General features: G+C 40.5%; 1 protein-coding gene across 4 annotated transcripts; it reads right to left on the reverse strand.

Annotated features, from left to right (window-relative positions):
* Nucleotides 1-28,767: 28,767 nt before the first annotated feature.
* On the reverse strand, nucleotides 28,768-50,135 carry LOC127446629 (transmembrane protein 182-like). Of its 4 annotated transcripts, XM_051707707.1 has the most exons (8): nucleotides 49,961-50,135; nucleotides 47,096-47,225; nucleotides 44,947-44,993; nucleotides 44,836-44,873; nucleotides 31,192-31,330; nucleotides 30,726-30,824; nucleotides 30,489-30,626; nucleotides 28,768-30,343 (listed from the first exon to the last, which is right to left on the reverse strand). In XM_051707707.1, coding segments are annotated over exons 1-8 (861 nt in total). In that variant the 5' UTR covers nucleotides 49,962-50,135; the 3' UTR covers nucleotides 28,768-30,074. The 4 variants fall into 4 exon arrangements, with proteins under 4 accessions (XP_051563667.1, XP_051563669.1, XP_051563668.1 ...); XM_051707709.1 differs by lacking the exons at nucleotides 44,836-44,873; nucleotides 44,947-44,993; XM_051707708.1 differs by lacking the exons at nucleotides 44,836-44,873; nucleotides 47,096-47,225; nucleotides 49,961-50,135 and having other exon boundaries at nucleotides 44,947-45,142.
* Between the last annotated feature and the right edge of the window lie 21,954 nt (nucleotides 50,136-72,089).

Genomic DNA, 72,089 nt, shown 5'->3' on the forward strand with positions numbered 1-72,089 from the left:
GGCAGGCTTGGGCGTTGGCTCGTTGACCAGAGGTGAGCCTGAGACATTGCATTAAGCAGACTGAAGCTTGGCTGTGACATGGCATGGAGCAGTCTCAGGCGTGGCTGACATGGCACGGAGCAGGCTCAGGCACGGCTGTGACATGGCACGGAGCAGGCTCAGGCGCGGCTGTGACATGGCATTGAGCAGGCTCAGGCGCAGCTGTGACATGGCACGGAGCAGGCTCAGGCGCAGCTGTGACATGGCACGGAGCAGGCCGAGGCATGGCTGTGACATGGCATGGAGCAGGCTCAGGCGCTGCTGTGACATGGCATGGAAATACAGATGTCCTCATGCACTCTGAGATTCAGGAGAGCAAAAGTTTATCCAAATGTTGCATCTCACTATATAGATATAATTGGGCACTGCACTAAGTGTGATGCACAACTGTCTATAACAGTTGAGAATATACCAGTGGCTGACAAACCAGTTGTGCTTAAGTGTATGTTCCAGAATGTTGATGACAGTCTCCACACTGGGAAAGCAAAGCGCAAATTATCGGGAGATCTGAGAACACAAATGTCTAAAAAACTCTGGGAGGGATGAAATCCAGCACATTTATGGCGAGCAGGGAGGCTTTTTTGTGGGGGGGTGGTTTAGGGTAATATGTAAAGAATCACAATTTATGATACCATTATTGTCAGATTTTATTGCTGATTTGAAATATGTTGTTTGATCGTAATCTTGACTAACCGTTTTTTAGATGATGGTCTTTCTCCATTCAAGTAGACAGGAGCTGTACTGGCATAACTGGAAATTGTCTCCCGAGAGCTTTCCAAATGGACTGACTCACTAGAAAGACTTTGACATAACTCAGCAACATTATCTGACATAACAAACAAACAAACAAACAACAACAACAACAACAACAACAACAACAACAACAACAACAACAACAACAACAACAACGTTAAAACCAGCATAAGCTTTTCTTTCTTTCTTTCTTTTTTTCTTTTTTTTTTTTTTTTTTTTTTTGCTGGTCATAATTTGTCTGCCAGCCTGGTTAGCCTGATTTTTCTGGCTTTACAGAGGACTATTTAACACTTGTCTTATTAGGAGACCAAGTTAAAACAGCAAAGACAAGCAAATACACTTAGGGTGGTTTAAGATGTTTTTAGACACACTAATTATTGATGTTGGCAGGTAACGTCATGATTACTTGTGTAACCTCCGTTCCCTGATGGAGGGAACAAGACATTGTGTCGATGTAGTGACACTAGGGGTCACTCTTGGGAGCCCGAGACACCTCTGGTCTTTGATAAAAGGCCAATGAAAATTGGCGAGTGGTATTTGCATGCCACTCCCCCGGACTAACGGGTATAAAAGGAGCTGGTATGCAACCACTCATTCAGGTTTTATGCTGAGGAGCCGAGACAAGGTCCGACCATTTCAGCGGGTAGTTCAGCGTTGTGGCAGGAGGGACACAATGTCTCGTTCCCTCCATCAGGGAACGGAGGTTACACAAGTAACCATGACATTCCCTATCTGTCACTCACTCGACGTTGCGTCGATGTAGTGACACTAGGGGTCCCTATATGAAACGCCACAACTTTCTGAACTGTGTTACATGAACTGGCGGTGTGTGGCGGGCAGACCACTGTGTGCCTTGTAGCCAGCACACCAGGTTGACATGTAACCTCCCCCAACATAGTTATGAGTGTCGAACGGCCCTTTGTGGACAAGTCAACTACCCAAAAGATAGAGACAGGCTAACCCAGTCGTCCCCTTCTTTTTTCCACTCCCTAAAAAAGAAGGGGGATTATCCGACTGGGCCGCCAGGTCTAGTCGGGGGGCTGTCCCTCCCAAGGGGAAGACACCGCGGAGACCACACCTCGCCCAAAGAGAGGGGGGGATATTTAAGTGGAAGAATACGTCACATGGTCTTTCCGACCACGTGGAGAGTCTTCAAGGTAGATCCTACCCAACGGGGGAGGAGTTACTACAAACATGGAGACTGGGGCAGAGGGGCTGTGCCCAAGGAAGACACAGTTTGCCAACAGGGAAACGAATTAGCAGAGGATATATATATCGCATGGGGTTAGCCTTACAGGGAACCGCCACATGCGGAGCACCTACCCCAGAACAGGACTCTTAGTTAGCACGTGTACTGGGTCGGCAGCAAGTCTCTCCGAAAACTCGACTGCCACAGGGCACGGAGGAAGTCAACCAGGGAACAAAGTTTGTGAACACTACTGGGAATTAATGGTGCATGTCTTCAGCTCAAAAGGAGGTGGAAGGCGCTATGTGCAAGCGATACACCCGGCCGGCTATCCCGGGCTTATCCGCTTGTATTGCGTGCCACTACCTGGGACGAAACTGGTTCCACCCGGAGGTTGTAGAACCTTGCAAAGGTGTTGGGTGTTACCCAGCCTGCTGCTCTGCAAATGTCTGTTAGAGAGGCACCCCTGGCCAGGGCCCAGGAGGCCGCTACACCCCTGGTAGAATGGGCTCATAGCCCAACCGGGGGCGGCATGTCCTGGGCGTGATATGACATGGTTATGGCGTCAATGAGCCAGTGGGCGATCCTCTGCTTGGAGACAGCGCTTCCTTTCCGCTGTGCACCAAAGCAGACAAAGAGCTGCTCAGAGATCCTAAAGCTCTCCGTGCGATCCAAATAGATGCGTAAAGTACGCACCGGACACAGCAACGACAGGGCTGGGTCTGCCTCCTCCTGGGGCAGCGCTTGCAGGTTCACCACCTGGTCCCTAAAAGGGGTCGTGGGAACCTTGGTCACATAGCCCGGTCGGAGTCTCAGAATCATGTGAGAGTAGCCCGAACCGAACTCCAGGCATGTTTTGCTGACAGAGAACGCTTGCAGGTCTCATACCCTCTTGATGGAAGTGAGTGCAGTCAGGAGGGCAGTCTTCAAGGAGAGTGCCTTAAGCTCAGCTGACTGCAAAGGCTCAAAGGGGGCACTCTGTAGACCCTGAAGAACTACAGAGAGGTCCCATGAGGGAATAAGGTGCAGTCTGGAGGGATTCAGCCTCCTGGCACCTCTTAGGAACCTGATGATCAGGTCGTGCTTCCCTAAGAACTTACCGTCATCTGCGTCATGGTGTGCTGCTATGGCGGCAACGTACACCTTCAAGGTGGAAGGGGACAGCCACCCTTCCAACCTCTCCTGCAGGAAGAAATGCACTGATCCGACAGGCGCCTCGTAGAGGGGGCCCTAGCCTGAGTGATCATGTCTACCACCGCAGGTCTTCCGCGTCCCATCCAGAGGCCAGACATGGAGATTCCAGAGGTCTGGTCGTGGGTGCCAGATGGTGCCCCATCCCTGAGAAAGAAGGTCCTTCCTCAGGGGAATACGCCGGGGGGGGGGGGCTGTCGCGAGGAGCGTGAGGTCCGAGAACCACATCTGGGTGGGCCAGTAGGGTGCTACCAAGACGACCTGCTCCTCGTCCTCCCTGACCTTGCACAGGGTCTGTGCAAGTAGGCTCACTGGAGGAAACGCATATTTGCGCAGGCCAGGGGGCCTGCTGTGTGCCAGCGCATCTATGCCAAGGGGGGCCTCGATCAGGGCGTACCAGAGCGGGCAGTTGGAGGATTCTTGGGAGGCAAACAGGTCCACCTGTGCCCGTCCGAATTGACTCCAAATCAGCTGGACCACCTGAGGGTAGAGTCTCCACTCTCCCCTGAGGGTAACCTGCCGTGACAGCGCATCCACTGTAGTGTTGAGGTTGCCCGGGATGTGAGTGGCTCGCAGCGACTTGAAGTGCTGCTGACTCCAGAGGAGGAGACGGCGGGTGAGTTGTGACATACAACAAGAGCGCAGACCGCCTTGGCGGTTGACATATGCTACCGTTGCCGTGTTGTCTGTCCGAACTAACACGTGCTTGCCCTGGATCATCGAGCCGCGAGGGTTCCGGGGAGAGCGGAGGGTTCCAGCATGTCTGTCATTTCTGCATCAGCCTGTGTCTGGGCAATCGTCCCCGAGGGGGGGAGCCCAGCTGAGGCTTCTGCGTCTGACTGGACAAGTCCGCTCTCCGATGCTGCGCTCGAGAGCTCATCATCTTCACGGGCTCCAAACAAGAGGCCAGACTCACCGTGAGACGCTTTTCTTTCTTACGAAAGCAAGCCGCGACCACAATGTTGCCATGGTCATGTTCTCGCAGTGAGAACATGAACCATCCACGAACGCTGCCTCCGTGTGGGTCACGCCCAAACACAAAAGACAGCGATCATGACCATCCGAAGTTGAGAGATAACAACCGCAACCAGGAATAACACACAATCGGAAAGGCATCTTTAAAAAGACGCGTCTTTAACGCGTTCCGTGTGTGCTGCTCTTTTAGAGAAACATACTCTTTTAGAGAAGAAAGCTCTTTCAGAAAATATACTCTCTTTTTTCTGCCGAAGCGCCCAGGGGCGTTCTCTGCAGTGCACCAGTGCAGAGGAGGGAGAAGCCGCTGAAATGTGCCGTCAGATCCAGCAGAGGTGAATGAACAGTAGAAATTCAGCTCAGTGAGCATGACTGTTCGGCTCCAAAGAGAAAATCTGAATGAGTGGTTGCATACCAGCTCCTTTTATACCCGTATGTCTGGGGGAGTGGCATGCAAATACCACTCGCCAATTTTCATTGGCCTTTTATCAAAGACCTGAGGTGTCTCGGGCTCCCAAGAGTGACCCCTAGCATCACTACATCGACACAACGTCGAGTGAGTGACAGATAGGGAACTAAAAGGTTCGACTCACATACTTTAAACAAAAAGGAAGTATACACATAACCTTTTCTTGCTTCACTGGTTATGCAGCTTTCTCAGAGAAATCTAGTACTAAACTTGAAGATAAAATGAGCAAACAGTTAACGCAGTAGTATAAATTATACATATTGTCTGTGGTAAAGTCAGGCTACTCGTTGCTTTGAATAAAATCCTTAAATGAGATAATTCCTCATTCAGCCATGAACAAAAATAAAAGTAGCTTTATGTTCCGACATTTCACAAAGTTTTCAAACATTGTGATACACAAGAGCTGAATTTACAAATGAGTGATGCACGCAGAGGTGGGTAGAGTAGCCCAGAACTGTACTCAAGTAAAAGTACAATTACTTTAAAAAAACTATTACTCAAGTAGAAGAAAAGTACTAACATAAATAATTACTTGAGTAAGAGTAAGAAAGTATCCTATTAAAAGAGTACTCAAGTAGTGAGTAACGAGTGTAAGAGTCTTACTAAGAAAGTCATACAGGTTTGGAACGACATAATGGTGAATGATGACAGAATTTCCATTAATAATAATAATAATTCTGTAATACATGTTAAATGTGTATTATGTAATGGAAATTCTGTCATCATTCACCATTATGTCGTTCCAAACCTGTATGACTTTCTTTCTTCCATGCAACACAAAGTAGATATTAGACAGAAAGTTTGCCTGAGTCACTATTTACTTTCAGTAAAAAAAAATACAAAAATTCTCCATAATTTGAAAGTTAATGTTGATTGAGACTGTCAGTCCCTAACATTCTGTCTAACATATTTTGTGTTCCACAAAATGCTAAGTGTCACACTGGTTTGGAACAACATGAGGGTAGGGAAATGATGACAGAATATTAAATTATGTCTGAGCTATCACAAAATTTTAATTCTCTCATCATTTACTCACCCACATGCCATCCCAGATGTGTATGACTTTCATTCTTCAGCAGAACACAAATTAAGATTTTGAGAAGAATATTTTAGCTCTGTTGGCCAAAATTGTGATGCTCCTAAATGCACATAAAGGCAGCATAAAAGTAATCCATAAGACTCCAGTAGTTAAATCCATATCTTCTGAAATGATATGATAGGTGTGGGTGAGAAACAGATCAATATTTGTCATTTTTTGCTAGACAGCAGGGGCGATATGCAGAGAATGTGAATCACCAAAAACACAAGAAGAAGAATGTGAAGGTGATCTGTTTCTCTGTTTCTCTGTTTCTCATCCACACCTATCGCATCGCTTCTGAAGATATTGATTTAACCACTGGAGTCTTATGGATTACTTTTATGATGACTTATGTGATTTTGTTTAGCTTTAAAATGTTGCCATCCATTCACTTGCATTGTATGGACCTACAGAGCTGAGAAATTCTTCTAAAAATCTTCATTTGAGTTCAGCAGATGAAAGAAAGTCATACACATCTGGGATGGCATGAGGGTGAGTAAATAATGAGAATTTAAATATTTGGGTGAACTATTCTTTAAGGGCTCTTGTCAGATCTGGTTGAATTTGTCAATAAGAAGAGAGGTTTGGAAACATTTCTAGTAATTATTATGGTGAAAACATGAAAATGTCCCACAGGGACATTATATATAATGCTGAAATATAAAGCAAAGCAAGATCATGCTTTATTAATGCCTTCTTTCGCTATTTCATAGCTTTTAAAGTCCTGTGCGGATTCTTATTTCAGTGTAGTTACAGTTTTCAGTGTAAAAAGAATTTAGATCATTAGTGCTGTACAGCAGTCCCGCTGCTCTCTAAATGCAGAGTACACAGCCTAGTGCGTCGGGCACCAACCCCGGTAGGATTGTCTGAATTCTGAAGGAGCCACTCGTTCCTTACTTTTGTTCACTCATTATTACCCACAGTGCACTCTAAATTTGAGTGTACATTTGATGTACACTCGACGACGGTTAATTGCCCACAATCCACCAAGGGGAAGACGTACGAGCTGGGAGTTTACTGCTTCCTTCACTCCTGCAATGTTTTCTTTCATGCTGAATGTATTAAATTACTTTTTGACAAATCATTACTTGATTAAAATAACATAATAACATATAGAGAGGCAAAACATACAGATACATTTTAAAATGTACTCTTTATTTGATCAAATGTGTTTACTCTTTATATTAAAACACAGTATAAAAATGACAAACAGAATGAAAATTTCTTGTATTAATATATTATTTAATAAGAATAACAAGTAAGGCCCAAGTATTTTAAAAGTTCGTATGTTGATACATTGTTTCTGTGACAACTCCAGAGATCCGATGCTTTGTGTAAACGTCAGCATCCGAATTCATTCATTTCGTTCACTCACTGCTGAGATGTAGGGCACTAACTGCCATTCACTACATAGGAAATAGTGAACGAGTGTACGATATCGGACACAGCCACTCTCTTCGCCATATGATCGCCTCGCGCCCGCACATCCCACACGCGCACGTGCGCCTCATGCACCTCGCTGTGCATGCGCAGAAATGCTGTCTGTTCGCACTCCAGTTGTCAATCACGCGAACAGTAGAGCTAAGGCATTTATTTACATTTAACTGAAGTAGCTGCGATAGTTTCCAATACCCCCGCGAGTGCGTAGGGTAAATGCGTAAATACTGCTCATGACATGCAGGACGCGGGACAAAGCGCACTGATATATTGCGGCACTGATTTAAAAATGTACACTTAAAAACTGATGTCATAAGAGCCCAGTTACAGAATCACCCTGAAAATGACCATCACATTCACACAGAAAAGCCCGTGTTAGCATCAGAGCCAAAACTTACCTCAGCCTGCTGCCTTAAGTTGAAGCTGTGATTTTAATCTTGAAATATCAGCTTGTCTTGGTGTTAAATGAAGGCACTGCATGATGAAACTATTCTTTTTTTCACTGTGCAGAGCAAAGAAAGTGTTTCACTTTGAAGAGTTTGATGCTGCAGCATTGATGACTTGAGTGACAGTCTGTGACAGCACGCACAGTTGTGTGAACTTCCGCTCCGGTAAAAGTCCCATTCAATAATTTATCAATAAATTACGCATTAATTAAAATTAAACCCAGTAATGTAACGACAGGAACGCCGCCCATTGTAAAGAAGTAAAAGTAAAACAATTTCATTAGAAATTTACTTGAGTGAGAGTAAGAAGTACCCACTTTTAAACCTACTCTAAAAGTATTTTTTTCCAAAAAGTTACTCAAGAAAATGTAATGGACTAAATGTAGCGCGCTACTACCCACCTCTGGATGCACGTGCACCTGATCTGATCAGTGCATGCCTCGTATTGTTTAGACTCATATCAGAGAACAGTGTACATCTTTAAAATACAAATACAAAAACCATAAAAAAAAACATCAACCAAACCAGGCCGCGACAGTTTCTGACAAACTATAAACACACAAACAATTTGTGATGGCTTACGAATGAATTATCTTCTTGATAATTATATTTTGGTGGGCCATTAAGTTTTCTTGTTCGGCAAATTCCACAAACATCTATATAAATGAACATCTGCACCACAGATACATACCTTGTGTTGAATTTGGAGCTTGCAAGACAAAAGGAAAAGATGGCAGCGTGAGTTTGGCAGTGTGTGTGACTCAGTCCTTGTTTCAACTTGTAAATATGAGTGCTTAGCGTACAATATTTTGTCTATTTTACTTAGGAGCACTTTTTGACCAGCAAGGGTGTTTTTTGTTTTTTTACTTTTATCTGTTTCAATGTCCACTTTTGTAATTTGTTCATGTGGACCAACCTTTTTGTCTAGCTTGTTTTTTAGTTAATCAATCTCACTTTCTGTTGTCAGTTTTTACTTAACTTGTCAGCGGTGTGGTTAATTACCTGCAAGGAGCATTTTGGATATGACTAAGGATAAGAAACGCAAATCCAAATTGATGGATTCATCTTTAAATCTGGGTGCCTGTGTTACAGTAGACTTTGAGGACTCTGATTCATCTGCAGTCATTCCATTACCCAGAAACTCCAGTAAAAGAGTCAGTGTTTCAAAAAAGGCAGAAGCGATGATGTTGAAGATCTGCACTCTCCTTTAGCTACTATGATAATAACATCTCTCAAGTCTGTCATCAATGAAAGAGCTGAAATCCTTGATAAAGGCATCGAGGAAGTGAAAATGTCAGTTGAATTCCTGACGGAAGAAATTAAAGAAGTCAAGGGGAGAGTGCAGCGAGTCGATAAGCAGCTAACAAATGCAGAAAAAAGAATCAATGAGCTAGAGAACAAAGTGTAGGAACTTTATAGATACAAGAGGATATGGAATTTGTGGTATGGTCTGCCTGAATAACCAGAAGAAAACGTCAGACAGAAAGTTTTGAACGTGTGCGAGGCCGTCATTCCAGCTTTTGCTGGCAAGTCTCACGAGCTTATCGATGTGGTACACCGCCTGGGAAAACTGAGGAGTGACAGCGTTTTAGTCAGTATCCTTCTGGACAGAAACCACGTGGAATTATTCTCCAGTTCACAATGCGTGATTTTCATAATGCGCTCTGGAAGGCTGCAAAGAACTCTCCATATTTAGCACAGCACAACATGCGTGTCGCAGAGGATATGTCCCCCGAAGATCAGGAGCTGCACAATAAACAGAAAGGAGAATGATTTTCCTGGGGTGGTGGTGGGAGGTGTGGTGCATAAGCTTTTGTTTTACGCAGATTATATTTTATTATTCGTCTCCGACCCTACTAGATCTATGCCTTGCCTCCACAGAATTATTAATTCCTTTTCTAAGTTCTCAGGATACAGAGTTAATTGGTCTAAATCCAAAGCTTTGGCTCTAACAGCGTACTGCCCGGTAACGGCTTTTCAGCCGGGTGCCTTCCAGTGGCCCAAACAGGGCATTAAGTATATGGATATTTTATTCCCAGCAAATCTGTGTGAATTTTGACCCTTTAATAAAAAGGTTTTAGAGCGATGTGGGCAGGTGGGCTTCATTACATTTACCTATGATTGGGAAGGTTAATGTTATTAAAATGAATTGTATTCCAAAATTCAACTACCTGCTACAATCTCTCCCTATAGATGTCCTCCTTTCTTATATCAAGCAATTTGATAGCATAGTGAAGTCTTTCATTTGGAATGATAAACGTCCCAGATTACATTTCAGTAAATTACATAGGCCGATTGACAAAGGTGGGCTAGGCCTACCCAAGATTTTATTTTATTATTATGCATTCTGTCTCAGACATTTGGCTCATTGGTCCCTTCCACCTGAAAGAGCCCCTTCCTGGTTTTGTATTGAACAGGAAGTTCTTGCCCCTATTTCGCCATGGCAAAGCCTTTCTAGTAAACTAACCGGAGAAGTTAAGTTACACCCTGTTATATCGCATTTGCACTCGGTATGGACAAAAGTGTCCAGAGTGTTTAATTCGAACATTTATTTAAATGTTGCCTCGAGCAAATGGCTGAACCCAAAATTATGTATTAATAAGTCCCCTTTCTGCTGGTCAGAGTGGATTGTGAGGGAGGTTAATACACTCAGTGACCTATATGAGAGTGGAGTGTTGAGATTCTTTGAAAATTTAGTTCAACATTTTGGGATTCCCAGATCTCAGTTTTTTAGGTATTTACAGCTGCACCACCTGCTCTGTACTATATTTGGAAGTAGCATACACCCCCCTAAAGTGGCAGATACTCTGTGAATGGTGATTACTGCTTTTGGAAAAGGTCATGAGGCATCAGTGTATTACTCCCTGCTAAGTCAGAGTCTGGGGGACGGAGCTTTAACTTCTATCAAGACATTATGGGAGAAAGATTTAAACTTGGTATTGGAGGAGTGAGTGTGGGCTAGGATTCTAAAAAATGTCAAGTCTGCATCTAGAGATGCAAGGGTGTGCCTTATGCAATTCAAGATTTTACATTGATTCTATTGGACCCCCTCTAGATTGTATTGGCTTGGTCTTAAAGACACACCCACCTGCTGGCAATGCCAATCAGAAGATGGAGTCACAACCCATGTTTTTTTTGTGTGTTAAGAATTTTGGTTGAAGGTTCAGGTATTATGTGTGACTTATTGGGCAATCAGATTTCATTTTGCCCCAGACTCTGTGTTTTGGGCAATGGGGTGGTCATCGATGTGAGGAATAAACACATAAAAAATTGGGTTTTGACCAGTGTAATGATCGCCAGACAAATTCATTTAAGGGGATGGAGGTCGGCTGGAGCACCCCCATTTCAGGAGTGGTGCATGGAGATGGGGAGGGTGGCAGCTTTTGAGGAAGTGTCATTTAGAAGACTGGGTTACTTGGATTTGTTTGTTGGGAAATGGGGCACCTATTTGGAGTTTTTGGAGGGCTCTCGGGGAGGGGCAGTGGAGAGAGAGGTATAGATATAAATGTGTGTGATTATTAATATATATAGAGAGAGAGAGAGAGAGAGAGAGAGAGAGAGAGAGAGAGAGAGAGAGAGAGAGATTATTGTTATTATTTTTATTTTTTATTTATTTATTTTTTTTGTGAGTATATACTCATGTGTGACCACAGGAATGTTTGTTGAGGGTCAGGGTGGGGTTGGGGATTGGGAGGGGTAATAGTGGTGGTTAAATGTTGATTCTATGTATATATGTTTTGCTTTTCTTTATTTACTGTATGAATCAATAAAAAAATGTAATAATAAAAAAAAAAGATATTCAGCTGATGTATTTGAGACATTAATGATTTAGAATGTATGTAAATCTTTAAGAAATATATCAAATGTTAATTATGTTATGCTTTCCAGATGAAACACTCTTAAACAGACATCTTGGAGATGTGTGTGTGCTCTGGGATATTGGGGCATGACTAGACTCTGTCAACCCCACAGTCCATAGATATCAGGTATACTGTAGATAAAAATATACAACAGTTAGTTCCAGTCTTCGAATCTGATTGGATGAGAGATGTTCCATGAGTACTGATGTCTCAGAACATCAGCACTCGGACACTTAACTGTGTGTATCACTCCGCTTGTGTTCGTGCGGTTCTAAACTAAAGATGTGTTAAGAGCTATATGTCTCTTTACATTTATTTTTGTGACATTACTGACTTTAGCCAGCAGGTGGCAGCAAAAGACCATTTTTGTGTGTAATATGAGCCAGTTCCGGTGGCATGAAGTCAACATTAATCAGTGTTTTCATTCATCAGCACTACGTAATCGTTCGGATTACTAATACAATACTAAAACTAGGAATTAGCTTTAAACAGCTTTAAACTAACAACTTCAGTATTAAGGCTCATCAAAGTTTTCTGAAGAATAATCTGAATAATCTGAATCTGAAGAAGAATTAAAACACTGCTGATACAAAGACGTAAAAAACACGCATAGAGTGAACATATGAGCAATTAATCTGGAAAATAACCAAACTATCTGTAAAGTACTCTGCTCTCTAAGAGGTATGTGTTTAATCTTAACTATAATATAACGTTTTCACTGTAATAATTACTAGAAATGTTTCCAAACCTCTCTTATTATTGACAAATTCAACCAGATCTGACAAGAGCCCTTAAAGGAATAGTTCACCCAAAAATTTAAATTCTCATTATTTACTCATCCTTATGCCATCCCAGATGTGTATGACTTTCTTTCATCTGCTGAACTCAAATGAAGATTTTTAGAAGAATTTCTCAGCTCTGTAGGTCCATACAATGCAAGTGAATGGGTGGCAACATTTTAAAGCTAAACAAAATCACATAAGTCAGCATAAAAGTAATCCATAAGACTCCAGTGGTTAAATCAATATCTTCAGAAGCAATGCGATAGGTGTGGATGAGAAACAGAGAAACAGAGAAACAGATCACCTTCACAATTAAAATATAACTAGCATATATATTTTGAGGTGTAGTGTTTATAGGCCCTATTTACAATATGTAATTTTATTTAGACAGTATTGTTACCCAGTAATTATCATACTTGCCGTTTCCATGACCTCATATTAATTGAGACATTGGTTTATTTGTACTTCTAGAAAAAAGTTGAAAGGCGGTCAAAATAAAGCAATAAATTGGTGACTTGTCTCAGCACCTAAAGTACACATATTCCCTTATGCATGCATGTACATTTGAACCTAACATCTTCATGTTGGGAAAAAAGCTATCGGACACGTTATTTGTCATTTACCGAGCTATACAGTATAGTGCTTCTTTTTTAGTGCTTTCTATAAAAAAAAAAAAATTAAAAAAAAATCTGCTCATCACATTTGCAGTGTTTCTATGGATTTTTACAAGTTTTTACAATTTTCACACAGGGAGGCCCATTTTCATGATTTCGCCTAGGGCCCCATAAACCCACAGGCCGGCCCTGCCTACTTTATTTATGAGGTGACTGAGACAGTTGTAAGAGGGAACATTGTACATGAAGGATTCCTCAAACATTTGGCCTACTGTGCAGCCCTGTGCGGAGGTGCTGAAAGGGTGTGCAGACAAACTGGACAAGTGCAAAATGCATGTACAAAACGATTGTTTGTTTATTTTGTATTTTACATATAGTTTGTTTAGTTCAATTAAAGTTTTGAAGTGCAAACATAAAAAAACTAAGAAAGGAAGAATGAGATCCAGGCATATATAGAAAGAAAAACATTAGTGTAACACTTGATGCTTTTGCCCTAGCGGCCACCAGAGGTCGCTAGGAGTTTGAGAGACTTTTAGTTTGAAGTTTTGTGTTTACCTAACTTCTTGTGTCTCTGTTCCTGGTTCCTGCCTTGATTATTCACAGCTGTTTCTCATTTACCTTGTTTGCCCCAATGTATATAATGTCCTTGTGTTTGCTTAGTCTTTGTCAGTTGTTGTTCCTGTTTACCTTCATAGATGAAATGTTTGTGCTGTTCCTGAGTTTTGGTTTTGTTCCCGTGTTTTCCAAATTTTGTATCTGGACCTGTTTTTCTTATTAAATATAAGCTGCACTTAGATCCTGTTCTCTTGACTTCTTCCTGCAATCGTTAAAATTAGGGGCTGTAGCCCAACAGCCAGGAGCTTGTCATGTCCCTGGTTATATCCATAGAACAAATATTCACAGAACAAAAGAAAATAATGCAATATATAGTCTTAATAGATATTATGAGAACATTGGGGTGACTTTAATGAAAGATTATATTTTACTCCAAAATAAAAATATATAACATAAGAAATTATATTTTGCTTATAGAAAGCTTATGCATAGGACAATTAGGTTTTGTGCATTTTTGTTATGCTAGTACAGTAAATACAATTACATTTTTTTATTATTATTATTTATTTAATTATTTAATAAAAATATCGCAATATTCTAAAAGAAAAAGAAAAGAAAAAATGTTATTTAAATTGTGACGTATTTATACATTATTCTTCCTCTACCAATGAGATTAGGAATAGATTAACTTCTATCTGAATTAATGTGTCTGACCATGTTAAAATCATTGGTGTAATCTTTGACCCAGCCCTGAAAGTTAATAAACAAATAAATAGTATTGTCAAAGGTAGCTTCTTTCAACTGAGAGGTATTTCTAAACTAAAATCTTTTTTATCTGTCAAAGATCTGGAAACTGTTATTCATGCTTTTATATCACCCACACTGACTAATTCCCTATACATAGGATTTCTCAGTACTATCTCTCCCACCTGCAATTTATACAGAATGCAGCTGCAAGACTTCTGACAGCAACTAAAAAAGGGCAACATATTACACCAGTGCTGGCGTCTCTCCACTATCTACCAGTTCAATACAGATTGTTTCTCTTCAACACTGTTATCCCTAATGTTGTTTTAACCCAAATAAATTAGGTACAATAAACATAAATCCTAAGTGTTTTGGGTTAGGTGGATGATTTTAATGTATTCTCTCATTCTACTGGAAATGTTAAATTCAATCAATTTATCTGAGCTTGTTTTAGTCCATTCTCATTGAATCAGTTTGTATACTTAAGTTTAATTAACAAGCATATTTGCCAAATCAACTCAAAAACATATGTTCAATCAACTAAAATCAGTGTAAGTTAACTCTGCATCATTTCTCGCAAAATCCTCGATACTGAAAAATGTAAATTACTTTGAATCTAAACACATGTTAGACAAACAATATCACCCTAAATATTGTCCCAACTAGCTTAACAAATTTGTCTAAACAAACTATTTAATATTAAGCAATGTTGCTGATTTGCCAGATCCCAGCATGCATTGCTGTATGAATATATTTGTACGATTAGTGTTAGTGTAATAGGCTTATTGTTTGCTGTTTGCAGACTATATCTGTGCTGTTGTTGTTGTTTTTGTCATCACTGTTAGTTAATAGTTGTGTGATGATGTTCAGAGCTCATCTTTTTACTTCAGTAGTTCGTATGTTAATGTAATCTTGTGTTGAAACAGTAAACGTATTTGGCTTGCTGTCCGTATACTGGAGGGCTCGGAGCTCGAGACTCGATTCGAGTCCTGATTACCCCCCACCCCCCGGACTTATTTAGATAATGAATCTAGAGAATAGGTGGAGATGGTGTGGAGGTGGGATGTCAGGAGAGTTATCACAGGAAGCAGGTAAGCAGCGGCTTATATACTCCTGCTCGTGGGTTGTGATTTGTCAGATTAAAATTAACATGCTCCTCCTGAACCTCTGTTAATTAACTCCATTTCATGATGTTTGCTGATTGTCACCATTACTGAGATGTGTTGTCAAGCATTGAGGTCTATGTGACTCCCTCACTAGATATCATATAATGTATTTGCTTTGCTAATGCATTTAAAAGTAACTATTGTACTGTGTGTTTCACATAAAATATTCAGATAGAATGCAAGTGTGTGATAATGAGTAGGTGATTGCATAACATGAGCCACACCACTCCCCTCCACCTGGTTAATCTGGTTAAAGACATTAAGACAGTAAAATGATATTACATTTAATTAATTTTGTTTTGTTCATCTGGTTGTATGCTGTATAGAATGTCACGTTCATTCCGTTAAAACTCATGGTGTAAGACACACACAACCTGTAAAACAGTGTAATTCTAATATTTGTACTCAAGCGGCTGTGGACAGCCTGGTGGTTTGGGGTAAGAGGCACATGCTTGTTTCACTCAGTATGAGACCATAAGTCTGCGTGAACACAGCATCTGATATGCTGCTTATGTTTTTGTAATTATTACGATAATTGCGTACAAGAACTGTTGTATAAGTCAAATACATTCAGTTATGAGCTGTGGATCACTGAGTATAAGGATTGTGATCAAATGAATTGTGTGATCTGTAAGTGTATGCACGAACATGTCTGTAATATGAGTTTATTTCTTTGCTTTAGGCAAAACGGAGGTTTGTTAGAGTGCAATCTGTATTTTTGAATGCTTTTGGAGTTAACCATAAATAGAGTCGAGAGAATGTTATCTTGAATCGCTGTTGCATGCATGTTTCACTCAGTATGAGACCATATGTCTGCATGAACACAGCATCTGATATGCTGCTTATGTTTTTGTAATTTCAGTTTGAGTCTCGGTAAAGAACCTTGATCTTCATCACACTTGGAAGTCCTTGTCATTATTCGAGTGTGTTACAACATTGGCAATTGGGGGCTGTATGAGTGGATTAGGATCCCCTTTGGCCTATCCTCAGCCCCAGCAGAGTTTCACCATAGCACGGAGGGGTGCTTAGTCGGGCTGCAGGATGAAATATGCCAGCCTTATCTCAATGACAGTCTGGTCCACAGCCGGACATTTGACGATATGCGAAAGGTGCTACAGCGTTATCAGGAACATAGAGTGAAACTGACACAGAGAAAGTGTTTAAGTTGTATCCAGGGAGGGATATACCATGGACCCGGCCGAGTTAGCCCCGGTACAGGCCTTGAAGGAGAAGAAACCATCAACTGTGGGGGACCTGAGGAAAGTCCTTGGATTCATCTCTTACTATCGAAAATACATCCCGAACTTTTCACGCATAGCCAAACCGCTGTACAGCCTGTTATCAATCGAAAAAGCACCTGATCAAGGCCAAACAGAAAATAAAGTGTAAGTCTCAAGGAAAGAGCATGAAAGTTGGTCAGTTGTCAGCCAGTCAGCCAATTACTTGGACACCACAACACCAGGAAGTGTTATGCCGGCTGATTGACTTTCTGTTGCACCCACATGTTCTGGGCTATCCTGATTTCGAAAAACCGTTCATACTCCAGAAGGGATTAGGAGCGGTCATTTATCAGCGACAAGCCGGGAAGCTGGTTGTCACTGGCTACGGTTCAAGAACCCTAACAGCCCCTGAAAGAAACTACCACCTTCATTCAGGAAAGCTAGAATTCCTGGCTCTGAAATGGGCGATATGTGAGAGGTTCCGGGAGTACTTATACTATGCTCCATCGTTCATTGTCTACACAGACAATAATCCGTTAACCTATGTGATGACAACGGCCAAGTTGAATGCTACGACACACCGCTAGGTTGCTGAGTTAGCCGAGTTCGAGTTCACAATTAAGTACTGTCCAGGGAAAAGCAACGGAGATGCAGATGGGCTTTCAAGAATGCTGCTCGATATGGAGAAGTTCATGTACGCTTGCTCACAGGAAAACAACCTGAGGTGATAACCAGTATCACGCAGGCATTAGGTCTGCATCTTGTCAAAGAGCAAGACCCTTGGATGTGTCCGCTGAGTATTGCCACCATGATTGCGGAGGAAAGTCAGGAGCAAGTAGCATCCCCATTCAATGAATTACCTAAAGAGCAACAGCGGGAAGCCCAGAAAGAAGATCCGGTAATTGGAAAAGTCTGAGAATATGTAATGAAGGGACAGTGGCCAAGTCTGAATGGACAAGAGGTGAATGAAGACATCAGGATTATGGCCAGAGAGAAAAGCAAACTGTGTGTGTGTGTGAAGGTGGTGTGTTGTACCGGAAGACAGCAACCCGGTACCAACTAGAGTTACCCATGAAGTTTCATCAGTTGGTCTTGTTGTGGAGCGTGGAAAGCTTTTCTTCCCTCTCTGTAAGAAAACTCTCGGAGTCAGGAGTTTCAGGTGTCAAAGGTTAGAGTTTATTGAGCAAACCAACAAACCCAAGATGTCAGCTGAGATCTGACTCTCTGGTCAAAACCCTCCTTTTTTATTCAGTTTGTTATCTAACATTACCTCATGTCTACGCCCTCTTTATATTTTTTGTATCCAGTGGATTCTGGGATTCTGACCATTATTTCACAGAGCCTCTGACCTCTTTTTAATGGTGGAAACCTGGCTTTTAATCCAAGAAAAAATAACATTTTAAATTCATTTATCGTGAAAGTATACTTTCTGAGTAAATAATACATCAAAATCTAAGCATAATATATTTACTTTTGATTATTGGTTGTGTTAATCTTTAGCTTTGCTGTACTTCCCTGAGTTTTCTTGTATCATTGTATCATTGTCTCTGCTACACACAGAATGTTTTTTGCAACATTAGCATCTTCAGTAACCTCATATGCCCTCTCCTGGGTCACACAAAGTCCAGGCTATTCTATATTAGTACTTTTCTACATTTAATATATAAAAATCTACTATATATTCCCTCCTTTGAGACTTATAAAAAGTCTCACCTTCTATTGCCCTTTCCCAGAGTGCAACCTCACAAGTCAGTCTCCTTCATCTCTTTCAAGTGACCAATATAAGTCACAAATTCCTCTAACAATGCCTGCTCTTATGGAACTGCACTCCGGAGAAGCAGTAAGACCAAACGTCTCCCTCCACATTTGACTAGTGTTACGAACCCCTATTTAAATTCGCCAGGAAGGGAAACGTAACACAAAGAAGGACATATGAAACCAAAATACGGTGCATAAACATTTATTAAATAAACGAAACTGTCCATAACACTAAGGAAACACGTATCATAAGACAAATAAAACAAAGATATTTCTAGAATAATTAACAAAACCACAATTAAGAAAGGACATGAAGAAAGAGAAAGAAGGAAAACAAAACAAAGCTTGGTTGCTGGTGAATCTCCTCTGTCCGTCTCTCTCTCTCTCCACCATGCTCCGCTTCAACGTCCTTAAAATACGTAATCAGCAACACATACAACCAGATGCAGGTGCACAAGGGTGGACCTAAATAATCAGACTCAAACAGAGTGAAAAAGTAGCAGAGTCATGACGTCACATACAGGAGAAGAAACGCACACAAGGCACGGGCCGTAACACTCCCCCACCTAAAAGAAGAACCTAGTCTCCTTTTTACAAAAGACAGGTTCTGGGTGAAGCTAACAGTAAAAGCAAACAAGAAAAGTTATACAAACCCAATAATAAAAAAATAATAAAAAAATAAACAACATTAAACAATTACCTAGCCCCAAGAAAGGGCATCTGCCACGACATTTTCAGTTCCTTTCTTGTGTTGGATCTCAAGATTGTAATGTTGAACCATTAAAGCCCAACGCATAAAACGTTGGTTGTGTTTGTACATTTTATTTATGAAAACCAATGGATTGTGTTCCGTGTAGACGATGACGGGGGTAGAGCTGTATCCGACATACACATCAAAGTGCTGCAAAGCAAGCAACATAGCCAGAGTCTCTTTTTCAATCCTAGATTAGTTCAGTTGGTAACCATTAAACTAAGCAGAAAAATAAGACACTGGATGGGATATGCCACTAGCACCATCCTGCAGTAGGACAGCTCCAACTCTAATCGCACTGGCGTCCACCTCAAGCTTAAACAGACATCCCAGGTCAGGAGCAGACAACACCAGAGCACTGTAAAGGAGAGACTTTGCACACAGAAATGCATTTTGACATTCATTAGTCCAATTAAAAACAACTTTAAGACTGCACATTTTTGTTAAGGGAGCAACCACGGTCGAGAAGTTTTTATAGAAACATCTGTAATAGCCAGCCATCCCTAGAAATCGTCGCAACTCTCGTCTCGTAGTGGGTAGAGGGTTTGCAAGGATAGCGGTTACTTTTGCGTCCACAGGACGTACCTGATCGTTCCCAACCTGTTTCCCTAAATACGTGACGGAAGCTTGTTCAAAGTCGCATTTCTTCAAGTTTAACGTTAAGGATGCGGCTGCTAATTGACAAAAACATTGTGCGATGTGGAAATGTGATCAGCCCACATAGAAGAATAAATGACTACGTCATCTAAGTAGATGTTACAATTCGGAATGTCACCCAAAACCATTGACATTAACCTTTGAAACGTAGCGGGTGTGTTTCGTATTCCGAACGCCATCCACGTATATTGAAGGAAGGAATCAGGAGTCACGAATGCAGAAATCTCAGAAGCGCGTTCAGTCAATGGCACCTGCCAATAGCCTTTTAAAAGATCTAGTTTAGTAATGTACCGAGCAGTGCCAAGATTATCAATACAATCCTCTATACGAGGCAATGGAAATGCAACTGGTACAGTAACAGAATTCACTTTGCAAAAATCAGTGCACTAAAATGCATGGTGAACTCCAAGGGCTATTACTCTTTTTAGCGAAGCCGTTCTGGACTAGATATTGCACTTCATGCTTCATGATCTCCCTCTTACCTACTGGACAGTGATATGCATGCTGTTTTCTAGGAACTGTGTTACCCACCTCAATATCATGCTGGATGACAGAGGTACATCATTAAACAAGTTAGGATAGCTTTCCACCAAATCAATCACATCTTGTCGCTGGTCACTAGACAAATAAGATAAATGAGGTGGTAAAACTCTTAACACCTCTGAATTCTTTAACCCTCAATGGCATGGTGTTGCCCTCAGGCAACAAACTACCTTTTTGGACCTCACACCACCCCTTTAATTTTTTTTATAAAAAGAAAATATATAATATCACCTGACATGTCTGTGTTCAATGAAATGAGGGGCTGAAGTGGGTCTGGCCTTTTGTCTGGGGGTGGAGCAGTCCTTTCAGGAAGAAAAACCGGATGGGACACAGTGCCTCCAATTGGTAAAATAAATATCACTTTTTAACATGTTTAAATTTAAATAACTTTATATAACAAATATATGCATGTGCATGAGCATGTAAAGAAGTATGTTTGATTGTTTAAAGATTTATTTTTTATGTTTTTATTTATATACTAAAACTGTGTTTTTTGGTTTGTTGCCTCAGGGCAACATTGTGCAGTTAGACCACTTTTGTTCGGGCAATATCATTCTAAAGTGTGGAGATGTGCTCGGATGCATAATTAGGACAATATCACCTGGCTGCTCTACCGAAGAGATTGTGAAGGCATTGGCATGAGAAAGAAGGAACATATGAAGCTGTATACCATCAAGTCATACATTGCTGAAGGCCTATGCAACACACACACACACAAAGTCATTTGGATGTTGGTTTATATGTTTATATGAAATGTGAGAAACATTTATACATGAGGTGTTATTTGTAATTAGTAGAGGTTTGTTTATTTGATTGTTTGATGTTTGTGATTGGTTGGAACCATTTGTGGTTGATGTTTGTCAAAATAAAAGTTACCCATCTCGGGGGCGCTTCGAAGCCTTCCTCGGGTACTTAGCGGCTTGCCACGAGACGAATGACGTCTGTTACCTGCGCCAGGCCACGGAGGCGGGATGCGGTGGAGCCAGTGTTGTTGCTGCAGGAGGACGCCCTTGGCGACGAGCAGACAGGGTGTTTATAAGGCCTCCGTCTGCTTCTTCACCTCCGAGAACTGCTGGGCAAAGTCCTCGATGGCGTCGCCAAACAGGCCAACCTGGGAAATGGGGGAGTCAAAGAACCGTACCTTGTCCGCCTCTCCCATCTCGACCAAGTTGAGCCAAAGGTGGCGCTCCTGGACCACCAGGGTGGACATCCCCTGCCTGAGAGACCATGCCATGACCTTCGTCGCCCGGAGAGCGAGGTCAGTCGCCGAGTGCAGTTCCTGCATCAGTCCCGAGTCAGAACTACCCTCGTACAGTTCTTTTAGCGCCTTGGCTTGGTGTACTTGCAGGAGAGCCATGCCATGCAGGGCAGAGGCGGCTTGTCCAGCGGCACCGCAGGCCACAGTCATCAGGGATGACGTAAACCTACAGGCCCTGGACAGGAGCTTCGGGCACCCATGGCAGGTGGCAGCACTCTGCAGACACAAGTGCACCGCGAGCACCTTATCCACCTGGGGGATCACCGAATATCCCCTGGCCGCTCCACCATTGAGGGAAGTGAGAGCGGGGTAGCCGAAAGACCGGGACTGGGCAGTAAAAGGTGCCTCCCACGATCTTGTCAGCTCCTCATGCACTTACAAAAAGAAAGGGACCGGGGCGGGGCGTGGCCCTGGGTGGCGCCCTGAGCCTAGGAACCAATCGTTGAGCCGCGAGGGTTCAGGGGAGAGTGGAGGGTTCCACTCTAGCCCAACGCTCGCGGCCGCCCAGGAAAGCATGCCCATCATTTCCGCGTCGGCCTGAGACTGGGCGACCATTCCCGAAGGAGGTCCAAGAGCCCGATCGGGGCAAGCGAGCGTGCTGGGGAATGCAAAAATAACGCCCAGAGGCGTTCTCTACACTCCAAGCCGCTGAAATGTGCCATAAATCCAGAAGTTTTGAGGTGCATCTTTGGAGGGAATTGAATACAGTGCACTGAATACAACCGCTCGGCTCCGAAGAGAAAATCAGAATGAGTGGTTGCATACCAGCTCCTTTTATGCCCGTATGTCCGGGGGAGTGGCATGCAAATTCCACTCGCCAATTCTCATTGGCCTTTTTTCAAAAAAAGCAGAGGTGTTTGGGGCTCCCAAGAGTGACCACTAGTGTCACTACATCGACACAACATCGAGTGAGTGACAGATAGGGAACTTCTATTTTATTAGATATCAGAACATCTGAGCAAAACTGTTTACAACGTTTGCTTAGTTCTTCCTCCTTATTGTTGGAACTTTATTTTCCATTTATCTAGCACGATTGGTCACAGATCAAACCCAAGGAAAAAGCATCATAATGTTGGCAAGACTTTCCTTTAAATTTTAGTCTCAAAGGCAGCTTCTCAGTGTACCCATGATTAACCAATGTCTACACTGTGTATTTAAACCAAAAATAAAAGAAAAATAAATATCTAAACTAAAATAATCTGCTATCTATCTTTTCTAAATTCGGGGCACCCCTGTCTGAGTGGAGACACCAAGAAAAACGAGTTTTCCCATTCAAAGTCTGCAAGCAATCATTTGCAGTATGGAGTATAACCCCTCCCGCTCACTCTGCTTACAGAGCAGCATCTCACTCAATCTCTCCATCAGACAGTCCCTAACAAAATAATAAACTCTGCCTATCTTATTTTTGTTGGTTGATCAAGTTTATACTGATAAAGCTGCAACTCACATATAAACTTGCTCTCCAGACATACTTAAACACATAGAAAATCAAAAACAAAACATATAATCATGGGTTCTTACATTTAAATATCAAGACTTTACAGTGTTTCATTTAATTTATTCTCTCATAAACTGGACCAGACAGAATGTAAAACAGACACATGAATGTGAAGTTTTCACATTTAAGGTTTACTTGTCATACTCATTACAAAATAGAATCTGGTTTTGAAAAAAAATATATATATATCTTATTAGTCAGTTTCACCTTTTTTCCTCTTTCCCAAGATTTTATTAATCATCATTTTACGCAATGGATTTCTAGATGTTAGTATTTCCACTGGAGTGTTTGCCATAATTATACCTTATTGTAATGTGACTACACTTATCCTCAATACAACTTTTGTTTAAAATCCAATTATTTAGTTGACTTTAGTTTAAAGTAATACACTGGACTCAGAACTTTATTGTTTGTCCAGATAATGTGATCCGAACTTTAACTTTAAGCACAGATATACCACTTGCTCTTTCTCAGTTTAGTTAATCTTATATTACGCTTCCTTCATGGCATGAACAGAACAGCCCAAGGCTGAATCTTATCCAGCCAGCTAAGAGTTAACTTTTGCTTTCATTCACACTATTACAAACAGTCGCACTTCACAGTCACTTCACACACACTTTTAGACACAGATTCAAACATTCTCTCAAACACAGAAACTTTCACACTTTTTACAAAAATAAGGCCTTTGTAAACACAGAACTCTCAAAAAAAAAAAAAAAAAAAATACAATAAAATTCTAAAACAAAGCTACGACTTCAGCCCCTCCTTTCGCTCTCCTTCTTTCAGTCACACACTCTCAATCCTATACTCATTTACTCCCACTGTGGGAGAGAGAAATAGGTGCTTTTTCTTAACTTTAATTTAGTTTCTTTATTAATAATTGTGTTTCTTATCTGGATCACACCAACTACAATTTGGATGATGTCCAAATAGTCGGCAAAGCCCATATCTTGGAACGTTTGTAGTCCTTGGAATGATTTTTCTAACTAATTTTCACAATTTTTATCATTCATTTTATAACTATCAAATACTAGGCCTAATATCTCTGTTTCTCTACAGCACATTTCTCATGAGAAAAACATGGACACATATCAGTACACTCAACCACACATTCACAGCCTGATCTTACACACATACAGCATAGCACATTGCAGCCCACATCAACCAACACAGTCAACATACAACAGCAATGCAACTACTTTTGTACACAACACAATCAAAATACTTATTTACATCAACTTATTCAACATATCAACATATTTACACTATTCAGTATGTAATTTTAAGTATCAAAAATCTTAACTATCACTATGCCCCTCTTGGGTGACCACACCTCTTGAGCACCTGCCAATTTCCATAAATGTAGTGCTATTTTGAGAACAAGGCCAACCATCCATGTGGGCTCCTTGTTTCTCAGCCAGTTCAAAGGCCAACCATCCATGTGGGCTCCTTATCCTCACTGGTGTCACTGCATTCAGCGTTATTCGCAGAATTCAAAACACCCCTCTTCTGGGTGACCTACCAGAGCTGCTCAATTCCGTGCTGCCTAGAAGTGCGGTATCCGTAGGATTTGCATGCCCTTGCATAACCTACCAGAGCTGCTCACCCCTGCAATGCCTAGAGGTGCAGTATCCGTAGGATTTGTGTGCTTCAACTTATTTACAAGACATATTTACATTTGCATGCATAGTTTAAAAAAAACCTGGAACCCAATCCTCTATTTCATCCAATTAGTCATTTAATTCAGTTTGAGACTGGAAAGGCCTTTTTAGAGTTACCACCTGGGCCAAACCTTGCAACAGACTTCACAAAAACACCATTTAAGCAAAAATTGCTTACCTCAGTTTTTTGCCACCAGTGAGTTTGTGCAGTCAGTGCAAGTAAGCCCACAGTGGCTCCTCTTGGCCCTGTGCCAGTCCCTTCATGGTCACCAATTTTATGTTGTGGAGCGTGGAAAACTTTTCTTCCCTCTCTGTAAGAAAACTCTCAGAGTCAGGAGTTCCATGTGTCAAAGTTTAGAGTTTATTGAGCAAATCAACAAACCTGAGGTGTCAGCTGAGATCTGACTCTCTTGGTCAAAACCCTCCTTTTTTATACAGTTTGTTATCTAGCATTACCTCATGTCTACGCCCTCTTAATATTTTTTGTATCCAATGGATTCTGTTTCCCACCATTATTTCACAGAGCCTCTGACCTCTTTTTAATGGTGGAAACCTGGCTTTTAATCCAAGAAAAAATAACATTTTAAATTCATTTATCATGAAAGTATACTTTCTGAGTTAATAATACATCACAATCTAAGCATAATATAGTTACTTTTGATTATTGGTTGTGTTAATCTTTAGTTTTGCTGTGCTTTCCAGAATTTTCTTGTATCATTGTATCATTGTCTCTGCTACAGCTGAGGACACAGAATGTTTTTTGCAACATTAGCACCTTCAGTAACCTCATATGCCCTCTCCTGGGTCACACAAAGTCCAGGCTATTCTATATTAGTACTTTTCTACATTTGATATATAACAATGTACTATAGTCTATAAGGAACTACATGCAGAAATGGGGCACTTAGGTGTTGAGCGAACATTGGCTGTAATCCGTGCCAGATTCTTTTGGCCGCAGATGCAGGGAGACGTTGAACACCATATCACCAAAGTCTGCAGCTGCCTAAAACGGAAGAGGCCGAATAAACCAACAAGAGCCCCACTGAACAATGTGATAACAACATATCCATTTGAGATGGTATCCATTGACTTCTTACACCTGGAAAGCTGTAAAGGGGGATATGAGTATATCTTGGTGGTTATGGACAACTTTATGCAGTTTGTGCAAGCGTACGCTTGTACTAACAAGACAGCCAAGACAGCCGCAGAGAAGATATTTGGTGACTTTGCCCTGAGGTTTGGTTTTCCCACGAGGCTGCATCAGGACCAGGGTAAAGAAATGGAGAAAGCTGGAAGAGTATTGTGGGATACAGGGCTCGTGCACCACTCCCTATCATCCACAGGGAAATGGTCAGGTGGAGCGGTTCAATCAAACACTCTTGGCCATGCTGAGGAACCTAATGGAGGAGGCCAAGACGGATTGGAAAAGCTCGCTGGCGAAAGTGGTCCACGCATATAATTGTACACGCAACGAGGTGACCGGCTTTGCACTGTACTACTTACTGTTTGGTAGGAATCCCAGGCTCCCGATCGACATCATGTTTGGCAAGACACCGGGTGATCAAGATCCTTCCCCCAGGGAATACACAAATAAATGGAGAGTTCGAATGGAGGATGCTTACAGAATTGCGTTGCAAGTAGAGCAAAGTGAGAGGAAGAGAACAAAAGATTATTATGACAGGAAAGTGTATGGAGGAGATCTTGAACCAGGGCATAGAGTGCTGGTGAGGAATTGTACAGAAACAGGCGGTCCGGGAAAGCTAAGATCTTACTGGGAGGACCAGTAAGTGTGGTGACGGGGAGACAGCACAAGGACAGCCTGGTTTATGATGTGAAGTTAGAGAGAGGAACAGGAAGAATGAGAGTGCTCCATAGGAACCTGTTGCTGCCCTGTGACTTTCTTCCAATCGAGGAGCTTGAACCTGGAAAAGAGAAAGCACGCCAAGACAAAATGAGAACACAGAGCAGAAGTGGAGTCAGACATCAGCCAAATGCTATGAGAGAAATGGATGAGAGCAGCTCAGAGGATGAAATCAAATGGAGAGCCATTGGCATGGCACCTGAAACTCAGAGAGAGCCATCAGTCCAGTGTAGAGCTGAAGCTGAAGAGTTTCACCCCCTTCTGGTGACTGAGGAATCAGGTTTGGTAAGCCAAAGGGAACCGGTCATAATAGGAGAAGAGGAAATAGATAGTTGTGGAGAACGGCAAGAAATGGCTGAAACAGAACAGAATGTAGAGAAGAATCGGGAGAGGATGGAGGATGATGGAAGGCAGTCACCTGATGAGGAGGAGGACTTCATACTCCAGACAGTTGTTCCAAGAAAGTATCCTTTGAGGGAAAGAAACCCTGCTAAAGCATACAATAGATTAGGTCAGCCAACAGTTACATATAGAGATCAGTTACAGTGAATATGGTTACTGTAGTTGCAGTAGTTAAAGAACAGTTTTTGGGTAAATAGTTGAACTGAACTGAACTGAGCTGAACTGAAATTCAGTTTTGTAAACCAGTAGTAGTCAAGGAGGATAGTACTAAGTAAAGTGCCAGAGTTCAGACCGATGACACACAGAAATGTATGAGTTGTGTAAATGTAGTAGAGGAATGTTGATGATACAGAGTGTGGGTCTGCGATATGTTATAGTTTGGGGAAAAGGGGGCTCCAACCTTCAGTCCGGACACAGTTCCCACGTAAGTGGCGGAGAAAATGTAGCAGATATGAGCGTGCAATCGGCTACCAAACCATGGCTTGGAATGGAGATACAGGCCATGTGTTATCCTGGGTCAAATTAGTGAACGTGTCCAGAGGAAAAAACTGACTCCAATCCAGAACTGTAATAATGCATATGTTGAGGACACTGGGACTCTAGTAGAAGGTGCATAATGTCGGGTCGACATAAAAATTTGTGCGGGAGAGTGTGGGACAATGAGTAGGTGAACGCATAACCCCCCCCCCCCCCCCACCCCAGTACAGTAAAATTATATTGCATTTAATTAATTTTGTTTTGTTCATCTGGTTATATGCTGTATAAAATGTTATGTTCATTCCATTAAAACTTATGGTGTAAGACACACAACCTTTAAAACAGTGTAATTCTAATATTTATACTCAAGCCTGGTGGTTTTGGGGTAAGAGGCGCATGCGTGTTTCACTCAGTATGAGACCATATGTCTGCGTGAACACAGCATCTGATATGCTGCTTATGTTTTTGTAATTTCAGTTTGAGTCTCAGTAAAGAACCTTGATCTTCATCACACTTGGAAGTCCTTGTCATTATTTGAGTGTGTTTCACAAGAATTATTAAAAAAACAAAAAACATTTATTTAGTTTTACTTGTTATGTGAACAAAACTGTTAAATCTAACAGATTTTCAATTGTTTTCTATTGTCACAACAAAACTTACTTAGTTAAAAAAAATTATATTTTTATATCAATGTAACTTGAGTCAAAGCATAGATAACAACTAAGTTAAGTTGAGTTAACCCAGCTTTTTTACCACAGAAAAATTTACTTTTCCATACATTTTTTAAGTTCAATGACTTGTCCAGACTTACAGTGAAGGCTTTACATGACTCTGTTCCACAGTACATTGTGGATCTTATCTTTCCCCTTCACACCACCAGACCTCTGAGATCTTCAACCCAAATGCTACTGTTTGTCCCTCGTTCTTAATTAAAATTTAAAGGTGACTGTGTCTTCTCTTTTATTGCTCCCAAACTTTGGAGCAATCTTCCTCTAACTATTAGATCCTCGCCAACTACAGAGACTTTTACGTCTTAAAACCTTTTTTTTATTATTTGGCTTTTGAAGCAGAGCAACAACAATGTTCAAGAGTCTTTTGAACTTACGATGCAAGTTGATTTTATGTTTGTTATATGTCTAAAATGTTCTCAATTACTATTTGGAAAGCACTATGGTCAACTACAGTTACCAACTACAGTTGTTTTTAAATGTGCTAGAGCAGTGGTTCTCAACCTTTTTTGGATGAACGCCCCTCCTACTTCATCCCCCAGATGGAGGGCTATATCTGGGGCCTATAAAATGAAAATGTGAAGACAAAAACTAATAATAAAAGTGATATTTTTATTATATTTAAAAAATAAGTGAAAAGACCAATAATATTGCATAGTTTGTCCAACTGAAATTCTTATTCTAAAGTACAGCATTGATTTTGAGTTGGATGCAGATATAAATTTTCTGGTATTCACAACAGTAAGGTTATCTATAACATCTATAAAAAGTAAAAAGTTATCCTAATTTATGTGGCTAAATTATTCTAACATGACTGAGTTGGAACTCCTTTCATCAGGTTCTTATTGATTCAAATGAGTCATCTCTTGGAATTTCTGAAGGCAAACAAAACCAGTCATATTTTCTTACACTCAAAAAATATATTTTAGCCTGATTTTTAAGCTAAAGGATTGACGCATTTAGGAATGATGCATTTCTATTCCATCTTTTAAAATGTATATTTTGCATTTGCCCTTATGATAATATAAATGTATGTATTTATTTATTCATAGTTGTAACACTGGTGTTTGTAGACCATGGTAAGCACATGGAAGCATGGATCTTCACAACTATGGTTAGATGTAACATGATTTCTATAAAAACAAACTATGGCAGTTTTGTAATTATAAACAGTAGGCCTACCCTAAACACATTTATAAACAATTAATACAAAATATAAACATTTATAAGTTGTAACAATAATGAATTATATTCTCTCATTCCCCTAATGTAGACTATTACAAATTTAATTGAGTTGAAGTAGTGATATGATAATATTTATTATGAGTCTATTTCTGCCTAAAGTACAGTTAGTGTTACTATAGTAAATTCAAGGGTGGTCATGTGGAATTCTGAGCCGAATTCAAATGGTTTCTAGATAAACGTTTTTATGCAAAGAGGAAGTTAACGATCGATTTGATTAATATGACTGATAAACGCTCCCCATTTGTAACCTAATGCCCTCCTCTCTCCTAATTTGCTCTCAGCTCCCTCTGGCATCATCTGAACGCCCCCTGGGGGGGCATTACCACCCCTGTTGAGAACCCCTGTGCTAGAGAATTACAATTTGTATTGTATTATATTTAAGACAACAAGCACAAAACAATGTAGCTACTGTTTGCTAATTTTTACATTTTATAAGTCTAAACAGACAATCAGACAACTGCCCTTTACTTTAAATGCAATCGTTTATTTTCTTTTAAACACTAATTTTCCCTGGCTGACCTACTGTACATTAACAGCAATGGCAGATGGATAGACTATATCTCCACTTAGCTGTAGTGCATAGATCAGTAGGTTCATTGCACCTGGGTCGGATCATGAGTTTCAACTTACACTAAGGAGTTATTTTAGCAATGCCAAATATAGCACAATTCCTTTGTATATTGGGAGTGAAAGAGTCATTGTCATTTATATACAAAGGCATTACACACGTTCCTCTTGCACTGAGAATGGCTGTTTCTCTGTTTGTCTGACTGATGCTCTGCTGACTGATGAAATGAGCAGGAGGAGTAGGCCAGTAAGCAGGCAGAAAAAGGCAGCAGTGGGAGCCAGCATAAAGGACGGACCATAGTGCACTCTGAGCTGCAGACTAGGACAAACTAAGCGTCTTCGCTGAAGGCCGTATCGCTCTAAAGAGTCTGAGACCTGCACCCACACAGCAAACAACAGCACTACAGACCAGATTAAGACACCTGCAGGGGGAGGGAAAGAAAGATCAAGTAAAAGAGAGAGGGAAAGAGGAAAAAAAAAATGTAAAAGCCTATTTTAGAAGAATGTTTAAATATAAAATCTCTTAGTATAGTTTATAGGATAGTTTATTAACTTAGCTTTTCTCACCTCCAGTTATAAAGAGAGCCCCTCCAGCCTCATAAAGGCGATGGCTCATCCCTGAGGTAGCACAGATTGTGACAAACCCACCAATCATCACAGAGATGACTCCCAGCACGAAAATAACACACCAAAAAGCCCTTTGTACTAGCAATGGAAAATTTAGCTGGATTACTACTTTGAAAACACAATAAATGACAAAATTTACAGTCAGGCATAATTTGAAATTGTTGCTCAAGTTCTCACCTGTAGCAAAATCTGAGTGTAGAAAACTATTGCTACGTCTAGAGAGAGGAGCATGAGACAGGTAAGCTGGCATGCAAACCTTCTTGGGTGGTTGATTAGCTGGAAAAAATTGAATCGGTATGTTTGCATTAACAACTTGTTTGGAAGGAAAAAAAATCAAAAAGGCCTTTTAAATTGGGAAGCCTTTAGCCATTTTGTACCCTATACTTATTACAGTGACTGTCCCCCCTGAGGTTAGGTACAGTATACACACACAATCTAAATCATCATTAAAATGTATTTTCATTGACAAAATGTAATCTAATTGCGATGTTATCTAATTGTATAGTTTTGACCCGCATATACATTGAAGAGGGGGGGAAATAGCTTTGCCTTTAAAGATTTGGTATCTTTATAACCTATTTGTATGTTAGGTTTTTAAATTTTGTATGCTTGAAACCAAGTAAAAAATAAAGATTTGACCTACTGATCCAAAATGCCAACATGCTCTCCTGGTCTCCATTTGAACCCCTCTGGTCAGAACATCTCCAAAAGAGGCCCTCATGATAGAACAAATAGGGGTTCTCAGCCTGGTTACTACCATCTGGTTGCACGTGTGAGATGTCCTAATAAAACATTGATAAAAAATAAAATAAGCCAAGAAATAAATGATACTATTTATTATTATTATTATTATTATTATTATTATTATTATTTATAATATCTTAAAGGAGCACTCAGTAACTTTTCTTTTTGTGTCATCTTGGACTTATAGTGACACCTAGCGGCTTGGATGCAGCATCATTTAAAATAAATAGTTTTCAGTGTCAGATGCCATTGTAGAAATGTAGTATTCATAGTCAGCCATGATTACTTTAATCAGCGAGTGAAAGTATCAAATAACAGGACGGTTACTGAGATTAAGCGAATAGTATTCGGCTGGTCATGTGATTCTAACATGGCAGCCCCCATGTGCGGACCCTCTCCATATAGAACAAAACAGCTTTTATAAGGTTACTGACGTGACTGGAGTCTTCATTTTAATGTTAATGGTCATGATTTCCTACATATATTGCAAAATTACATTTCATGTCTTTACTGAGTGCACCTTTAAAGGGATAGTTCACACAAAAAAAACTGTTCCCTATCTTTCACTCACTCGATGTTGTGTCGATGTATTGACACTAGGGGTCACTCTTGGGAGCCCCAAACACCTCTGCTTTTTTTAAAAAAGGCCAATGAGAATTGGCGAGTGGAATTTGCATGCCACTCCCCCGGACATATGGGTATAAAAGGAGCTGGTATGCAACCACTCATTCAGATTTTCTCTTCGGAGCCGAGCGGTTGTATTCAGTGCACTGAATTCAATTCCCTCCAAAGACGCACCTCAAAACTGCTGGATTTATGGCGCATTTCAGCGGCTTCTCCCCCTCTGCACCCGTGGAGTGCAGAGAACGCCCCTGGGCGCTTCAGCAGAGCGAAAATAAGAGAGTATATTCTAAAAGAGTATATTTTCATTCATAAAAAGAGTGGCACACACACGGAACGTCTTTTTAAAGATGCCTTTCCATTTGTGTGTTACTCCTGTTTGCGGTCATTATCTCTCCACTTCTGATGGCCATGATCGCTGTCTTACGTGTCTGGGCACTGCCCACACAGAGACATCGTTCGTGGATGAGTCATGTCCTCATTGCGAGAACATGACCATGGCAACGTTGCAGTCGCGGCTTGCTTTTGTAAGAAAGCGGCTCCCCGCACCAGTCCTTCTACCTACGGGTTTGAGGCCGCGTCGGTTAGCACTGGGGGCGATTGGGGACATCAATGGGACCAGCTCCGCCGGGTATCACCACACGGACCTCCCATTCACTAGCATGCTCGCTTACCCCGATCGGGCTCTCGCACGAGACCGCCGGCTCGTCTCAGCACGAGTTCAACTTCAGGTTCGGAGCTCGGGAAGATGATGAGTTATCGAGTGCAGCATCGGAGAGCGGGCTCGTCCAGTCTGACGCAGAGGCTTCGGCTGGGCTTCCTCCTTCAGGAACGGTCGCCCAGTCTCACGCCAACGCGGAAATGATGGACATGCTTTCCCGGGCGGCCGTGAGCGTCGGGCTAGAGTGGAACCCTCCACTCTCCCCTGAACCCTCGCGGCTTGACGATTGGTTCCTGGGCTCGGGGCATTGGCCACGCCCCGCCCCCTTTCCTTTCTTCCCGGAAGTGCATGAGGAGCTGACAAGATCGTGGGAGGCACCTTTTACTTCCCGGTCCTGGTCTTTCAGCTCCCCTGTTCTCACTACCCTCGATGGTAGAGTGGCCAGGCGGTAATCAGTGATCCCCCAGGTGGATAAGGCGCTCGCGGTACACTTGTGTCCCCTGAGTGCCGCCACCTGGCGCGAGTCACCTTAAGCTCCCATCCAGAGCCTGTAGATTTACGTCGTCCCTGATGACTGTGGCCTGCGGTGCCACTGAACAAGCCACCTCCACCCTGCATGCCATGGCTCTCCTGCAAGTACACCAAGCCAAGGCGCTAAAAGAACTGCACGAGGGTAGTTCTGACCCCGGATTGATGCAGGAACTGCGCTCGGCGACTGACCTCGCTCACCAGGCGATGAAGGTCACGGTGCGGTCTCTCGGGCAGGCAATGTCCACCCTGGAGGAGCCAGGTAAGTGCTTCGATGTCCCTGGACTCAGCAAGGCCACAGGGCTCGATCGCACGGTACATCCGATGTGATCATTCCCTTGGTCCCCCTCGCCCGGAGTTTGGGTGCATGGCTCGCACTTTTCAACCCATCGCGATGGCTGACCTGGACCGTCTGACTCAGCTACGCGATTCAGTTTGCCAGGCGCCCTCCCAGGTTCAAGGGCGAGAACGCCGCTACCTTGCGTGCGGAAATCGCTACCCTTCTGCGTAAGGGTGCGATAGAGCCTGTCCCTCCAGCCGGGATGAAGAAAGGGTTCTACAACCCTTACTTCATCGTACCGAAGAAAGACGGTGGGTTGTGACCAATCCTGGACCTGCGAGTACTGAACTGGGCTTTGCACAGACTCCCGTCCAAGATGCTGACGCAAAAACGCACTCTAACGAGCGTCCGGCATCAAAATTTGTTCACGGCGGTAGACCTGAAGGACGCGTACTGCCACGTCTTGGTCTTACCTCGACACAGACCCTTCCTGCGGTTTGCCTTCGAAGGCCAGGCGTACCAGTACAAGGTCCTCCCCTTCGGCCTGTCCTTGTCCCCTCGCGTCTTCACGAAGGTTGCAGAGGCAGCCCTTGCCCCGCTAAGGGAAGTGGGCGTCTGCATCCTCAACTATCTCGACAACTGGCTAATCCTAGCTCACTCTTGAGAGTTGTTGTGCGCACACAGGGACCTCGTGCTCCAGCACCTCAGCCGACTGGGGCTTCGGGTCAACTGGGAAAAGAGCAAGCTCTCCCCGGTTCAGAGCATCTCTTTCCTCGGATTGGAGTTGGACTCCAATGACAGTGTGCCTCACGAACGAGAGTGCACAGTCGGTGCTGAACTGTCTGAAGGCGTTCAGACAGAGGACAGCGGTTCCACTGAAACTTTTTCAGAGACTCCTGGGGCATATTGCATTCTCAGCGGCGGCCACACCGCTCGGGTTGATGCATATGAGACCGCTTCAGCACTGGCTTCAGACTCGAGTCCCGAGATGGGCATGGCATCGTGGGACACTTCGCGTGACCATCACGCCGATCTGTTGCCGCCTCTTCAGCCCTTGGACCGACCTTGCATTTCTACGGGTTACAATAGACGCCTCCAAGACGGGCTGGGGTGCCGTATGCAACTCTCACGTGATCCTGAGACCCCGACCAGGCTATGTATCGTGATAGCATATCAGGCTCAGGACATGCCACCCCCTGTGGGGTTACGAGCCCACTCTACCAGGAGTGTGGCGGCCTCCTGGGCCTTGGCCAGTGGTGCCTCTTTGGCAGACATCTGCAGAGCAGCGGGCTGGGCAACACCCAACACCTTTGCGAGGTTCTGCAATCTCCGGGTTGAGCCAGCCTCATCCACATCCACATGTGCTAGTTCCCCGAAGGCGACCCCATGTGATATCTTCCGAAAAATTGTTTCCCTGTCGGCAAACTGCATCTTCCTTGGGCAGAGGCCCCTCTGCCCCCAGTCGCCTTGCTCTGTAGAAACTCCTCCCCCTTCGGGTAGGACCTCTCCACATGACATACTTCCGACAAGACTCGGTAAGACCATGTGACATATTCCACACAAAATACCCCCCCACTCGGCTGGGTTAGCCTGTCCCTATAGTTGGGCAGTCAACTTGTTCCTGATGGACCGTTCGATGCTCATAAGAGCGTTGGGGGAGGTTACGTGATGGTCTGGTATGCTGGCTACGAGGCACACAGTGGTCTGCCCGTCACACACCACCAGTTCACATAACACAGTTCAGATAGTTGTGGCGTTTTGTATAAGGACCCCTAGTGTCACTACATCGACACAATGTCGAGTGAGTGACAGATAGGGAACGTCCTGTTACATTCGTAACCTCCGTTCCCTGATGGAGGGAATGAGACGCTGAACGCTAAACTACCTGCTGAAATGGCCGGGACCTGGTCTCGGCTCCTCAGCACAAAACCTGAATGAGTGGTTGCATACCAGCTCCTTTTATACCCGTATGTCCGGGGGAATGGCATGCAAATTCCACTCACCAATTCTCATTGGCCTTTTTTAAAAAAAGCAGAGGTGTCTGGGGCTCCCAAGAGTGACCCCTAGTGTCACTACATCTACACAATGTCTCGTTCCCTCCATCAGGGAACGGAGGTTACGAAAGTAAACAGGACATTTTCACTTATTTACTTATTTTACCCTCATATGCCTCATATTGTCATATTTAATGAGGCTTCTCCCGAAATGTTACTTTTGTATATGTAACCGGTCCTGACGACCCGCTCAAAACGGGATTCAAACTGGCATCTCTGGCATGGGAGACGGGCGTGCTAACGAGGAGGCTAAAGGCTACAGCCTCTAGTGTCAGTCGCTAGTGCGTCTCTTGAGGCCAGGAGTTTGAGGTTTACATACTGCACAGCTACCTACCAGCTGGCTCCCGTTACACATATTCAGCAGGGACAATGGAGCAAATGTCAAGGGCTGCATCCAAAATCACATGCTGTCAGAGTATGCATTGCATTTGATGAAAAACATCTCGGCCATTAAAAAAAGCACATTCTTTAGGTATGCAGGTGAGTTCTATGAATACAGTCCCAGACATATTTAAGGAACATGGGCATTGTTCCATGACACGAATATATGACGTAATAACACCCGCATAAACAATCTGTTCTGGTTTTGTTAAACAGGTACAATTTAACCACAAGGAACAAGTTTCTGGTTCTCAGCTGTTTATTTTTTTTTAATTTGTTTTGAATATGACGTTCGTTGCGGGATAGCATTGCGGGATAGTAAAGTATCCATTGGATGCACACTTTAGAATGTCGCCAGATGTAGTAGGTCATCCGGGTATCTCCAGAGGTGGGTAGTAGCGCACTACATTTACTCTTGTTACATTTACTTGAGTAACTTTGTGGAAAAGAAATTACTTTTAGAGTAGGTTTAAAAGTGGGTACTTCTTACTCTCACTCAAGTAAATTTCTAATGAATTTTTTTTACTTTTACTTCTTTACAAAGGGCAGCGTTCCTGTCGTTACATTACTGGGTTTAATTTTAATTAATGCATCATTTATTGAGAAATTATTGAATGGAACTTTTACCGGAGTGGAAATTCACACAACTGCACATACTGTCACAGACTGTCACTAAAGTCATCAATGCTGCAGCATCAAACTCTTCAAAGTGAAACATTTTCTTCGCTCTGCACAGTGAAAAAAAAGAATAGTTTCATCATGCAATGCCTTCATTTAACACCAAGACAAGCTGATATTTCAAGATTAAAATCACAGCTTCAACTTAAGGCAGCACGCTGAGGTAAGTTTTGGCTCTGGTGCTAACACAGGCTTTTCTGTGTTAATGTGATGGTCATTTTCAGGGTGATTCTGTAACTGGGCTGTTATGACATCAGTTTTTAAGTGTACATTTTTAAATCAGTGCAGCAATATATCAGTGCGCTTTGTCCCGTGTCCCGCATGTCTTGAGCAGTATTTACGCATTTACCCCGCGCCCTCGCGGGGGTATTGGAAACTATCGCAGCTACTTCAGGCGGATTAACTATAAATCCATGTAAAAATCCAAGTTAAGTGTAAATAAATGCCTTAGCTCTGCTGTTCGCGTGATTGATCACTGGAGCGCGAACAGACAGCATTTCTACGCGTGCACAACGAGGTGCGTGAGGCGCGCACGCGTGTAGGATGTGCGGGCGCAAGGCGATCATATGGCGAAGAGAGTGGCTGTGTCCGAAATCGTTCACTATTTCCTATATAGTGAATGGCAGTGAGTGATAGAAATGAGTGAATTCGGTCGCTGACGTATACACAAAGCGTCGGATCTCTGGGGCTGTCACAGAAATAACATCACATTAACTTTTAAAATACTTGGGCCTTAGTTGTTATTCTTATTAAATAATATAGTAATACAATAAATCTTCATTCTGTTTGTCATTTTTAATATATACTGTGTGTTAATATAAAGAGTAAACACATTTGATCAAATAAAGAGTACATTTTAAAATGTATCTGTAAGTTTTGCCTCTCTATATGCTATTATGTTATTTTAATCAAGTAATGATTTGTCAAAAAGTAATTTAATACATTCAGCATGAAAGAAAACATTGCAGAAGTGAAGGAAGCAGTAAACTCCCAGCTCGTACGTCTTCCCCATGGTGGATTGTGGGCAATTAACCGTCGTCGAGTGTACATTGTGGGTAATAATAAGGAACGAGTGGCTCACTCAGACTTCAGACAATCCTACAAAATGGCAGACACTCAAAATAGTGCACTATATAGTGGATAGGGGGTGGTTTCAGACACAGCATGTGTTCCATGACCGGGGTTGGTGCCCTACGCACTAGGCTGTGTACTCTGCATTTAGAGGGCAGAGGTACTGCTGTACAGAACTAATCATCTAAATTCTTTTTACACTGAAAACTGTAACTACACTGAAATAAGAATCTGCACAGGACTTTATGAGCTATGAAATAGCGAAAGAAGGCATTAATAAAGCATGATCTTGCTTTGCTTTATATTTCAGCATTATATATAATGTCCCTGTGGGACATTTTCACGTTTTCACCGTAATAATTACTAGAAATGTTTCCAAACCTCTCTTATTATAGACAAATTCATCCAGATCTGACAAGAGCCCTTAAAGGGATAGTTCACCCAAAAATTAAAATTCTCATTATTTACTCACCCTCATGTCATCCCAGATATGTATGACTTTTAGAAGAATTTTCAGCTCTGTAGGTCCATACAATGCAAGTGAATGGGTGGCAACATTTTAAAGCTAAACAAAATCACATAAGTCAGCATAAAAGTAATCCATAAGACTCCAGTGGTTAAATCAATATCTTCAGAAGCGATGTGATAGGTGTGGATGAGAAACAGAGAAACAGATCACCTTCACATTCTTCTTCTTGTGTTTTTGGTGATTCACATTCTCTGCATATTGCCCTTGCTGTCTAGAAAAAAATGACAAATATTGATCTGTTTCTCACCCACACCTATCATATCACTTCAGAAGATATGGATTTAACTACTGGAGTCTTATGGATTATTTTTATGCTGCCTTTATGTGCTTTTTGGAGCATCAACATTTTGGCCAACAGAGCTCAAATATTCTTCTAAAAATCTTAATTTGTGTTCTGCAGAAGAAAGAAAGTCATACACATCTGGGATAGCATGAGGGTGAGTAAAATAATGAGAGAATTTTTATTTTTGGGTAAACTACCCCTTTAAAGTGATAGCTCAGACATAATTTAATGTTCTGTCATAATTTCCATACCCTCATGTTGTTCCAAACCAGTGTGACGCTTTGCATTATGTGGAACACAAAATATGTTAGACAGAATGTTAGGGACTGACAGTCTCAGTCACCATTCACTTTCAAAATATGGAGAAAAATAAAATTCACTTAAAGTAATTAGTGACTCAAACATTCTGTCTAATATCTATTTCGTGTTGCATGGAAGAAAGAAAGTCATATGGGTTTGGAATGACATAATGGTGAATGATGACAGAATTTCCATTAATAATAATAATAATTCTGTAATACATGTTAAATGTGTATTATGTAATGGAATATAGGGGAGTTATACGTCTATTATGTCATTTGTGAAAGTAACGAGTTACTACTTGAGCACTCTTTTAATTGAATACTTTCTTACTCTTACTCAAGTAATTATTTATGTTACTACTATTACTTCTACTTGAGTAATTATTATTTTTTTTTTAAGTAATTGTACTTTTACTTGAGTAAAGTTTTGGGCTACTCTACCCACCTCTGGGTATTTCTTGCCTACTGTTTTATAAATACTGAGGATTCTGACACCCTGCTTCATTTACAGACTGCTTTTGGCTTACTATATAGTAGCGAATTATACATATTCTGATGCAGCCAATGGGCCTCATTCATGAAACATGAGCAGAACAAATTTTTGTGTAAATCGTTCGTAAAGCCGTTCTGACAAATTCTCGGATTCATACAAGTTTTCGTATTTTCAAAACATTAGTTGGTACGAACAAAATTTACACCTGCTCCCAAACACGTGTAAATCCTGCGTAAGACATCTGAACGTGTTGTGTTCTTTCACGCAAACTGTCAAGACTTAATTTTGATAGAAGTGAAATTAAATAATTAATGACCAAATTAAATTAAATTAATGAAATTAACCGTAAAAAATCAAAAATTATTTAAAAAAATTAAAAAGACGAAGAAAAAAAGCTTTGTTATATTTTTTAAACCATAACCTATACTTATTTAGAAATGTTTATTTACTGCTTAAGTATAATTGTTTCCCAACTCTGCTTATCGTTTTCCCAGCAGAAGTGCTTAGTTTCTCTCGAAAAAATTAATGCCTTTTAACTTGACTGGTTGGACACGTTTTTTTTTTTTTAATTATTTGATATTAGCTCTATAATTTAGATTTCATATTTGAATTGGCATCTGCAAATACCACGTTCAGTTGATAACATATAGTCAACGCTAATGCTGTTAAACCCCTAAATAAACACACTGTGGACAGGTGCGCACCCAATACAACGGGAAAAAAATAGAAAAAGCCTGCACATTGTCATATAGCTTGAAAATCTATATATAGCGTTCGGTCAAAGACCTTCTTCAGGCATTCTAATAATTTCTCTGAAGATTCTTCCAGTTGCAAATAGCCTATAGGCCTATATCTGTTACCATCATGATTTAACCAAGAAGTTTCAAAGATGATGCTGGCAGTCATCTTTGAAACTGGTTTGTGGGGCCCTTGGCGAAACCATGAAAATGTTTTAATAGAAAGCACTAAAAAAGAAGCACTATACTGTATAGCTTGGTAGATGACAAATAACTTGTCCAATAGCGTTTTTTCCCAACATGATGATGTTAGGTTAAAATGTACATGCATGCATAAAGGAATATATGTATTTTAGGTGCTGTGACAAGTCACCATTTTATCGCCTTGTTTTGATCATCTTTCAGCCTTTTTCTAGAAGTACAAATAAACCAATGTCTCAATTAATATGAGGTCATGAAAATTGCAAGTATAATAATTGATGGGTAACATTTTACAACAAGGTTTGCATTAGTTATCATTAACAATGTATAATACATTTTTACAGCATTTCTTAATCTTGGCTAATGTCAATTTATAAAAATACAGTTGTTTATTGTTTGTTCATGTTAGTTTACATTGGATTAACTTATGTTAACTTATACAATTTGTAATGTTATAAATGGACTAGTCTATGTAGAAATTAACATTAACTAAGATTATTAAGTATTGTTCATTGTTGGTTCATGTAACTAATGAAGTTAACTAATGTTAAGAAAAAAAAACATAAGTGTTACTCATAAAAGTAAAACAAAATAAGAAAATGCTGTTTAAAATAGTTTTAATAGTATAGGACACTGCTGACAATGCTTGAAATTCAGTTTCAACTACCCACATATGTGTAAATGATTATTTAGAGCAACAAAATCAATGAAAACAAAAAGTTAGCCAGAACGTGTGCAGAAGTGAATAGAAGTTAAAATATCAGGGAAAATCAGGTAACTACAGCAATAAAATTACATATTTTAAATAGGGCCTATAAACACAACACCTCAAAATACATACAGGTGCATCTCAATAAATTAGAATGTCATGGAAAAGTTCATTTATTTCAGTAATACAACTCAAATTGTGAAACTCGTGTATTAAATAAATTCAGTGCACACAGACTGAAGTAGTTTAAGTCTTTGGTTCTTTTAATTGTAATGATTTTGGCTCACATTTAACAAAAACCCACCAATTCACTATCTCAAAAAATTAGAATATGGTGACATGCCAATCAGCTAATCAACTCAAAACACCTGCAAAGGTTTCCTGAGCCATCAAAATGGTCTCTCAGTTTGGTTCACTAGGCTACACAATCATGGGGAAGACTGCTGATCTGACAGTTGTCCAGAAGACAATCATTGACACCCTTCACAAGGAGGGTAAGCCACAAACATTCATTGCCAAAGAAGCTGGCTGTTCACAGAGTGCTGTATCCAAGCATGTTAACAGAAAGTTGAGTGGAAGGAAATAGTGTGGAAGAAAAAGATGCACAACCAACCGAGAGAACCGCAGCCTTATGATTGTCAAGCAAAATCGATTCAAGAATTTGGGTGAACTTCACAAGGAATGGACTGAGGCTGGTGTCAAGGCATCAAGAGCCACCACACACAGACATGTCAAGGAATTTGGCTACAGTTGTCGTATTCCTCTTGTTAAGCCACTCCTGAACCACAGACAACGTCAGAGGCGTCTTACCTGGGCTAAGGAGAAGAAGAACTGGACTGTTGCCCAGTGTTCCAAAGTCCTCTTTTCAGATGAGAGCAAGTTTTGTATTTCATTTGGAAACCAAGGTCCTAGAGTCTGGAGGAAGGGTGAAGAAGCTCATAGCCCAAGTTGCTTGAAGTCCAGTGTTAAGTTTCCACAGTCTGTGATGATTTGGGGTGCAATGTCATCTGCTGGTGTTGGTCCATTGTGTTTTTTGAAAACCAAAGTCACTGCACCCGTTTACCAAGAAATTTTGGAGCACTTCATGCTTCCTTCTGCTGACCAGCTTTTTAAAAATGCTGATTTCATTTTCCAGCAGGATTTGGCACCTGCCCACACTGCCAAAAACACCAAAAGTTGGTTAAATGACCATGGTGTTGGTGTGCTTGACTGGCCAGCAAACTCGCCAGACCTGAACCCCATAGAGAATCTATGGGGTATTGTCAAGAGGAAAATGAGAAACAAGAGACCAAAAAATGCAGATGAGCTGAAGGCCACTGTCAAAGAAACCTGGGCTTCCATACCACCTCAGCAGTGCCACAAACTGATCACCTCCATGCCACACTGAATTGAGGCAGTAATTAAAGCAAAAGGAGCCCCTACCAAGTATTGAGTACATATACAGTAAATGAACATACTTTCCAGAAGGCCAACAATTCACTAAACATGTTTTTTTTATTGGTCTTATGATGTATTCTAATTTTTTGAGATAGTGAATTGGTGGGTTTTTGTTAAATGTGAGCCAAAATCATCACAATTAAAAGAACCAAAGACTTAAACTACTTCAGTCTGTGTGCATTGAATTTATTTAATACACGAGTTTCACAGTTTGAGTTGAATTACTGAAATAAATGAACTTTTCCACGACATTCTAATTTATTGAGATGCACCTGTATCTGTAAACAAATGTAATGAATAAACACATACCTCTTAGAGAGCAGAGATCTTTGCAGATATGATGGTTTGTTTATTTTATTATTAATTGCTCATATTTTCACTCTGAGTTTTTTGCATCTGTATATCTACAGTGTCTGAATTTCTTCCCAGATTATTCTTGGGAAAACGTGAAAAGCCCTAATGATTTGATAAGTGCTGTTTCTGCTATCCTTTACACAAAATAAGCCTCAAAGACTCAAATAGCCACAAAGAAATATTTTTCATAACTTATTTCCTGCGTTTCTGTCAGGTGTGCATGCGCATTATTCAGCAAGGTGTGCGATACATATGTGTTTAATAATACTGTGAAAAGAAGCTGCACTCCAGTTCCCAACAATGCTTTGCGTTATGAATAAATTATGCAGATTAGTGTGTACTGCTTAACTTCTTGCCGATTTTAGATACACTGCTATTTTATTTGTTGTAACCTTCAGTTATTTGACTTTTTGTGATTATTCAGAGCTCATGTTATACCTACAGTAATATGTTGTTTTTAGTTTAGAACCAGAGAAGGTTAATGGTGGTGCACGTCGTCCTGCCGGCATGAACTGAAATTTTTTTACACTCATGTCAAACATGTAAATTTTAATTTACTTCTTGAACTGCTGGATTCACAAAAGAGCATCATATGACAGCAAAAACATGTGATGACAGTAAGTCCTCACTTTCTTTGAGACTTGTGCCTGCTAAATACAAATTTTACAATGTGAATGCACTTCATTCATAAAAACCATTTATTACTGTTCCAAATAGAGGTTAACAGCATTTACTAGCATAAATGGTTCCTTCCTTATATGGCATTTTCATGGGTGTGGATAATGATAATTGTGAATGAACGTGCACACGCCTGTTTGGAATTCACTAACATACACACGTTTTATAAAAAAATCTGGGGAGTATGATGGGTTTATGAATCCGGCGGAAAGTTTTCGGGAAGGCTCATTTTATGCACAAATTAATCAATTTCCTCATATAGCCTATTTACGTAAGTTTCATGAATGAGGCCCAATGTGTGTATTGATACATACCGGTGCAGTTCATTATCATAAATGCCAACTATAGAATGTGATGCAAAAAGTAATCTAAAAAGTAATTACAGGAGCAAAAGTAATTACAATTCCTTTTTGGCTTTCTGAGTACTTACAAAATGAGGTAATTTTTTTCAGGAGATGGGGGTGAATCCACTAAACAGTTGTGCCACTTTTGCGCATGGTTTTTCAGTGCAAAAACCTGTGTCTTTTTTACTAACCAACCGGAATCTAGTTTATCCAACATAATCAGTGCTAAAATTATGCTGCATTTTGAGTCATTGTCATTCCTTTCCACTCAAACACACCTTCATTCTATGTACATAAAGCTTATTATAGTTCGCGCTTCATTAACAAAAAATATCTTGCCTTATGAAAGCAGGTGGTAAAATATTTTTTATTTAAAAGAGATGTTAGTGTAAATTTTCTATCGATCACATCAGCAGCAATTCATCAAATAATGATCAAATGATGGAGAACATTATAACCTGGCATATATCCAGATGCGCAGTGTAGTCAAGCGCACTTTCGGCATGTAAAAAAGATGATGGTGTCTTAATCACAGTAGTCAGTGATGCTGTTCAGTCATGCCAAACTGTGGCACATAACGGTTGTCTGCTGCATCCTCTGCTATAGAGTGCAAAAATTTTTAGATAGAAAATAGATTTTTAATGATAACTTATAAACCTTTAAAGACAGACCTACTGTGAGCTCTGAGGTTTTTTATTGATGGTATATGTCTTTGTTGAAGCCATCAGTCTGCATTATTTCAACTTCATTGTTTAAAAATCATGTTTAATAGCAAAATCCCTGGTGAACAACTACACTACCCATGGTCCAGCAGAGAAAGATTCACCAATGAACCACGGCCAACAAAATATATATATTTTATATATATATATATATCTTTTACATCTCTTTTTGTGTTTCAAGCGAGAAAGAAAGTCATTTAAGGTACTGTAACAGTTTTTTGCTTTTGTTTCGGTTTCGACATTTTTAACAGTACTGAAGCAAAACAATATTTACCCCAGTGCAGAACAGGTTTAATCTTAAAATTCTAATGGTTTGTCAGCAGGCGTATTTTATCTTCATATGTCTGGTGTAGCACAGATAAGAGCTCTGAATCTGTGAAATCTCTCATAATGACACTATGTACATTTTAGAGTCTTATCAAACACATTGTTTCAGTAGTTTTAGCTTTTTAACAAATGGCAAATATCTCCAAGTCTAACCTCTTTGACTCTCCATAGTCTGGAAACAGCAGCATCACCTTGTTCACAAGATTCAGATGTTAAAAGCCAGTAATCAGACCCAAGAGATCCCAGCAGGAACATTGAACTTACAGCTCCAAAGAACCCAGCCAGGAACTGTAGCACTTCCAGACGCATGCCTGCTAAACAATGATTTTCTGTCAGTCTTGATGTCGATTTTAATCTCTCACATTTCCTGCTGGTGTGTGTTACCAATAGTATTTTGCTGGGTTGTTCATTATTTTCCTCCGTTGTCCACATTATTCCTTGTTTTTCTATCCAAATGGTGTGTTCTGTCACTCACTGTGTGGCCACTGTGCAATGACTAAAAAGGATCAGACACCGCTATTCTTAGACTCCAGCTGTAGAGACTTATTTTAAAACAGAAGTGTTAACAGTTCAGTTAAATAAATAACAGTTAAAAGTCTAGTTATAAGTGACTGAAGAGTCCCGTGACTGACAATCATAATTTTATGACTGTAACGCTATGTTGTATCATGTTACACTGCAATCAGAGCATGTGGGATTTTCATAAATTGAATTTGGTGGGTACTGGTGAGGTAATGGTATAGAAAATAGAATGTGTCATCATGTGTTTCTGGAGTCAGTATTTAGTTACCTTCTTTAATAAAAATAGCTGTGCTACTGTGAAAAGTTTATTTAACTGTGAAATAGATCTAACCATGTCTCAAGATACTAATGTCCAAATTAAATGCATTCATGTTCTTGAGAAATACCTTTAAAGCTCTATTAAGGTATTTTTGTTTTGCTCCTACATCTGAGAGAAAATATAACATAAGAGTGCTTCCACCATGATAGATTTCCCCTAGTGACTGTCATCACACACCAGATACCTTATTCTTTGTCAAAGCAGTAAATTAGCCCTGGACAAACAGTAAGAGCACTAAACATACACAGTGCTGGGTAGATTACTTCTGAATTGTAATCCAGTACTGATTACAAATTACATGACAACTTTAAATCAGTAATGTGATCTCTTGGATTATATTTGTGGGGTAATCTAATCTGATTGTTTTTGAGTTATCTCTGGCCTTGTAAGGTATTTGGTGTCTTTTGTGAATTAACTCTTATTTTGTAATAGTGTTTCATGGACACTTATTTTGATAAATCTTGTATTTCCTCTTTCCCTTGTTCTTATTTCCTGTCATTCTCTTGCCCAGGTTTTTCTAGTTTATCATTAGATTCATGTGTCTTTAACCCCTCATGTTTCCTGTGTTCATTGTCTGGTCTTGTCCATTCATGGCTGTATCATCAGTCTTGTTTTGGTTCTTGTTTCATTGTGTCTTCGCAGTCTTGGTTCAATAAACACTGCACTTGGATTCTATTCCTTTGCTCTCCGAGTACTGGCATAACAGAAGACAAGACCCAAAAAATATAGATCCAGCAGTGGAACTTTTGTACCTTCGGCAAGGGAATAAATCTATAGAGGAATATACTGAGCTTTTCTGTGCCCTTGCAAGCTGTGTTAACTGGGGAGACCTTGAACTGGAAGACCTTTACACGTATGATCTGAATGAGCCCATTAAATCTTGTCTACCAGGAGGCAGATTTAGTTTTACCATTGAACAATGCATCAGTTATGCCCTACAGCTAAGCTTCTCACCCTACATAGTGGGATACCTACCTACTCCTCTTGTGGCTCCCAATGCTCCCTCACCAGAGGCGGCATCCAGCCAAGGTGGTCCCAGCCTCAGTGGTCCCAGAGGTTCTTTTATTTATTTAAACTTTATTTAACCATGCAAGTTACTGAAGAACAAAATTCTTTATTTACAATTATAGCCTGGCAGGAGGACATGGACCAGGAACCAGGTTCAGTGGTTCCTGTTACAGTGCTACAAGAGGTTCCTGGTTCTGTGCTATTGCCCTTTTCAGAGTCTCCTAGTGCCTTGACTATTCCAGAGTCCCCTAGTCCCCTGACTATTCCAGAATCCCCTAATCCCCTGACTATTCTAGAATCCCCTAATCCCCTGACTATTCCAGAGTCCCCTAGTGCCCTGACTATTCCAGAGTCCCCTAGTACCCTGACCATTCCATCGTCCCCAGCTGCCCTGACCTCGCCCTCTGAGTCCCCAGCTTCCCTGACTATTGCAGAGTCCCCTAGTGCCCTGACAATTCCAGAGTCCCCAACTTCCCTGACTTTGCCCTCTGAGACCCCAGCTGCCCTGACTATTCCACAGTCCCCAGCTGCAATGACTATTCCAGAGTCGCCAGCTTCACTCACCTCGCTCCCCTGTCTGTCCTGCTGATTCCGCCCTGGGCTCCTGGCCATCCGCTGGCTCCACCCTGGTCTCTTGGTCCTCTGCCAGCTCTGCCCTGGTCTCGTGGACATCCGCCAGGATTATTGAAGGTCACTGGATATGATGTAGACATAGAATGTATAGAGTACATCATCAATGTTCAGTTACTTGCATACTTTTTGGTCATGAGAAGCCATGGTCTAATCCAGGGGTTGGCAACCTATGGCATGCATGTCAGCATTGGCATGCAGAGGGGTAATCACTGACACAGCAGCAACGGTGAGAGAGGAGTAGACTGTTTATTCATATAAAATTCCGCACCTGCATTCCAATCTACATCTTGATGTAATACTTCCTCATGATCATGCAGCGTGTTTTCATGAGCTCAATGGGAGGCTAAACAAAAAGTTAAAATGTGACAAGACTACAGTATACCCAACAGACTCGTGCAGCACGTGCAAGCCATTCATGCATCATTAGCCAGCAGAGCTTCACGTTCCGTTAATCACTCGAGTATACATGCCCCCTTTGCTTCGGTCAGGCTGCATGGATGACAGCCTACATCCCGTGTTTCATTTGTTTCTTTTTGCTTTCAGAACAACACGTGATGTAATAAGGAAAACACCATTATTAATCCTTGAGATTTCCAACCCAGCATACAGGTACACCCTCCTTAAACCATGGTCACACGCAAAATTAAATGCAAAGTCTACTAAAAATATAAATTAAACCTGGAAATAAAGTTATTTAGGATTTTGCAGGTGCGATTCACCGAAAAGGGCAAAATATTTTATTGGCTTGTGATGCGTGAATGGCTTGCATGCACAGCATGAGTCTCGTCACACTTTAATAGTGTTTAGCCTCCCATTCAGCTGATGAAAACACGCTGCATGATCATGAGGGAGGATTACATCAAGATGTAGATACAGGTGCAAAAAACATCATATAAATAAAATAGCCAGCTCCTCTCTCGCTGTTGCTTGCGTGCTAATGATTACATGATTACAATGACATAATGACATGTCGGCACAGCCATTGACCAGGAAAAAAATACCACCACTCCATGTCAAAAAGGTTGCCGGCCCCTGGTCTAATCGTTTGAGTAGTGCTTTTAGCACTAGGCCCTCCATCAATGACAGACTCAAATATGATTGAGTTCTTACAAGCATTTCTTATGGGAGAGTTTCTAGAATTATGGACAGGTACCCTGGGGTGCGTAAAAATACACGGTCTTTCTCCAGCAATTTAGGCATTACAAACACCATCAATGTGTGCTTACAGATCAGATCTGTTATATTTGTGAAAAAGCATCACAAAAAAAAAAAAAAGTTAGCACAAAAGCAAAAGTGAATTCATTTAATTTTTGAAGCAGAGTACAAAATTAATTTGTGAAACTAGAACTTCCTTTACCACACAAATGGAGTCGGTTCGACATTTATGTGTGTATTAGATTGTGAATATGAATTGACCTGTACTTGTGCATTTTAATGAAATTAATGGACAAAACCATTCCAAATACATACGACACATGGTTATTTGACACATAGAGTGATAATTTAAATAATATTAAAAAAATATATGTTCCTTAGGAGTTGGTTAGATATGCAATATAAAGCTGAGAAAACATGCAAGAACACCTCCAAATGCTTCTTTACATTTGACATAGAATTGTTTGCAGTGGATAGGATATTACGTTTTGTAAGGCAGGATTTACATTGCACTGTAATGTTTTCACCCTGTGTCTTCTTAAAAGTGAAATGATTTTTGTAAATCCTTTGGTCAAATTCTTAGTGAGACCATCTTCACCATCTTCAGTGTGATTATAGCCACCTGGCTAGTGTCTAGTATCAGGTATGTGTGTGCAATTCCACAACCCTCCCCATCCCCTACCCCTTTCCTCTGGAAACACTCGAAGACTTGCAGAATGTTTATCAGCAGGAGGCTGATTTAGAATTAAAAATATTAAAGATAAAGAAAATTAAAAAAAAGAATTAGGTGGATCAATTAATTATGAACAATTTATTGTTGTTGCCCAATTAATATGTAATCTTGTAATCCATAAAAAAGTAACAGTAATTATTTTGATTATAAGTATTTTAAAATGTAATTTAATCTAATTATAAGTACAAAACAAACTCCGATTTGTCTTTTGCAGGATTCAGATGGCTCCTTCATATGCAAGCAGACAATTATATGCGCAATTATATCTAAAAGTTATCTTCAGTGTTTTTAAAATATGAATATCGGCTGATTTATTTGCCTTGGTCGACCACATTTCTGAAGGCATACAGACACTTTGTATGATAAACAGACCATAATTTAAGTCATGATTCCCTCTTCATGATGTCAAATCACAACCTCATTTGTTCTTGCAACATGACATCATTACGTTTGGTCACGAGACAAGGCAAGAGCCAAGAATGTTTGATGTTATCGACGTAGCCACCACACAGGATTTTAGCATTGTTTACGGAATATATTTGGCTTGATTTAAATTTAGAGTGAATAATGACTTGAGTTATGGTCTGTTTATTATACAAAGTGATCGTATGTCTTCAGAGGACTATGACTCTTTATTGAATGTTAAAGTACGGTGGCCAAGGGATGCACGACACAACCAAATTAGCAAAGCAAATAAAAGCTGAAAACACAACGGAAATAAGCCACAGAACAACAGAAATAAGCCACACACAATAAATTGTAGCCACAACACAATGGAAAAGCCACAGCTCAACAGAAATAACCTACAACACAATGAATATAAGCCACAACATGACGAAATGTATTAGATACAACACAACAAAATGATCAGCAACAACAACAAAGTTATTATAAAATGCTGTACTTACTTGTCCTTTAGTGGTCTGGCCAATACCTGGTTGGGTTTCTACCAGAACTCTTAAACCACATAACTTCATAAACATTTGCTCGAATCCATTCTGGGCAATGGTGCAAAAATGACGTCATAGTAGCTGCAGCTATTCTTGCATACCAACAGCTCTTATATTGTGTCCTGCTCCCGTGAAAATGGGCTGTATGCAGGCTGCAGCCCCCACTCGGACACCAAAGTGCTCAGAGGAAATGCTCAGTTCCATACTCAATGCTCTCTTGTGATGCCTTGACTGGTGAAGTCATGTTGTGATCTTTAGTGGGACAAGCAGCTCTCTGCATATTCTGAGCAGCCCTTACAAAAAAATCTAGAGTTTTTATAAACTTTCCACAAACTTGCCGCAAATATCCCACTCATTATTTTCACATGCAAATGAGCTTGCGGTTCATTGCAAATGTTTGCCAGAAGTTTGCAGCTCCTCACTGGTAGTGGTGAACCTCTAGCAAACCTTTGGCGACAATGAAGAGTTTGCCACAAAGCTCACTTGCATGTGAAAATAATAAGTGGTGAATTTGCCACGAATTTGCAGCAAGTTTGCCAGAAGATAAAATTTAGTGCTTAAAAAATATTTATTTTCCATTCATTTCGCTGTGCTGTGGCTTAATTTCATAGTGTTGTGGCTTATTTCCATTGTGCTGTGGTTTTCCATTGTGTTGTGGCTTTATTTAGTTGTGTTGTGGCATTATTTTGTTGTGTTGTGGCTTACTGTATTTCCGTTGTGTTTTCAGCTTTTATTTGCTTTGCTAATTTGGTTGTGTTGTGCACTTCTCAGTATTAAACCGTATTAAAGTGTGTGACTATGTTGTTCTAACATTGTATGAAATTCAGCCTATTGAACCTTTATTAAATTATTTCCTTTTGTGTTCTTCAGGGAAAAATAATTAATACGGGTTTGGAAGACATAAGGGTGAGTAAATTATGACGTAATTCCATTTTTGGGTGCACGATTCCTTTAAGCAGACTGCAGAAGTGGTAGTAGACTGTCAAGTGAGAATCTCCTTGATTTTGTCATCATTGTACAGGGCATGTTCCCTATCTGTCACTCACTCCATGTTGTGTCGATGTAGTGACACTAGGGGTCACTCTTGGGAGCCCCAAACACCTCTGCTTTTTTTAAATGCTCATTTGCCAATGAGAATTGGTCAGTGGAATTTGTATGCCACTCTCCCGGACATACGGGTATAAAAGGAGCTGGTATGCAACCACTCATTCAGATTTTCTCTTTGGAGCCGAGCGGTTGTATTCAGTGCATTGAATTCAATTCCCTCCAAGACGCACCTCAAAACTGCTGGATTTATGGCGCATTTCAGCGGCTTCTCCCCTCTGCACTCTTAGAGTGCAGAGAACGCCCCTGGGCATTTCGGTAGAGTGAAAATAAGAGAGTATATTCTAAAAGAGTATATTTTTATTCACAAAAAGAGCGGCACACACGGAATGTCTTTTTAAAGATGACTTTCCGTTTGTGTATTATTCCTGGTTGCAGTCGTTATCTCTCCGCTTCTGATGACCGCGATCACAACCCATGCCACGCCCCGCCCCTGTTCCTTTCTTCCCGGAAATGCATGAGGAGCTGACAAGATCATGGGAGGCACTTTTTACTGCCCAGTCCCGGTCTTTCAGCTCTCCCGCTCTCACAACCCTCGATGGTGGAGCGGCCAGGGGGTATTCGGTGATCTCCCAGGTGGATAAGGCACTCGCGGTGCACTTGTGTCCGCAGAGCGCCGCCACCTGACGCGGGCGCCCGAAGCTCCCGTCCAGGGCCTGTAGGTTTACATCGTCCCTGATGACTGTGGCCTGCAGTGCCGCTGGACAAGCCGCCTCCGCCCTGCACGCCATGGCTCTCCTGCAAGTACACCAAGCCAAGGCACTAAAAGAACAGCAGAAAGGTAGTTCTGACCCGGGATTGATGCAGGAACTGCGCTCAGCGACCGACCTTGCTCTCCGGGTGATGAAGGTCATGGCGCGGTCTCTCGGGCAGGCGATGTCCACCCTGGTGGTCCAGGAGTGCCACCTTTGGCTCAACTCGGTCGAGATGGGAGAGGTGGACAAGGCACGGTTCCTTGATGCCCCCATTTCCCAGGTTGGCCTGTTTGGTGATGCCATCAAGGACTTTGCCCAGCAGTTCTCGGCAGTGAAGAAGCAGACGGAGGCCTTACAACATATCCTGCCCCGGCGCGGCTTAAGACCCCGCACCCTGGGCGTCAAGGGTGTCCTCCTGCAGCAACAACACCGGCTCCGCCGCAGCCCACCCCCATGGCCTGGCTCCGGCGTGGAGCCCTCCACAGGAAGCAGACGCCACCTGACTCACGGCCGGCCACTAAGAACCCGAGGAAGGCTTCGAAGCACCCCCAAGATGGGCGACCCAGGGGCGTTGACCCACTTCTCTGGGGCTGGTCGACAGACCATTCCATCCCCCGGTGGAGGGCCGGGAGGAGAATCTTTTGTCGCCGCATGCCCAGGAGGCTGCGGCACCCAAAAGCCTGACAAAAGAATGGTTCCCTCATCTCCTGGGTCACATATCCGGTGCGCACGGCCGTCGTCATGATCACCATCCACCATCCCATTTTGGCAGGTATGGCACTCCAGCGGTGGACCCCCTGCCCCTGTGTGCCCAGCTGTGGCACAAACACGCCCACATGGGATTGGTTCCAGTGGACTACGGGGACAAGATTCCTCCTCCCCCCTCCTCGGCCAATCTTATGGTGGGGCGGCAGGAGCCAGGTAAGTGCTTCGATGTCCCTGGACTAAGCACGGCCATGGGGCTCAAGTCCCCTCGACGTGGCACCTCAAGCTCCGCCCCACCATGAGGCCCCACCCGCCGGCACATCCAACATGATCATTCCCTTGGTCCCCCTTGCCCAGAGTTTGGCCGCATGGCTCGCACTTTCCAACCCATCACGATGGCTGACCCGGACCGTCCGACTCGGCTACGCGTTTCAGTTCGCCAGGCAGCCACCCAGGTTCAGCGGCGTCCGCTTCACCTCGGTGAAGGGCGAGAACGCCGCTACCTTGCGTGCGGAGATCGCTACCCTTCTGCGCAAGGGCACGATAGAGACTGTCCCTCCAGCCGAGATAAAGAAAGGGTTCTACGGACCAATCCTGGACCTGCGAGTACTGAACTGGGCTTTGCACAGACTCCCGTCCAAGATGCTGACGCAAAAACGCACTCTAACGAGCATCCGGCATCAAGATTGGTTCGTGACGGTAGACCTGAAGGACACGTACTGCCATGTCTTTGTCTTACCTCAACACAGACCTTTCCTGCGGTTTGCCTTCGAAGGCCAGGCATACCAGTACAAGGTCCTCCCCTTCGGCCTGTCCTTGTCCCCTCCCGTCTTCACGAAGGTCGCAGAGGCAGCCCTTGCCACGCTAAGGGAAGTGGACGTCCACATCCTCAACTATCTCGACGATTGGCTAATCCTAGCTCACTCTCGAGAGTTGCTGTGTGCACACAGGGGCCTCATGCTCTGGCCCTCTTGCCACAACGCTGAACTACCCGCTGAAATGGCCGGGACCTGGTCTCGGCTCCTCAGCTCAAAACCTGAATGAGTGGTTGCATACCAGCTCCTTTTATACCCGTATGTCCAGGGGAGTGGCATGCAAATTCCACTCGCCAATTTTCATTGGCCTTTTTTAAAAAAAGCAGAGGTGTTTGGGGCTCCCAAGAGTGACCCCTAGTGTCACTACATCGACACAACGTCTCCTTCCCTCCATCAGGGAATGGAAGTTATGAAAGTAACCATGACGTTTACCTAAAACACAGTGAAGTGGAAATGTTTCACTCTCATGATTTTATTACAGTGGCGAATTCTCAGGGCCAGCAAAGCCTTCTCTGCTGGACTAACATGCCAAATTAATAAATATTTTTCATCCATTCATTTTCAATCACCTTTTTACCTATGTATTTTTAATCGCTTTCCACTTTTAATTAATCTACAAACAAATAAAGAAAAACAAAAAATTCATCCAGTCAGAATTTATTATTTATTGTGAAGCAAAGTGTGACAACTGTTCGCATGCCCGAAGCAGCGCATGAGTCTGAGCTCCACCCCATCAGGCCTTCAGAATTTCTGCAGAATCCCTCAACAGTACAAATGAATGTGCAACTGAAGTCAGATTGTCAGATTCATCAGCTAATCAGATTGATTTATTTGTTTTTGGTGGGTGTGATTTTTAGGGTATGTCCCGGTCGAGGCCTTCTAGCTGGCCTTGAGTGACGCAATCAAGCTTTAAGTGATGTACGTAATTTGAAAATGAAGAGTGCGAGATCTTGCTGACGAGTCGGCAGTCATCACTGCTGGTATTGCAGTTGAGAAAGAGATCCTTATTGATTTAAAAACACGAGATGTTCTGCATGACCGTGTGATTGCTTAATTTATTAAACAGGAAAGGAGGACTGATTTTCACTTCAAGTAAATTGGTAAGCGCTTTTTGCATTGTTATAGCAACATCAGGAGTTTTCTAAGTGTAAATTAGGCTGCTTAAGCATTCAGTGTCGGATCAAGTTTTGAAAAGTAGTGCTGTGTTCCATTCAACTCGGAAAGTTCCTACTAGGAAAAGTGCAATGGAATGCATCTTTAAGTCAGAATTACAACTTGTTGGCTTGTGCAGAAATTCTCAACTCCGATTTCGCCGAGATGCAGGGGCATGATGTCACACAAAAATGTTGACACTCAGGGAGATATACAAAGTAAGTGATAAACATTCACTTTATTAAGTAATATCGATAAATGAGTTTCCACATTACATGATATTAAAGCTTGTTTAACAAATGCCTGCAGAAACAGGTGTATAAAACATGGTAAATTATAATCTCTTTTGATAATCGTACACCTGAAGCACAAATGCTAGCACTGCAGCATTGTTTATCAGCTGGGTTGCTAGGAGACATCTCTAATGAGAGCCAAACCCCTGCTAAGCTAACGGGAGCATTGCAGTTCCGAATATCGGGGAATGGAATGCATTTATGGTCGGAGATATCAAGTAGGAATATCCCACATCCAACTTGAATGGAACGCAGCATAACCGTGTACCCTGACGAAACGAAATTTATTTCAAGCAACATTTAAATCACAAATATTATTAGATAGATTTTTCCAGGTATTATAGACCTCCTTGGTAGATTCATATGAAAAATTATGAGGTTCATTTCACAAATCAGTCATGCTGCAGTTAAAATTAGGCTTACTTGAGCATTAAGTGTCGTTTCAAGTTCTGGCTTTCGAGCATGGACGTGTTTTTAAAATGTCAATTGGTATTACTAGTTAGCTGCGACATAATGTATGATGCCCAAAGGCATATTGTGAAACTGTGTTTTCTTAATGGCATGAATCACACTGAAGACCTAGACTTTTAAATGCACGGCCTGCCACTGTTTTATTAGATTCTAAGGTAGGTAGTTTAACCTGTTTAGAGATTGGATACTGGTAGGTCTCAGACAAGACACTTTCTCTCTGTCCTACCCTCTTCTCCTAAGCTTTTGCTTGCCAGTTTCTCTCCATTCCAGAACCCATGTCTTTGAAGCTGCTGACAAGATGCGCTATCAGTCACACCAAAGCAGAAGGTTAATATATTGGAAATGATGCAAAAATGTCTGATGGGAGGTTGTGCTTGTCAGTAACTAGGCAGAATGTGGTCGATGTCAGGGTACTGGAACATTCTGACTTCCCATGTGAATGTTGAATTCATATCAGAGTAAAAGCAACCAAACTTCTGCTGCCTTCATGTGCATCGTGTTCACATGCTTTGTTGTCAGAAAGAACAGGAAACATGGATGATGCCAGGTTCATTCATTCATATTTCTTGAGGAACTTTTATTTTGACACCATAATACATATCACTCAGTTAGCTTGCTGATGATAATGGAATTTTGGTAAAATACAAGCTTTTTTCACAGTATAAAAATTTACAACATGCATAGAATGGTTGCTAATATACATAAATGAATTCAATGAAAATGAACAAAACCTGTCAATCACTACAGAAACTGTACTCGCCTCTGCCATGTTGAAAGTTTAGAACTCACTCCATCTCGGAAACTTGCGTATCATCTAGAATTCACAGTTTCCCACATCTGCGTCATTCATGTGCTCGGAACTCATATTTACGATGAGTCCACTTGAACGGCACATTAGACAGCAAACAAAATGTATTCCTGAACAATGTTCAGAGGCACCAGTAACTGAGACTGTTTAATTTAATCCCTGCCTATTTTCAAACTGAAACAGTAATGAAATAATTAGAAACATTTCAGAAACCATGTAATGAAAAGAAAGCCAAAGTTTAAGTCAGTTTACCTAGACAGACATAAACACAGACAAAATAAGGCCTCTCAAGATGACATGAGTTGTGACATGTACTATTTGGGTCCACTGGTGGAACCCTGTGGAGAACCTCTTGACACGCTTTAAAGGTGCCTCAAATAAACAGGGTCCCCGTGGATCCTTAAAAAATCTTAATGTCTTAAATTCAGTTTTCCAAAATTTAAGGTCATAAAAAGTCTTAAACATCTTAAATGATATAACAAAAGTCTTAATTTTTATTTAAAGAGGTCTTAAATTTGGGGGCAGAAAGACAGGAATCGTGATAATGTGATTATCAAAATTCAAAAGAATATGATTTAATTAAATAAATGCATGCGCTGCGTCCTTCAAAGTGAAAATGTGTAACTGTTGTATTTTCTCCATGCAGGTGGGGGCTTGTGAGTGTTTTCAGCTGTTGCAGAGCAGTTCACAATCATTAAGCCATATCAAAAATGTATGACAAGCTATTACTAAAGATCAACTGTTGATGATGATGATGTAGTGTTGATGAAATATGACAATGTTTACTTGTAATTGTTTATATTTCGGAGGTGGGGGAACCCTAAAATCGAGCGATGTCCTTCTACACCTTTTACTCAAACTGTAATGAAAACATTTGCATTAAATTATGAAAGAGTTTAAAATTCTTCACTGTGGTGTGAAGAAGCATTTTCACTAGTGAATCCTACTGTATATTTGCTAAAAAAAAAAAAAACACACACACACACACACAAAATAAAAATAAATGGTGAATCAACAGCAGAGTACACACATAAATATAGGCTACAAATAACAGTGAAACCTTTTACAGTATGTTGGTCGAGTGGTCTTTTGATCTCAGATTTTATGATATGTTGATCAATGTTATTGTTGCTTTTGATGCGAGTGGTTCCGGATTCAAAACCCCTTAGTTTTTTAACAGCTAAGCAAAATCGCTACTGCATATCAGTGGATCTAAGAAATGGGTGAGCAGTTGATTCCATTCTTTGAAACAGAAATCGGACCACGGCGCGATACAGAAGCGGAACGCGCATCTATATGCCGAGGCACACGCTCTCGTGCTACTCTCAAATATGCTGCCTCTACTAGTGTCTGCAGCTGACTAGAGCGAAGCATAATTAACTTTAAATTTTTTTGAACAAGTGCACTTGCTAAATAGAGACTGAATGTGTCAAATGGATCAAACAAAAAATGCATCGGAGAATAGGCCCTACAATAAATTGGATTGAATGGCAAACAAGCATTTTATTCCTTTTCATTTTGGAATCGAACGTGCCAATTTAACCCCTGTTTATATTGTAATACGTTGTAGATTATTGTAGAAGTGCACATTTTAATTCCCTTATTTGTTTGAATGAGCAGCTGGAAGCAGTGAAGAGTCCCCGGTGTGTTTCAAAGTTAAAGTGCCTTTAAAGTTAAAAGTTCCACACTATGAATCAGTGGTTTGTTTTGGTATGGGGATTCTGTATTCATTTTATTTGTTCAGGTCTTGAAAAATGTCTTAAAGTCTTAAATTTGATTTTAAAAACTCTGCAGCAACCCTGATATATGTATGTCCTCAAGCAACTTCAATATATATTTAAAGTGTCTCAAAGGCTTTGCCTTATGATGGGGTTACTGAAGGAACCACTGACAGTTTTTAGAGTTTTTTAAAGTTCTTGCAAGAACTAAGGCCATGTCCACACTAATATGTTATTGTTTCAAAATTCAATTTTCTGTTCCCTAACATCATTGTTTTCTAAAGTATTCTGTACTAAAGGGTGTTTTTGAAAATCTTTTCTGAAAACCTATTAGTGTGGACATTGCCTATAGATTAAGTTTTTCAAGTTTGTTAAGAGAGTCAAAAGGGTGTCTAGTGGTTTTCCATAAGATTCTGTCTGTGGCAACCAGTGTTGGGGGTAATTAATTACTAAGTAATTAATTACTGTAATTAAATTACTTTTCTTTGAAAAAGTAATGTAAGGGATTACTCTTAATTTTTCATTAATTTAATTACAGTTACTTCTGATGTAAGTGTGTTAAATACTGTATAGACATTTCTATATAAAACAATAGTGAATTTAAAATCTAAATTTAACGTCTAATGTTAAAATGTATGTTTTCTGATTTAATGCAGCCCCCTTAAATTCTTTGCCCAGTTCATGAATATTTTATGTGATTTTATATGATTTATTTGAAAGAATTAAAAGAACAGTTTCATGTCTATTCTTGTATTTTTCATCTGGTCGAGGTTGATAAGGGTTTTAGAAACTTAGTAATAAGTAATGCAATTACATTTCAGAAAGAGTAAATAGTACAGTAATCGAATTACACTGTAGAAGATATAATTAGTAGTTAGTAATTAATTACTTTTTTAGAGTAACTTACCCAACACTGGTGGCAACCAAATGGTGCCTCGAGTATCTTTTAAATTCTATAGTGATAGTAACCCAGAAAGAACAAGGTAGATAGAGTTGGATAAGAACAAACAGTATAAGATCAAACACTTTACAACAGATTAATATAAATGTTGCCCTGCATGTTTTCACACAAGGTCAATATAATAACACAGGGTCACCCATAGGAAAACAAAAATCACATCTGAGATCTCTTTAGTATATCAATGGACTACTTGCACTGAGCCTCATGACGTACTTCCGCTTTGAAATAGTGTGGCCCGCTAGTTTCTGTTTAAATGCGTTTACATGCGCTGTTGTTGCCTAGTTCCCGAAAAGCCACTTAAAATGAGTGTTCGAAAGAGGATTTTAAAGTACAGACCTTTTCAGAGATAGGAGAAGAAATATTATGAAAATTACTATGTACAGCTTCTTCTTTTTTTTTTTATATCCCCTTTTCTCCCCAATTTGGAATGCCCAATTCCCACTACTTAGTAGGTCCTCGTGGTCCTACTCAACACAATCCGGGTGGCGGAGGACAAGTCTCAGTTGCCTCCGCTTCTGAGACAGTCAATTCGCGCATCTTTTCATGTGGCTCATTGTGCATGACACCGCAGAGACTCCCAGCATGTGGAGGCTCATGCTACTCTACGCAATCCACATACAACTTACCACGCACCCCACTGAGAGCGAGAACCACTAATCGTGACCACGAGGAGGTTTCCCCATGTGACTCTACCCTCCCTAGCAACAGGCCAATTTGTTTGCTTAGGAGACCTGGCTGGAGTCACTCAGCACACTGTGTACAGCTTCTTCAAAATTCAGTGTAAGAACAGTTTTCAGAGCTTTAATTCAGCCCGAGCCGATCTGGAAATGGCTGGTATATCCTCCAATCTAAGCACATTTCACCATTTCTCCTCACACAGAGGTAAATGTAGCAGACATTTAACCACAGATCAGCTGGAAACGCAAATGACAGACAGTGTTGCCAACTATTTCTCATGGGAAGTTGCCAAAGGTTCGCTGAAATGTTGCTAAAAGTAGCTAAATCATGTGATGAAGTAATTTGTTACGTAATACGTCAAAATTACATATGTAAATGAACAGCCGTAAAGAGCTACGGCAATTCTTTAAAGGTGTAAAACCATATTTATTTATTTTTAATTGAACTAATGATTTAAAGGGGACCTATTATGCAAAATTCACTTTTACATGGTGTTTGAACATAAATGTGAGTCGGCAGTGTGTGTGTACAACCACCCTACAATGTTAAAAGTCCACCCACTCCTCTTTCTTATATTTCTATTAATATAAAACAGTGTCTCAAAGTGATTGGTTTTCGTTTCTGCTCTAACGTGATGTCACATTAGAGCAGGCCTCACCCACAACTGGTGACGGACTCCACCCTATTATCATAGATCCTCCCCTGAGTGATCTACACACAGTCCGCCAATTTTTTTCCACGCTGGAGCAGCTACAGTGAGAAGAATAATGTCTCAGCTTCGTAAGCATCATAAGTGTTCTGTTGTTGGCTGTAAAAGTGAACATAAGAGTCTTCATGTACTCCCGGCATCAGAGCCACTGAAGACGCAGTGGACAAGTTTTGTTTTTGAAGCAAATGTGCCCCAAAACATACCAAAATTTGTGTATGTTTGTGCAAATCATTTTACACTGGACTGCTTCGTGAATGAGGGTCAATATAAAACAGGATTTTCCAAAAATTTTATTCTCAAGCATGGATCAGTACCAACTGTTCATGTTCCAGCTTTATATCCTGAAAATGTAAGTATCGCACTTTATATTTTGTGAATGTTTGCAAATCGCCTTTCCGAATGTGCTTGTTAGCTGATTCCATGGCTAATGCAGCTAAAGTTACCATTGTCTCTGATTGTATTCACGGAGAAGAGAGCAATGTCGTTATTTTAAATTTTTAACCCGAAAATGCTTACTGTCAGTTACCATTGTCTCTGATTGTATTCACGGAGACCAGAGCTATGTCTTTATTTTTACGGAAAGGGGGCGGGAAGCAGCAGCTCATTTGCATTTAAAGAGACACACACGAAAACAGCATGTTTTTTGATTCCACCCAAAAAGAGGCATTTACAACATGGTATAATAAATTATCCGTGGTGTATTTTGAGCTGAAACTTCACAGACATATTCTGGGGACACCTGAGACTTATATTACATCTTGTAAAAAGGGCAATAATAGGTCTCCTTTAACAATTAGTATTTAACTACTAATCATTTAGCCATCACTAATTTAACTTGTCAAACATTTCGACAGAGGGGGATTTCTATTTATTTATTTATTTTGTTTTGTAATTAAACTGCATTGTTGAACAATGACAAAGTCCCAAATTATCCTAGCAATAGCAACCAGGGGTAGACAGCAGTGTAGTGTTGGGAATGGTTTTTTTATTATTTATTTATAAACATGAAACTATATGCCTTATAATGCCTCACATGGAGCTGTTTTGGAGATAATATGTAATATATATTTTTCTTTTCTTTTTTTACATATCTGTTGTGTGATGTTGAAACATCAGTGTGTATTACTTGTGTCACAATGACTTTTTGACAGTGACACCTCATCTGTTCATATCACTTATCCTTACACTTTATTATAGATCAGTGGTTCACATCCATTCCATTCTCTTTCTTTCTCTCACCATGCTAGATTATTTCTCAATGCTCTTCTATCGCTGTAGGTTTACTTTTCTAAATGGAGAGCATGCACGTGAATTGAGGTTGAGATTGTCACAACAAATACCATCAACATGTAAGCTCGTCAGTCAATCGATTTATAGAGCACCCTTATGCACATAAATCCAACTCCTAATGGCATGCAGGTCTGTCATATTACTTTAAACACATGGGGGCACGAGAAAACCGAGAAAAACAGTGTGCACTGTTTTGCTACGGTTTCCGGGTTGAACGACATGTTTCCTCGAAATGGTGTGAAACGGTGTGCAATGGGCTTTGAGGTGTGTTTTCTCTCGTTTGGTGAGTGTGTCAGAGGTGTTACCCAATCAGCAGCAACGTGTATATAAGCCCCGCCGTATTAAAGAGGCAGTGCGCACAATGGATCCAACTAAAGTCCTTTACAAATGTGTCCACTGCAGCTTGGTGTATGCAACAATTGAAGACATTAGAATAAATGTTTGCCTTGTCATCCTGAAATGCAAGGCAAATTTTGGATCACCATAATTAGGAACCACAGTTTCCACATACCCCATCACTCGATTGGGATGTTCCCTGCTATTCTGGACGGCAAGGGCAATGACTGTAACATCGAGCGTATTTTGTAGTATTAAACACATATTTAAACTGATTTAATCAGGCTCAGAAAATTCTTCGAAAAGAATGCAAAGAATGGCCTTCTCAGCTGCCATAGTTGCAACGCTTGCGTAACACAACAGGGTGTTCAACGCACCATTTGCTAAATAAACGTTTTGCTACGTTTTGTCAGGGCCGAACGTGCCCCTGATGTTTTTTGTGTTGCCAGGAAGCATTTGAGTCACTTTTCAAAAGTTGCTAAAAGTTCCAATTCAAGTAGTCTTAAAAGTTGCTAAATCTAGCAACAAAATTCCTAAGTTGGCATCACTGATGACAAAAGGTTGAAGTAGACAAATGGCCTGCGTTCCACTTCTCGTTTAACATCCACTTGCTAACTCCCCAAAGCACTTCCCCTCAGGGGAATCCCTGCCGCCATTTTGGAAGCCGGTTTCATTTCATTCAGTGAGTGAGGGAAATTTCTACTGACAGGCCCTCAACCCCTTGATTTTGACCGAGGGAGCGAGCCTACTCTGATGTATGCTTCAGGCAGCTCCATATCCCACAATGCAACTCAACTGTGATGTGACAGCATTTAGTGCTTCATCAACCCCACCCCCACACAACTCTAATGTATAATGAAAAGTGAAGTTAGGTCAATTAAGCAGTTTAGAAAAGTTATATTGAGATTTACTTGTAGCTACCTTAAACTATCTGTTTGTCATACAGTTACAGCTAATGTGTTCATTGTTATGTTACCGTTTTCGTTTTCGTAAAGCTCAATGAATCCCTTCTAACAACTAATTCTAATAAAAAAAAATTAAAATTAAACATATGAGATTTATACATAAGCCTCTGAAATTACAACTAAACTTTACCTGGATCTGTGGTTGCATCAATCTCTAAAAACGTTGTTTTCTCAGGTGCAAAAATCAATGAATAATTCTACAAACTGACATCAGCCTTCAACGTGATCCAAGTGGTCATTGGTTTAGGGTGTTCCCATTAAACCCACTGCACAGGTTCCGCCAGTAGTGGGCACTCGTGCAACGTTAGCAATGACGTAGGTCCGAGTCTGTGAGACGGAGGGAAGTCAGCAAGGGAAGGGCATAAATATTTGAAGTGGAACGCAGCCATGGTGTCAGAACCAGTGGCGCTCTTTGAATTAAACAACTACATGCTTCAGTCACTGCTATGTTCCATGTTTGAGGGAGGAGAAAGACACAATGAACTCATGCATCAGCCTGTTTTTATTAAATGTATATATCGATAAATGTTGAAATGCAAATACACAAGTAAGAGCTGTTAAAGATAATGAGTTATAACGTTTGAAATAGATATACAGGTGCATCTCAATAAATTAGAATGTTGTGGAAAAGTTCATTTATTTCAGTAATTCAACTCAAATTGTGAAACTCGTGTATTAAATAAATTCAATGCATACAGACTGAAGTAGTTTAAGTCTTTGGTTCTTTTAATTGTGATGATTTTGGCTCACATTTAACAAAAACCCACCAATTCACTATCTCAACAAATTAGAATACATCATAAGACCAATAAAAAAAAACATTTTTAGTGAATTGTTGGCCTTCTGGAAAGTATGTTCATTTACTGTATATGTACTCAATACTTGGTAGGGGCTCCTTTTGCTTTAATTACTGCCTCAATTCGGCGTGGCATGGAGGTGATCAGTTTGTGGCACTGCCGAGGTGGTAAGGAAGCCCAGGTTTCTTTGACAGTGGCCTTCAGCTCATCTGCATTTTTTGGTCTCTTGTTTCTCATTTTCCTCTTGACAATACCCCATAGATTCTCTATGGGGTTCAGGTCTGATGAGTTTGCTGGCCAGTCAAGCACACCAACACCATGGTCATTTAACCAACTTTTGGTGCTTTTGGCAGTGTGGGCAGGTGCCAAATCCTGCTGGAAAATGAAATCAGCATCTTTAAAAAGCTGGTCAACAGAAGGAAGCCTGAAGTGCTCCAAAATTTCTTGATAAACAGGTGCAGTGACTTTGGTTTTCAAAAAACACAATGGACCAACACCAGCAGATGACATTGCACCCCAAATCATCACAGACTGTGGAAACTTAACACTGGACTTCAAGCAACTTGGGCTATGAGCTTCTCCACCCTTCCTCCAGACTCTAGGACCTTGGTTTCCAAATGAAATACAAAACTCGCTCTCATCTGAAAAGAGGACTTTGGAACACTGGGCAACAGTCCAGTTCTTCTTCTCCTTGGCCCAGGTAAGACGCCTCTGACGTTGTCTGTGGTTCAGGAGTGGCTTGACAAGAGGAATACGACAACTGTAGCCAAATTCCTTGACATGTCTGTGTGTGGTGGCTCTTGATGCCTTGACCCCAGCCTCAGTCCATTCCTTGTGAAGTTCACCCAAATTCTTGAATCGATTTTGCTTGACAATCATAAGGCTGCGGTTCTCTCGGTTGGTTGTGCATCTTTTTCTTCCACACTATTTCCTTCCACTCAACTTTCTGTTAACATGCTTGGATACAGCACTCTGTGAACAGCCAGCTTCTTTGGCAATGAATGTTTGTGGCTTACCCTCCTTGTGAAGGGTGTCAATGATTGTCTTCTGGACAACTGTCAGATCAGCAGTCTTCCCCATGATTGTGTAGCCTAGTGAACCAAACTGAGAGACCATTTTGAAGGCTCAGGAAACCTTTGCAGGTGTTTTGAGTTGATTAGCTGACTGGCATGTCACCATATTCTAATTTTTTGAGATAGTGAATTGGTGGGTTTTTGTTAAATGTGAGCCAAAATCATCACAATTAAAAGAACCAAAGACTTAAACTACTTCAGTCTGTGTGCATTGAATTTATTTAATACACGAGTTTCACAATTTGAGTTGAATTACTGAAATAAATGAACTTTTCCACAACATTCTAATTTATTGAGATGCACCTGTATGTAATGTGGTTAAATATATTTCAGCGCAGTTATTTATTTATTTAGAGAGTACAACTGCTTCTGTTCTGAGTGATTTTTAAAGCATATAGTCAGAGAAAAATTACAGCTCACGTATTTATAAATAAATACATCTGGGACATTTATCTAAAGAAAAGTCATTTGCAATCGTATGATGGAATTTATCGTTGAATCTCAACTGGTATGAAATATCATCAATGAATGAAATGCATGTTAATGAGATGGCCAGACTGCTGCAGGTTATGTTGCATGTTTGATTTATTATTCAGTAGCTGAGTTTATTTGGAAAGGAAACAATATATTTAGAGGCAAATTTCAGCAAATTATCAAACTGAGACATCATGTTAGAGCCTAAAATATGATTAATTGATTTAATCAACTGACAGCCCAAAAAACAGCAATATTTCACGCATCTCCTCTAGAGCGTTAAAAGAGATCTCAACAATGTCTCAAACTGTGCTCAGATTAAAATATAAAATTAAAAGTCAGAGATTACAGCATGTATTCAGATATTTCTCTCATGACCAAATGATGCTATCCACATTCCTTTTATAGTTCTGCTTTTACTGTATACCAACAATTGTCTCATTTGCAGTGTTGGGGAGTAATGGAATACATGTAACGTGAATACGTATTTAAAATACAAAATATTAGTAACTGTATTCCACTACAGTTACAATTTAAATCATTGGTAATTAGAATAGAGTTACATTCAAAAAGTATTTTGATTACTGAAGAGATTACTTTACATTTTATTGTCATTTGTTTCATTTAATATTTAGTCCTTTCAGATGGAAAACATTTATACATACAGGTGCATCTCAATAAATTAGAATGTTGTGGAAAAGTTCATTTATTTCAGTAATTCAACTCAAATTGTGAAACTCGTGTATTAAATAAATTCAGTGCACACAGACTGAAGTAGTTTAAGTCTTTGGTTCTTTTAATTGTGATGATTTTGGCTCACATTTAACAAAAACCCACCAATTCACTATCTCAAAAAATTAGAATATGGTGACATGCCAATCAGCTAATCAACTCAAAACACCTGCAAAGGTTTCCAGAGCCTTCAAAATGGTCTCTCAGTTTGGTTCACTAGGCTACACAATCATGGGGAAGACTGCTGATCTGACAGTTGTCCAGAAGACAATCATTGACATCCTTCACAAGGAGGGTAAGCCACAAACTTTCATCGCCAAAGAAGCTGGCTGTTCACAGAGTGCTGTTAACAGAAAGTTGAGTGGAAGGAAAAAGTGTGGAAGAAAAAGATGCACAACCAGCCGAGAGAACCGCAGCCTTATGAGGATTGTCAAGAAAAATCGATTCAAGAATTTGGGTGAACTTCACAAGGAATGGACTGAGGCTGGGGTCAAGGCATCAAGAGCCACCACACACAGACATGTCAAGGAATTTGGCTACAGTTGTCGTATTCCTCTTGTTAAGCCACTCCTGAACCACAGACAACGTCAGAGGCGTCTTACCTGGGCTAAGGAGAAGAAGAACTGGACTGTTGCCCAGTGGTCCAAAGTCCTCTTTTCAGATGAGAGCAAGTTTTGTATTTCATTTGGAAACCAAGGTCCTAGAGTCTGGAGGAAGGGTGGAGAAGCTCATAGCCCAAGTTTCTTGAAGTCCAGTGTTAAGTTTCCACAATCTGTGATTATTTGGGGTGCAATGTCATCTGCTGGTGTTGGTCCATTGTGTTTTTTGAAAACCAAAGTCACTGCACCCGTTTACCAAGAAATTTTGGAGCACTTCATGCTTCCTTCTGCTGACCAGCTTTTTAAAGATGCTGATTTCATTTTCCAGCAGGATTTGGCACCTGCCCACACTGCCAAAAGCACCAAAAGTTGGTTAAATGACACCAATGGTGTTGGTGTGCTTGACTGGCCAGCAAACTCACCAGACCTGAACCCCATAGAGAATCAATGGGGTATTGTCAAGAGGAAAATGAGAAACAAGAGACCAAAAAATGCAGATGAGCTGAAGGCCACTGTCAAAGAAACCTGGGCTTCCATACCACCTCAGCAGTGCCACAAACTGATCACCTCCATGCCACGCCGAATTGAGGCAGTAATTAAAGCAAAAGGAGCCCCTACCAAGTATTGAGTACATATACAGTAAATGAACATACTTTCCAGAAGGCCAACAATTCACTAAAAATGTTTTTTTTATTGGTCTTATGATGTATTCTAATTTTTTGAGATAGTGAATTGGTGGGTTTTTGTTAAATGTGAGCCAAAATCATCACAATTAAAAGAACCAAAGACTTAAACTACTTCTGTCTGTGTGCACTGAATTTATTTAATACACGAGTTTCACAATTTGAGTTGAATTACTGAAATAAATGAACTTTTCCATGACATTCTAATTTATTGAGATGCACCTGTATAAATGATGCAATCCAAAGTGCATTTGAACAGCGGTGAAACACTTTCTTATGATGTGTTACATTCATACGAGCAGACAGAGAAGTAAGTTTGGAGCAGAAGAAATATTTTTCTCTGAAATAGTTTTGTTCCCTCGCAATAGTTTGTGTTTCTTCATAAAAAGTTTTGCATTCCCACACAATAAGTTCTGCATTCCCTCGCAATATGTTTTGCGTTCCCTCGCAAAAAGTTTTGCATTCCTTTGCAATAGTTTTGCATTCCCTTGCAATAAGTTTTGCGTGCCCTCGCCATAGTTCCCTATCTGTCACTCACTCGACGTTGTGTTGATGTAGTGACACTAGGGGTCCCTCTTGGGAGCCCCAAACAATTCAGTGCACTTAACGCAACCTCTCGGCTCCGAAGAGAAAATCTGAATGAGTGGTTGCAGGCCAGCTCCTTTTATACCCGTATGTCCGGGGGGAGTGGCATGCAGCTTTCACTCGCCAATTCCCATTGGCCTTTTTTCAAAATCAGAGGTGTTTGGGGCTCCCAAGAGTGAACCCTAGTGTCACTACATCGATACAACGTCTCATTCCCTCCATCAGGGAACGGAGATTACGAAAGTAATCTGGACGTTTTGAGTACCCTCGCAATAAATTTACCATTCTTTTACTATAATAACCATATTTTAACCTTGATATTTTTAGTAAAACCATAGTACTAATAGAGGAAAACCATGATAATAAAAATCTTAATTTTGTGGTTATTTTGATTTTACAACAAATACCATTGACTTTTTGTTGTAAAACTATAGTAAGAAGATTAACCATGGTTAATCTATAGTAAAAACTTGGTTACTATATGGATACAATGCTGTATTAAAACCATGGATTCCGCCAAAAAAACAAAAACACAAAAAAAAAAACATGGTTACTTAACTATGGTTACATATTTACTACAATAAAACCGTGGTTTCCATCAAAAAATTTAATCAATCAATAAATAAATAAATAATAAAAACGGTTAGCCTAAAACCTACATAAAACCACCTAAAATCATGGTTAATACAATATTACTATAGAAAAAACATGTTTTCTGCCAAAAACTGTGGTTACTACAGTCTACAATAATTGTAGCACTTTATTATAAGGTTACATCTGTTAACATTAGTAAATGCATTATTAACAAACAATGAACAAAATATGTTTCACAGTACTTATTCATCTTTGTTTATGTTAGTGTCACACCTCCATCCATCTCTCCTGCCTTCTGAGCCACTCATTTATGGCGGGAACTCTGTGCCAAAACCTAGCCGTCAGACCGACTGACCTTCTAACCGAACGTGTAACCGAAATTTTTGTGCTTTGAGCGTCTTACACGGCGGGTGACCCACGTGACAACCTGATGTGACGTCAACGTCTTGAAATTAGCTTGTTTTTAACTAGGTAAGGAGCCATGCTGTTGTATAAAGACTTTAAATGGACATTACAGGCACTACATACAGATATTTTATACCTAAAACAATACTCAACCATTTTTCCTGCATCCTGCTGTGCTTCCCTCAATAAGCATTCAGAGAAAGGTGTTGTAGGCTGTTCTAAGTCCTTCTTAGTGGTGAACTGATAGTTATAAAAAAAAAAAGCTACCACCTGTATATCATGAATTTCTCTGATAATTTTGACAGAAACTTACATACCACATTCCATGACAGAAGGATCATTGTTCTATTGATCATTGTTCTAGAAGGAGTTCTATTTTCATTTTCATAGGCAATGTGTGTGTGTGTGTGTGTGTGTGTGTGTGTGTGTGTGTGTGTGTGTGTGTGTGTGTGTGTGTGTGTGTGTGTGTGTGTTTGTTTGTTTGTTTGTGAGTCTGTTTGTTTGCTTGTGAGTGTATGTGTGTTACTTGCAGAGAGCATATATACTGTACATACTATACATATAAACATAGTCTTAATTCATGTGTTTGTATTTTACATATTTTATTATTCATACAAATTTACATTTTTATATAATAATTTTTTTAATCGTTTTTCTTATTTGTCAAACTGTTTAATGTTATGTTGTGTGCTATATTTTCTCACAGTCTTCAATGTCGTGGGGACGATGTTGTGAAGAAGTAATTGTCCATTGACTTTGAATGGTATAGTAACACTTGTTGAATTTGTGCTGGTCAGACAAAGTCAGACTGAGCACTGAGAAAGATTTTTTTAAAGATTTTTCAATAAACTCTGGTTATTTTTACTATCATTTCGTCTCCTGCCTTCTGCTATATATTTTCCCTGCTGACTCAACTGACTCTTGGCCTGGTAGGAGAGCAGGTTAACATAAGCTGTTGATGTTGCCTGGTCTTGGACATCAGACTGAACTCTGATATATGGATATTTACTGTCGGAGAGAGAAGTCTTGTGAACACTGGACCTAACATGCATTTTCACTGCCTCTCATGTTTTCATATTCTAAGCACGTTACGAGCCGCTTCCGAGTCCAGGGGCTTAATTGGAAACGGGTAACAAACAGAATGGAGAGATCTCAGGAGTTCTCCTGTCTCTGGTCCCAGCACCGCAACAAACACAGGTCCACAACAGTTTAGCGACCGAAAGTAATTTCCTTTTATTTCATAAACAATGGGATTTACATAAAATTAAACTTCAGGAGCCAAAATAACAAAAAGTTAACCTTCCTAAAAAAAGGGATGGCAGCAGTGGTGGACTGGCCATTGGGAGAACCAGGACTTTTCTCGGTGGGCCGGCCGCGAAATTGGGCCGCATGAGCCACCGCGTTATGCAGAACGCTCCACAAAACGGTGCCACGATATGCGGAAGAGGGCAGCGATATGCAGAAAAGGACAGCAATTTAGTAAAGAAATAAATAGATAAATTCTTTACATAGTAGACTATGCGCACAGACAGGCTAAACTTTGTAATTAAGTTTCACATGCATTAGAAACTCTCAAAGTAAATTGTAGAATAAAGTATCCTTAATATTATAAATGATCTTAAATCCTTAATTACGTTCGTTAATTTTCATGTCAGCCACATACACACAATAAGCCAAAATGAAATTAGAGACATTTTTAATAAAATCATATGTAACACGTTCCTACAGTACTTGCGTTGCTAACGTGTACATATGGCGTCTGGTCGGAAATGCGAGTAACCGATCCTCTTTCCAACGTGTTGTCTACGTGTGAAGACACATTTTAACACGTTTGCGTTTTTCTTACCTTCATTTAACTTCGTATGCTTCAATTGTATCCTCCAAATAGTCCACGTTCGATTATCGCATTAGCTGATTTAGAAATGTAGCAGGCTATTATTAAAGTTAAAGTGTAATCATGCAGTCGCGGTTTGTTTATTAACAAACCATGAAACTGCTTTGATGGATAATTTGCTCATAAATTAAGTCTTGGCGTGACTTTTTAGGTTCAAGAGTTCTGAATGAATGAATCACGGCAACGAGCGCTCCGGACATACCGGCTCGAACACCAACGGGAATGACCGAGCATCCACGGAAAAGAACGAGATATTCCACATTAATTTTCTCAATATGCATTTAAAAAAATATTTAATACATATTTCTCAGCCTTGACACAAACGAAAAAGCTCTCATTTTAATTCATGTAAATATAATTCTCCTGAAACATATTATATTTTATGTCCTTTGTAGACGTCAGGACATATTTACTACGAAAATTAAGGAAGTTTCAGGTTTATAGGTAGGCCTAATTTTATCTAACACTGTTTGAATTAAAAGTTAAAAAAAATCTAGATTGTTTTTGTAGGCTGTTGTATTTTTTGCATGCGCTTGATTATACATAGGGTACTCTATGAATTAGCAGTGACTGTATTTCATTGTTCAAGTTTGTTAGCACTCTGGAACAGACATCTAATTTCGGAATATTTCGTATTTTATAGAAATATGCTTTTTACCATACATTCACATGCAGTGAAAACTGCACTCAGTATCTGCTTTGAAAATCCAAATATGAAAATCAAATATAAATTATAGATACAAAATAATACACCCAATGTTTATCTTTCAATAAAATGTGTTGAACTTTTATGTCTGACATATTTTAAAGACCAAGGAGAGGTCAAACCCCAAAATATTTTGTAATTTCAGAAATTTCCGTTGTGTCTACTTTGATTCTAAGATATCATACAGCTGTGGCATTTATGGTCTCAGTTAAATAAAAAAACAAGTATGTATGCCTACTCTACAGAGGTCAAATATTAATGTCTGTCTCAGGAGGATATATCCATCTTTGATCGGTAGACATCACTCTTGCAAACAAGAGCGATCATTATTTCATGTAAGATTTTACGGCAAAATAAGCATCTACACGAAGTCGGAACACATGTGTTTATATTTTGCAAGCTTATTAAACGCATAGGTACAAAAATAAAAAAAAATAAAAATAAAAAGAACTCTGATTCTAGTGGTTCATGAGAAGATAGTGAAAGGTTTGACCTAAAATGTAGAAAAATGGAAGAGCAGGTGTCCACTGTAAAGATAGAATTCTATTGTTAAACGTCAAATAAAGCTGTTAACTGATTAATAAGTTCATTGATGTTAAACTTTTTAAATATTAAACAAAAACAATAATATCGAATAAATATTTGATTGCAGTGTTTTCAAACCTGCATCTGTACTGGCGATTCCCAATATTTATATTTTTGGCAACCAACTTTTTTATTTTTTTATTGCTAGTTAATAAAAAAATCCTGACATAAATGTTCTCATTATGACGGGATATGTGAGACTTTGTCCATTTTTTTTACTTGTAACCTTTGTTGGAAAGGTAAAAGCTTAGTAGAATTAT

Source organism: Myxocyprinus asiaticus, chromosome 9, assembly GCF_019703515.2.
Source record: "Myxocyprinus asiaticus isolate MX2 ecotype Aquarium Trade chromosome 9, UBuf_Myxa_2, whole genome shotgun sequence".
Classification (NCBI taxonomy): Eukaryota; Metazoa; Chordata; class Actinopteri; order Cypriniformes; family Catostomidae; genus Myxocyprinus; species Myxocyprinus asiaticus.

What these genes read in the sequence shown, in the direction of transcription:
- LOC127446629 (XM_051707706.1), bottom strand. Translation starts at nt 45,114, where the DNA reads ATGTGGACAACGGAGGAAAATAATGAACAACCCAGCAAAATACTATTG. An exon ending in GACTATGGAGAGTCAAAGAG is followed by an intron (nt 31,331 to 44,835) that starts GTTAGACTTGGA and finishes ATGTTTTATTAG; the next exon opens with GACATCTCACACGTGCAACC. An exon ending in ACACTCAGATTTTGCTACAG is followed by an intron (nt 30,627 to 30,725) that starts GTGAGAACTTGA and finishes TTCCATTGCTAG; the next exon opens with TACAAAGGGCTTTTTGGTGT.